This window comes from Malus domestica, chromosome 15, assembly GCF_042453785.1.
Source record: "Malus domestica chromosome 15, GDT2T_hap1".
Lineage (NCBI taxonomy): Eukaryota > Viridiplantae > Streptophyta > Magnoliopsida > Rosales > Rosaceae > Malus > Malus domestica.
Window position 1 is genome coordinate 50,998,414 of NC_091675.1, and position 62,252 is coordinate 51,060,665.

The 62,252-nt window shown below is 36.5% G+C and overlaps 6 protein-coding genes across 29 annotated transcripts; 3 read left to right on the plus strand and 3 right to left on the minus strand.

Annotated features, from left to right (window-relative positions):
* The first annotated feature begins 17,696 nt into the window (after nucleotides 1–17,696).
* LOC103402209 (agamous-like MADS-box protein AGL11) lies at nucleotides 17,697–25,912 on the plus strand. Of its 8 annotated transcripts, none has more exons than XM_070814476.1 (10): nucleotides 17,818–17,923; nucleotides 18,806–18,831; nucleotides 19,321–19,552; nucleotides 23,908–23,992; nucleotides 24,260–24,321; nucleotides 24,588–24,687; nucleotides 24,851–24,892; nucleotides 24,980–25,021; nucleotides 25,331–25,485; nucleotides 25,648–25,912. In XM_070814476.1, the coding sequence occupies exons 3-10, from the start codon at nucleotides 19,371–19,373 to the stop codon at nucleotides 25,649–25,651; spliced, it is 672 nt and encodes a 223-aa protein (XP_070670577.1). In that variant the 5' UTR covers nucleotides 17,818–17,923; nucleotides 18,806–18,831; nucleotides 19,321–19,370; the 3' UTR covers nucleotides 25,652–25,912. The 8 variants fall into 8 exon arrangements, with proteins under 8 accessions (XP_070670582.1, XP_028950486.1, XP_070670581.1 ...); XM_070814478.1 differs by lacking the exon at nucleotides 17,818–17,923 and adding an exon at nucleotides 18,400–18,658; XM_070814481.1 differs by lacking the exon at nucleotides 18,806–18,831 and having other exon boundaries at nucleotides 17,697–17,923; nucleotides 24,272–24,321.
* Nucleotides 25,913–27,486: 1,574 nt separating this feature from the next.
* LOC103402210 (immune-associated nucleotide-binding protein 9) lies at nucleotides 27,487–32,292 on the minus strand. 6 transcript variants are annotated; one of them, XM_008340951.4, is made up of 6 exons: nucleotides 32,172–32,292; nucleotides 30,624–30,872; nucleotides 30,180–30,457; nucleotides 29,176–29,340; nucleotides 28,953–29,087; nucleotides 27,487–27,894 (listed from the first exon to the last, which is right to left on the minus strand). In XM_008340951.4, the coding sequence occupies exons 2-6, from the start codon at nucleotides 30,853–30,855 to the stop codon at nucleotides 27,694–27,696; spliced, it is 1,011 nt and encodes a 336-aa protein (XP_008339173.2). In that variant the 5' UTR covers nucleotides 30,856–30,872; nucleotides 32,172–32,292; the 3' UTR covers nucleotides 27,487–27,693. The 6 variants fall into 6 exon arrangements, with proteins under 6 accessions (XP_008339173.2, XP_008339172.2, XP_008339175.2 ...); XM_008340950.4 differs by having other exon boundaries at nucleotides 30,624–30,877; nucleotides 32,172–32,284; XM_008340953.4 differs by having other exon boundaries at nucleotides 30,624–30,877; nucleotides 31,985–32,223.
* A 918-nt stretch (nucleotides 32,293–33,210) lies between these two features.
* LOC103431741 (regulator of nonsense transcripts UPF3) lies at nucleotides 33,211–40,217 on the plus strand. Of its 12 annotated transcripts, none has more exons than XM_029094656.2 (14): nucleotides 33,211–33,525; nucleotides 34,464–34,570; nucleotides 34,832–34,927; nucleotides 35,177–35,275; nucleotides 35,431–35,510; nucleotides 36,512–36,610; nucleotides 36,857–36,980; nucleotides 37,981–38,066; nucleotides 38,228–38,711; nucleotides 38,856–38,951; nucleotides 39,113–39,231; nucleotides 39,319–39,371; nucleotides 39,654–39,793; nucleotides 39,885–40,217. In XM_029094656.2, exons 1-12 carry the CDS (start codon nucleotides 33,386–33,388, stop codon nucleotides 39,355–39,357), a joined length of 1,569 nt encoding a protein of 522 aa, XP_028950489.1. In that variant the 5' UTR covers nucleotides 33,211–33,385; the 3' UTR covers nucleotides 39,358–39,371; nucleotides 39,654–39,793; nucleotides 39,885–40,217. The 12 variants fall into 12 exon arrangements, with proteins under 12 accessions (XP_028950489.1, XP_028950487.1, XP_028950488.1 ...); XM_029094654.2 differs by having other exon boundaries at nucleotides 33,213–33,525; nucleotides 39,316–39,371; XM_029094655.2 differs by having other exon boundaries at nucleotides 33,213–33,525; nucleotides 39,316–39,371; nucleotides 39,697–39,793.
* A 381-nt stretch (nucleotides 40,218–40,598) lies between these two features.
* LOC103416310 (putative methylesterase 14, chloroplastic) lies at nucleotides 40,599–45,045 on the minus strand. The gene is made up of 5 exons (XM_008354569.4): nucleotides 44,401–45,045; nucleotides 43,029–43,268; nucleotides 42,802–42,945; nucleotides 41,919–42,053; nucleotides 40,599–41,053 (listed from the first exon to the last, which is right to left on the minus strand). The coding sequence occupies exons 1-5, from the start codon at nucleotides 44,647–44,649 to the stop codon at nucleotides 40,781–40,783; spliced, it is 1,041 nt and encodes a 346-aa protein (XP_008352791.2). The 5' UTR covers nucleotides 44,650–45,045; the 3' UTR covers nucleotides 40,599–40,780.
* A 4,880-nt stretch (nucleotides 45,046–49,925) lies between these two features.
* LOC103431743 (vacuolar protein sorting-associated protein 60.1-like) lies at nucleotides 49,926–53,654 on the minus strand. The gene is made up of 8 exons (XM_008369916.4): nucleotides 53,397–53,654; nucleotides 53,158–53,305; nucleotides 52,612–52,763; nucleotides 51,712–51,805; nucleotides 50,922–50,993; nucleotides 50,716–50,827; nucleotides 50,308–50,468; nucleotides 49,926–50,157 (listed from the first exon to the last, which is right to left on the minus strand). Exons 2-8 carry the CDS (start codon nucleotides 53,224–53,226, stop codon nucleotides 50,104–50,106), a joined length of 714 nt encoding a protein of 237 aa, XP_008368138.2. The 5' UTR covers nucleotides 53,227–53,305; nucleotides 53,397–53,654; the 3' UTR covers nucleotides 49,926–50,103.
* A 1,070-nt stretch (nucleotides 53,655–54,724) lies between these two features.
* Nucleotides 54,725–55,228, plus strand: LOC139191996 (uncharacterized). Its single transcript, XM_070813039.1, has one exon. The coding sequence runs from the start codon at nucleotides 54,725–54,727 to the stop codon at nucleotides 55,226–55,228; it is 504 nt and encodes a 167-aa protein (XP_070669140.1).
* The last annotated feature ends 7,024 nt before the right edge of the window (nucleotides 55,229–62,252 follow it).

A 62,252-nucleotide genomic window follows, 5' to 3' on the forward strand; every position in this document is an offset into this window, starting at 1 on the left:
AATTTGGAGTTTTGCATCCACATCTACTTTGGCAAACTCATGTCGTGTACCGCCATGAGTTTGACGGGGGCGTTGGAAAATATTAGTATTTAGATTTATTTTAGTATTTGGGTTTTGCTTGTTAGTTTAGGATTTGGACCTAGCCCATCCGAGTTAGGGTTTCTTAGGTTTAGTTCTCTATAAATATTGCTTGTAATTTAGTTTGAAAAAAGCTATTCACAATGTAGTTTTTTAGGGTTTTGTAGCCGTTCCGGCATTCTCAGTTTGTTTAATAATATTCTTATTAATTTGTAGTCTTATTCGTTGTGCACTCTGATATTCAACTGTTGTATATGTAGGGTTTGGGTTTTAAAGAGACGGCAGGTTATTGTAAACTGGTGTTGCATGTGTAAGCAAGCAGGGGATCAGTTGAACATCCTCTATCGTAAAGGTGTTTAGATTCTTGAGTGGAGAAGTGTGGGGAGTGAGAATGTCAATATTGTTTCCGATTTAGAAGGAACTGTTCAAGGAATACATATGTTGTTAATTAGGACGTCCGCCCTTACGGTTTTGAGTGCATTGTTGACCACAAAGTTTCTCAGGGGTGCAAAGAAAAAAAGAAGAAATGCAGTGACGAATAAAGCAGATTGAATTAATGTAATATTTACAACTCTTGATTACTTTGATTCTGAGACTGATTGGAAACCTTGATGGGCACCTGTTTTTTGTGGGCAGTACCTGCGATAGAAATTGCTTATGAAGTGCAACCATCTTAATAGTGATTAATTTTCAGATTGATTTCGGGAAATTCTCTGTTGTATTAAGCTCCATATGTACAACAACCTATTAGTTTTCTTTTTGGGCTATCGTCTTTCTTCTATTGTCTATTCGTTGCTGGGTAACAGTAAATATTTTATGTTGGTTATCAGTGTTATACGTAGATTCTAAAGAACACGTAATTGATAGCGGAAATTCAGGGCCAGTTTCGAATCATTTGTATACGAAGAATTATGTTGCTGCTCTTGTTCGGGGGCCGGGTTTGGGTGGGGATGAGGGTAGAATTAGCTGTTAATTCAATCTCCGTTATATTCGGATTTAGGATAATTGTGTGTACCAAACTGCGTAATTGTATATGCATTTTGAGACTCTTGAAATCCTAACGCCTCATCGCAGATTTTCAGTCACCTAGTGTGCGCTGTTTACGCATCATAGCGAGCTATTTAATAAAATGATTAATTGGCAAGTTTCTAATGTCGATGCAATTCCGTTTACTTTGGATGCTAATTGCTAGCCTAGGTACCTTAAAACATTTCAAACTAATGGACGTTCGGTTTTGTGATTTTAAACCGAAACCATCATACCAAACTGGACAGACCGAACCGGCAAGCAAAGAAACCGACAGTCCGGTCCGGTAACTGTCTAGCTACTAAAGATATATGACAAAGTCAGCATCAAGTCAAAATCAATAGAAGAAAAAAAAAAAAAAAAAAAACAATTCCCGGTTTACACTGTACATGATGTATACGCCACCTACTGGCTGCTGGTGCTAGACATTTAATTACAGCTATCAGAATACTTGAAAAGAAAAACAAAGTGGAAGAAAAAAGCTTAACCAAAGTCGAATAAAGGATAAAAATTTTGTAAGAGAATTGTAACTCAATTATTTTTGCAAAATACTTGTAGCTCAATTAGTTAAAAATAGGGCCGGTTCTGAGGGTGTGCAAGAGGTGCCACCGCACATGCCTCCAAATCGGAAGGGCCTTCGATTTTTCAATTTTACATGAATATACGTATATATACCAATATGTGTAAAAATTTATGAAATCAACTGTTAGCACAAGTGGTACTTATGTTTCTTTGTATCCGTTTGGGAATGGGTTCGAGGCTTTGCCTCCTTTGCTTTTTTACTTTATTATTATTAAATGCATAAAGTTCCATAAAAATAATATAAAAATTCCACAAAACTAAAATAAAAATTCTAACCATGGACCGATATTATTTACTCTAAGAGGAAGGGGGTGGGCTAGCAATAATGTGATTCAAACAAGAATCGAATCTAAGACATCTCACTTATAAGTGAAGATGAATACAACTAGATTGTAATACTAAGTGGCTGAACCTTTAAGTAATTAATAAAAAATATAATTCACCTTTTTTCAGTTGATTTATGATATTTGTTTGTGCTATTACAATTTATAGAAAGCAAAACTGAAAATTGAAAGAAAAAAAATCGCACTTTTAGGGCCTCTGATTCATTTTCGCACAGGGCTCCCGTAATCTCAGGACCGGCTCTGGTTAAAAACACTTCCAAGATATTCCCGATTTTATAATTGTTAGATCTTGATTTTTATGATTTTAACAAAAAATTTAATAGTTAAAAAATCCGAAGTATCTGATACCAAAGTAAGCCTAGCAAACAAATCATGTTTGTCATGTTCGTGTCATTGCCCTGTCAAATTTGTTAAATTAACAAATTCTTAATATGTGACTCGATAACAACTCGGTTAGTTACGGAGTGTCATTTTGTGTCAGATTAACAGGTTTGCAAGAAATTGTCTTGCCTAAATTTGGTAAATGATATCTTATCGGATTCTTAACGAGTGATCGGTAACGACCTAACTCGTTAACGGGTTCTTAATAGGTGACTCATAACGACCTAACTCTTTAACAAGTTGATCCAAAATCTATTATTGTCGTATCAAATTAACGAGTCGTGCAAAAAATTTGTGAAAGCTTACTCCGAAGCAGATAAAAGATCTCATTCGAGTGCATGTCGTTTTCATCATAAGTGGCGAGAGAGAAGAAAGAGGAGGCACAAAAAACGATGCCCTAGCAAGCAAATGAAGGTCGTGAAAGCTCTCTGCATTCAGATACTGAAGGTTTCCTAAAGCGTATAGATGTTCACGTGGCCCGAGTAGAAATTCCTTCCATAACTGGTTAGGTTATTGCTCTCCTGCCTTTTACCGGTCACTACTAATAAAGTATTTTACTTCTTATTAAATATAAGTAGCGTAGTTCATATTTTGTATCTACTAAATTATTGTAAATTATTTTGGGGGATAAATTCAAAATAAGCTGTAAAGTGTTTGTTGCCTCTCTGCAATCAAGAAAAATGATAGGTAAGATCTGGTCACATTGGTGATACATAAATGAGGTGTGAGCCAATGATTTTTAGATGTTTAAATTAAACTTAGATGGTGATCAATAGTGTTTCTTGGTGGATGAATGGTTACGTTCCATAGTGAAATGCTATCTTTTCTTTTCGTTTTTTTTTTTTATAGCGGTAGGAATGAGCACAATGATAGCTTTATAGAGGTCTATGTAGTGTGTTGTCATTGGTTCCGTTATGAATTGCGGAAGAGGATCCTCTCTTGAGCTCATGATGGAGATCTTTCTGACCCCCATATGGGCCGTTCAAATTTAATTCAACGGCTCCAAACAGGATGACCTCCTAAAAGTTATAATAATTGAAACCGTTGGATTAAGTTTGAACGGCCCAGATGGGCTGGTCAGAAGGATCCCCATCCTGAGCTCAGAAGAGGATCCTCTTCCATGAATTGTTATCCCTCTAATCAAGTCAATTAGTCTTTTGACTTGAGAGACGTGGGTGAAGGAGGTAATTACGAGCCTCTGAGTTTCGAGTCTTTAAATCATTATGAGTTTCTATGGTTGATTCATGGTTTCAGTTGACCATTGTAGTATAAAAGTTGCTAATCATAACTCCGTGGTCAAGTTTTTTAGTAATCACAGCCCAATCCGAAATTTCCATCAAAACTCCATCAACATGGGTCAACTTAAAATTTGAGTCTCACCACCTAGACCACAAAAATAATTTGGCCTAAATTATAATTTTTTTTAATACATCCTATTCAGTTAATTCAATAGTTTTTTTCATTGCTTTGCAAAATGAAACTCTATTCTTTAATTATCCGGCTATAAATTCTGCAAGAATATTGGGGTGCCCGTAAGGATTTGCAATTCTTGTAATAGCAATGTTGAGTTTTCAGTTTACACAATTAAGTTCTTTTTGTACGTGCGTCTATAATTCTTCGATTCTTCGAGTCCTGTCTTCTATTAATAACTTGGGGAATTCCATATAACGATATTTTTACACAATGGGAGGAGAAGTTCAGCTTAGCCACATAATAGGCAGCCAAATTTGGTATTGAATTCGTCATTCACGAGATTCGAACCTAATACCTCTCACTTCAAAGTAAAGAGTACCGCTAAACCGTAGTACTAAGTGGCAAATTATAAAATCTTGTATGTCTGTATGTGTATAATAATATATCAAATATTAGAATTGGGATACTTCCCCCCAAAAACCAAGGGAGGCGGCAGCCCCATCACCGCAGCTGCAGTATGGAGGAGCAGCTCCTTAATCCACACTACAACCAATAAAAATGTTCTGCAGATTGATATATGATGCTAATTCGAGACCGAGATAGAGAGAGATGGCTGCTAAGGTATGAACTAAGCATATCAAGACCAGTGAGCCAATCATGCATTATGGATCACCATTTAAGGAGGGGATGGGGATCTTATACCAATGAGCATATATCAGCTAGCTAATAATAACTAGTCAATTTTGTTATACATATATAGGCCTCTCTCCTATCAACGATGAATTCCTACATCAGAAACGATATATAGGCAGGCCCCATTTATTGGAAGGTTGCCACCCAAAAATGGTACTAGTAGTTATCAAAGTAAAATTGCCAAAATATATTACATATGGAGTTTTGTACTGCAATCTGATCATATTAGATTTGACGTAAAGACCACGATAATCATTTCATAAGCTACGTCGCATTTTCTAATGAATGTCCAACCAGAATATTTGGTTCAAATTCGGTTTTGATAAAAATTAAATTTAAATTTTTTACTTGCAAATGAAAAAAATATTACTAAACTGTAATATTAAGTGATTCTCTAATGATCAATGTAATGAGTAACTATAATATTTCTACTTTAACTAAATGCAAAACTGACATAGATTATAAACATAACGATTTCATAGTATAAAGACACATTTGACATGTTTTAACAACTTTCTTGGATCGTCTTCCATGTCTCTTCGACAAGATTATTCATTGACATATGTTGGTACGGAATTCCTATTTGTTTTTAACTTTGTGTTATGATGAACTAATATCATACCAAAAAAAGTTCTTTGATTAGATCTTGTTGTAAATATATCGTTAAATGGATTGAATATCAAGTTGAAGGGCGCAAATTCGGCACCACTAATAAAACTCTTAGATTCGGAATCTAGTGTTCGATTTAGGCCAATGACCACCTTTTTGAAGAAAACAGGATCATGAGTTCAATTCACCGTTATGCTGTGACATATGAGATTTTTCGGTTGAAATCTATTGTTTACAATGTTTTATTAGGATTCTAAGATTTTAGGACATTTTAGTATTTTGTTATTTTTTAATGATTTTCGTATTTAATCTCCTGAAAAAGTATATTAAGACTAAGAGGTATCATGTATAAATACCACTTTTAGGGTACTAGGCTTGTTTATTTAATAATTTTATCATGAACTTTAAGATTTTCTCATACTTTTTAGTGAATTACAGTTTTATCATTCTTTATTAGTATCAATTGATATCCATTATTTGTCACGCTGCACGAAATTTGGATATGAAGTTCCTCGATTGGATCTAATTAAGCCTCAGTCTCTTGATCTTCAATTTTCATCAGATAATGATATAGGAGTCTGTACATGAATATGAAATTCATATTTAAGCAATTGAGAACATAGCTCATTGCGTCAATAATCCAAACGAAATGAGTATGTCAAACTCGGTGGATAACTAAATTGAAATGTAAAGTTTCGTAAATCCTTTGTCAAGAACCTACCGTTTTTGAGCTAGGCCTGCAGTCCATTGATTTTTTGAAATCCAGCCAGAAGCTCATTAGTTCTATAAGTTCAAAAGAGGACCCGAACTTCTCAGTTATGTTTATGTAATTAGGCATTGAGCATAGCTCTACCGCACACCTAAACATTTGATTAAACTTTTTATAAAGTCCCGATTAAGGACAAATTAAAAATGGTTGAAACAAATTAACATCTGATAGAGAGGTTTAACTTAAAATTGTATCAATTTATGCCTTTTGTGAGTTTGTCTAACGAATTCTTTGAATCTTCATAAAACTGATGATACGGTGAGCATGTAACCTGTAATTGGGTAAGCCACATTTGTATCAGATTGATTAAAAACTCATCAATTTAACGGAGAATTATACGTTCAATTAAACAAAAGGTATAAATTGATACAATTACAAAACTTAGGGTGCAATATATATGAGAATTAAAACCTCATAGTCCAATTTAAAAATCACTTAAAACCTTAAGGGTATGAAATGTAATTAGCCCTTAGCAATGCATGAAAATGACTCTTTTTTTCCTTCTATTTGTTGACAAACCTAGTGCAGGCATATATGGATATCACTATTAAGGGTAGTAATGTAAATGATGTTGAGTAAGTGCCTCATACTCCAAAATAAAATGGTTGTGCTAAAAGAAAGCACATGCATTTAGTTGAAACTGCCCAGACTATTCTTGCAGCATCTCAAGTTCCTCATATCTATTGGGTTGAAACATTTTCAACATCTCTTTATCTCATCAATCGAATGCCCACTGGTGGTAAACCCTCTCATTGGGAACTCTTATTTCATAAACCACCAGATTACACAACTCTCAAGGTCTTTGGTTGTCGGTGCTTTCCTTGGTTAAAACCTTACACATCCTCTAAGCTTGATCCTAAAAGCAAACCTTGTGTATTTTGGGATATAGCCTAAATCACAAAGGCTATAGATGTTTGGATGCTCACATTGGGAAACTTTATATTTCCAGACATGTAATCTTTGATGAACACACATTTCCATTTCATCACTGTGAGTCATCTTCCTCCAGTTCAACCTATTTCCAATTTCACGTCCATCCCAACCTCATTAACCTTTACTCATTCCTTTACTCATTCTTCATCATCTGCTTTATTAAACTCACCCTCACAATCACATTCCTTATCTACTTCACCTACTCCTTCACTTTCAGATCCCTTACCTACCTCCTGAAGGAAATTTTGTGAAAAACATGTTCATTTGAGCAACATCTATGGCATGCAATTAACATTTAAAGGCGGAATCATGCATGTATGCACTCAAAACAAAACATTACCCATGAAATTCAAAGCCTAGTAGAAAGGTGAACCAAGACTCAACTCAAGAACAAAGTGAGTTGAGAGATTTTATACCTTTGTTGATTCCTCTTTGCATAAGCAAAGGCTAATCACTCAAGGAGAGGGCCTTCATTCCTTACTTCTTAGATCCATGGGATTTCTTGGATGAGGATGGTTGAAAGGATTCTCCAAGTTCCCAAAATTGAGAACCTCTAATTTTTTTACACCATGGAATGACTTGAAGAAGAGATGAGTGACCTTGGAGGATGAGAGATTGCTAGCTAATCTCCGCCAAAGGGGCCGGCCTCTTAGAGAGAAGGGGAGAGACATTGTGTTCTCATCTTTTCTCTAAAAGAAACTCGAATGAAGAAAAGGTTATAAAGTCATATTTATACCTACCTTCATTGGAGTGGCAAACTTGTAATAAGTCCAAAACCCACTCCTTCATCAATATGGCCGACCATAGGGTGTTATTGGGCTGTTTGGGCCTTTGTGAATATTTAGTCATTAAGTTGTCATACAACTTAAGTCAATGGGCTTGACGTTCGAAACCCATTGGGCCTTGAGGCCCAAAACTAACCCGAGGTCTTTAACGAACTTTATTCATTTGATTAATTAACATATTAATTAATCCTTGCCACAAATAATTAAACCATTTAATTATCCTTACTCATCTCCGTTGTTTCTTCAATCTCTACCTTACACGGTGTACGATCCATTAGGTTTCTTTTAGCGAGGCAGTGGGCGATTAAAACTCTTTCAAATCGATTGTAAATTGAAACTTACTTTCAATTCTCCTTTTAGTGATTATACACGTTTAGGGCTCTCACAAACCATGAGTGACATCTAACAGTATATCATGGTTACCCAAGCTAATCAGAAGAGGTGGAGAACCTATTCAGTTTAGGATTACAATGCAATACGGTCTTTCTCTAATACAATACTCTTGACCACATTGTTTGGTTTGATAGTTTATTCATGTCTACTATCAAATATGATTCTCTTACTTATATGATTACCTTGAATGTGATTTGGAACGACTTCCTAAATCTCATTCATACTCTGGTCAGAGATTCTTAATCATATCATAGAGTATTCTCCCTCAAACGGTTTGAAGGTTAGAGATCCCTTGTTGCGCATTCACTTGCCTCCATGGCTAAGTGGCTTAACCCCAACTATGCCGTGGACACCCTCTGACAGAGTGACTTTGACATAGTCAAAGATCAAGGACCTAACCACAAGACAACTATGATGCCTCAGGTCAAATGACTACTTTGCATTATCCCAACCATGAGTTCTCATGTGACATAAGTATGAGAACTCCTTGTTGATCGTGTTCAGTGGACTCATTCTCTATTGAGCACCTACATGCTTGTCTTGGTGTCAATCACACCAATGACTCGAGACCAGTCACTCTCCCTGAGAGAAGACACAACACGTACTGATCTTAACGGACTGTCAATGCCCAATTGGCAATCCTATGATCAGGAACATTTAGGATATGTATAGGAAAGAGAATGGTCTCATGAATCTAGCTTCTTTAAATTACATTCTCCTAATTACATATTCCTTGGACTTATCGTTTAAGCATATAACATTTATATGAGACGGCTTAAAACAATAATATTTGCCCTTGATATTAAACTAGATTAGTTTAACATGTGAAATGTCCGTAAAGTATCATCATATGATTGGTTTTAGGGCACATTTCCAACACCTCCTCCCTTATTCACCCTCATCCCCTATAACTAATATTCATCCTATGACCACTAGGTCTAAGTCGGGCATTTTCAAATCTAAGGCTCTTTTAGCAACTAAACATCATCTCTCATCTCATCTATCTCCTGATTACACACCTTCCACATATCTTCAAGCATCTAAACACTTGCACTGGAGGCAAGCTATGCAGGAAAAGTTCAATGCTCTACTTCAAACTGGTACATGGTCTCTGGTACCTCATGATTCCTCTCAAAACTTGGTAGGGTGTAAATGGGTTTTCTGTATTAAAAGGAAGCTTGATGGTTCAGTTGACAGGTACAAAGCCCATCTTGTTGCTAAAGGATTTCATCAGTAACAAGGTCTGGATTACAATGAAACCTTCAGTCTGGTTGCAAAACCAGTTACCATTCGCCTTCTCTTAACCCTAACAGCTAAATTTGATTGGTTTATCAATCAGTTAGATGTTAGTAATGCATTTCTGCATGGAAATCTCATTGAGCCTATTTTCATGGTTCAACCTCCCAGGTTTGAAGATCCTGCTCACCCACAGCATGTTTGTAAATTATACAAGTCTTTGTATAGCCTAAAACAGGTTCCCAAAGCTTGGTATGCCAAGTTAAATGCTGCATTACACTCTACTGGATTCTCTGGCTCTCAAAATGACCATTCTTTATTTTTCAAGAAAGATGCTTCAGTGGTATATGTCTTGGTGTATGTTGATGATATTTTAGTTACAGGACCAAATTCTGCAACATGTAAAACTATGATTTCTTAACTCTGTGAGTTATTTCCTGTTAAGGATTTGGATCACTTCATTATTTTTTAGGCATTGAGGTTAAGAGATCTTCCAAGGGCATATTCATCTCTCAAACTAAATACATTTTGGATTTCTCAAGAAGGCACACATGGAGGGTGCTAAACCATGTGTCACTCCACTGAGCACAGCTAAATTGGATCACTCTTCTCCATTACTGTCCAATCCAGAAGAATACATATCCTTAGTTGGAGGGCTTCAATACTTAACCTGGACTCAACCAGATTTGTCTTTTGCATTAAATCTTGTCTGTCAGTTCATGCAATGTCCACAAGAATCTCATTTCCAGGCTGTTAAACGCATTTTCAAATATTTGAACGGCACTATTTCTCTTGGTCTCTGGTTTCCAAAATGTTATGCACCTTTTAGTATTCATAGTTTTTCAGATGCAGATTGGGCCAGTTGCACTATCAATTGGCGTTCCACAGGTGGTTTCTGTATTTTTCTGGGTGATTCACTTATAAGTTGGAATGCTACGAAACAACCCACCGTGGCTAGATCATCAACTGAAGCAGAATACCGATCTTTAGCTACCACTGTTGCTGAGTTAACTTGGATTGCAAATTGTTAGTCGATATTGGTCTTGTTCTTCCCTGTCCTCGTAAACTTTGGTGTGACAACATATCTGCTATATCTCTTGCTAAGAATCCCTTTTTTCATGCTCGAACCAAGCATGTGGAGATTGACTACCACTTCATTCGGGAGAAAGTCTTGGCAAATTCTATCACAGTGCACTTTGTATGTACACAGGATCAAACTGCAGATATTTGCACTAAAGCATTATCCAAGGATCGGTTTCTTCTTCTCCAAGACAAACTTTCTCTTCGGCTACCTTAGCTTAGTTTGAGGGGGGATATTAAGGGTAGTAATGTAAATGATGCTGAGTAAGTGTTGTTAGAGTTATTGTGAGAAGTTTGTTATACCTTACTTAATTAATAAGTTAGGTAGTTATCCTATATGTAAATGATGGTATATATACCAAAAGTGTAACATTATTCAAGTAATGAAATTCACAATTTCATTTCTCTCTTCTCTCTCTATCTTTCTTACTGGATCTCTCTCTAGATTCTAACAAGCAACATACCATAATCTGTCATACGCTAATTAATTTCCATTGACCCATTTTGGAAATTTCCCTCACATATTTTGATCGCCAGAAGAAGAAAAAAAAAGGACGTATCACAAGCATTAGATACCGATGATGAAAAATTCATTGGCTAGCTAAAATAGATTAATAGATAGGATTCTTGTAGAGAAACTTACATAAAACGGATTCACTGTCATGTAGTGTTTCAATTCAATATAATGATACGTGTTGAAAAAACCATGTCATATTTTTATTGGAATGAGACTCCATAGAAGAGATAAACCTCATTGTATGCAAGTTCTCTTATTCTTTAAGGGTGCGTTTGTTGCATCGGACTGTCCCAGACTGGACTAGCTGCAGGGACTAAGCTGGACTGGCTTAAACTAGACTAAGCTAGACTAGCTTAGTGAAACGTTTGGTGCAGCGTCGAACTAAGAAGCAAGATAATTAAAACATTACTGTTACCAGTTTGATGTTTGCTTAGATTATGACTACATTATTGTTCTATTTTAATTGCTTTTTATATTAAAGATATTATTAAAATTAATAATATTGGATCAGAGTGAGACTCAATAAAAATATAAAAACCAAATTTTTTTGCCAATGAAAGAAACATACATGATTCAGGATGCGTTTGTTGTACCTGACTATCTCGGATTGAAGTAACTTTCAAAACTAAGTTAGACTGACTTGGCTTTGACTAAGCTGGATAAGAATAGTGGAGTGTTTAGAGTTCAAATACTTCTTTTATCATTCATTAATTCATTTTACTATTATTAATACACCTTTTTTATCTTAAAAAAAAAACAAAATACAACTATTTTTATTTGACTCTCTCTCTCTCTCTCCCCCCGTCTCTCTCCACGGTCTCTCTCTTTTCTTCCTTCATTTGCTTTGGTTCTTCACGCCCAGATTTGCTCCCAGTAAAACTTAAACCAGAAAAAATAAAACCCACATTTTTTCTTCTTTGCATTTTCTTTCTCTTGAATTCAAACCTATATTTTTCTTCTTTTAATTTACTTACTTTCTCTTCAAATCAAACCCAGAAAAATCTCCAATTTTTTTTTTCAATTTGCAAAGGCTTCGTCGGATCTACAAATTCATTTCAATCGACCTCTCCAAATCAACGTCAATCGATCTTGCAGAAGAAAGAGACAAACTTGCTAGCGCATCTTCCTGGCGAAGCTCTTGGCAAACTCGAGTAGGGTGCGACGGTTGGTGCGGGATCTGGAAGAAGAAGCAAGTTGAGGAAGACAAAGACAAAGACAAAGTGAGTTGAGGAAGACGAAGACCAAGCAGACGAAGCGAAGCGATGGTCTTAGCAATCCTATCCTTTTTGGGCGGTCTTGTTGAGAATTAAGCTGCATTCTAGCTTTAGAGTTATCCTGCAGAAGCTAAACCTGCAGATGAAATCAAAAAAGAGAGCTAAGAAATCTGAAGTAATGAAGACCTTACTAAATCAGGAGGAGCCATTGAAATTCAATGGCTAGTTTCTTTTTCTAGTTTTAGAAAGATTACAGCTGGTGTTTTTGTTTTGTTTTGTTAATTGAACTGAGCCTTCCCATCTTCTTCCAAGTGGATGGATGATATCCTCCAATAACCATTTATGGTCGGAGAGGAGTTCTAGGTCCATAGATGTAGGATCTGTTTTTAGACTGGCTGTGGAAAGATATAGTCTTTGTAATTTGTCTTTTGAGATCATATGAAAAATACAGTGACCTTTGCTCTTCCTCTTCTCTCTTGGAAAAATCAAATTTCTTCAAACCCTTCCTAAAAGTTTCAATCTTTATCAACCTAAATCGATATGCCTGGTACCATTTCAAACATGGTATCAGAGCTTCGGTTCTGATTTCGAAGAAGGGACGTGATTCTGTGAAGAAAAAAAAAATTCAGAAAGGGTTAAAGGTGGTACCTTTATAACCATTTGTGATGTGCTACCTGAGAAGATGACTGGATCAAGCTCCTCCGGTGGTGATTTACGAACACCACAATTTAATGGATCAAACTACGATTTTTGGTCCGTAAAAATGGAAACCATTCTCATAGCATACGACCTATGGGATGTGGTTGAAGTTGGTCTTGCTGGACAACAAACAACCAGAGAGGAAACCTCTGAGGAAGAAGAAGAAAGCGAGTCAGAGCATATTCCAGTTGAAAAACCAGTTGTTTCAAAGGAAGAAAAGATCAAGAATGCCAAAGCTCTAAGCCTCATTCAAGGAGCAATCACTGATGAACTTTTTCCCAGAATCCGAAATGAGAAGACTGCAAAGGGTGCCTGGGAAATCCTGAGAAGAGAGTTCAGAGGAGATAAAAAGGTAAGAGCTGTGAAATTACAAGCCATTAGAGCTGATTTTGAATATCTAAGGATGAATGATGTTGAATCTTTGGATGACTACCTGGCTCGGTTTTTTGAAATAGTAAACAACTTGAAATCTCTAGGAGAAGATGTAACAGAGAAAAGAATTGTTCAAAAGTTGTTGATGAGTCTAGGTAGGAGATATAAGTCTATAGTGTCAATCATTGAAGAAACCAGAGATCTGGACACTATTAGAGTTGAGGAAGTCTTAGCTTCAGTGAAGGTCTATGATAAAAGAGAAGACCTGCATGATGAAAGAGAGAAATATACAGGTACTGAGAGAGCTTTCAGCAGCCTTAAAGTCGGAGGAAATGGAAATGGGAATGGAAGTGTCAAAGGGAATCAGTATAAGACAAACCCAAAATGGGGTCAGTATAAGAAGGGTAAGAACTGGTCTCAAAACACCTGGAATAATGGAAGTGGAAGTGGCTGGAACAACAAATTTTCTACACACAACAGGCAATCAAGTGGCAGCCAAGGAAATGTGAAACCTCAGTGTCAAGTCTGTGAAAAATACCATTTTGGTGTGTGCAGATACAAAGGAAAAGCCAAGTGTGGAAGGTGTAATCGATTTGGTCATTTAACTAAGGATTGTGACAATGGTAAACAAGTTGCAAACTGTGCAAAGGAAGAAGATGCAGTCACAGCAACCATGTTCTATGCTTGTCGTGCAAGTTCAATTGCATCAAGCAAGTCAGTGTGGTTTGTGGACAGTGCATGTAGCAACCACATGACCTCTCAAGAGTCCTTATTGATCAATCTTGATAAATCTGTGACCTGCAAAGTAAAAATGGGTACTGGTGATCTTGTTCAAGCCACAGGAAAAGGAACACTTGTAATTGAGACAAGAAGAGGGAAAAGATACATAAATGAAGTGCTGCTAGTTCCAGGATTAGATGAAAATATGTTAAGTGTTGGTCAAATGATGGAACACGGTTATTATGTTCTATTTGGTGGCAACATGGCTGTGATATTTGATGATAGCAATCTTGAAAATGTGGTAGCAAAGGTGATTATGACAGGGAACAGATGCTTTCCATTGTCCTTTGAATCTATAAATACAGTAGCTAGAAAAGCCTCAATTGAAGAAGAGTCAAGGATCTGGCATAAAAGGCTTGGTCACTTGAACCTTAACAGTCTAAAAAGGATGCAGAAAGAAGGATTGGTGCTTGGGTTGCCTGCATTATCTGAGATGAAGGAAGTTTGTGAGAGTTGTGTTTCTGGGAAGATGCATATGGAACCATTCGATAAAGAGAAAGTGTGGAGAGCTAGTCAACCATTAGAACTGGTATACACTGATGTTTGTGGACCAATGCAGAATGAATCTGTTGGTGGCAACAGATATTTCATAACATTCATAGATGATTTCTCAAGAATGTGTTGGGTGTATTTTCTGAGGAACAAATCTGATGTGTTCAATGTGTTTAAGAAATTTAAAGCCTTTGTTGAGCTACAAAGTGGTTTCAAGCTTAAGAAGCTGAGAAGTGACAGAGGAGGTGAATATACCTCCCATGAATTCTTGAATTTCTGTTCTAACATTGGAATGGAGAGACAATTAACAGTGGCATACTCCCCTCAGCAAAATGGAGTTGCTGAGAGAAGAAATAGAACTATTTGTGAAATGGCTAGATCAATGATGGCTGAGAAGAATATTCTTGTGATTTTTTGGGCTGAAGCAGTTGGAACTGCAGTATACTTGCAGAATATGTGTCCTACAATCTCTGTGAAGGGTAAAACACCATTTGAAGCTTTCACAGGGAGAAAACCAGGTGTAAAACATTTGAGAGTGTTTGGAAGTATTTGTTACAGTCACATTCCATCAAATCTGAGACAGAAATTTGATGACAAAGCAAGCAAGGGGATCTTTATGGGGTATGGCAGTTGTGAGAATGGTTACAGGATTTATAATCTTCAAACAGAGAAGATTATTCTCTCAAGAAGTGTAGTGTTTGATGAGTATAAGACTTGGAATTGGGAAAACAAGCAAGATGAAGCTGTCTACATGCCTCTCAACATTGGAAATGAAAACACTGAGATAACAGAAATGGAAGAATCTTCTCATGAAACTCACAGCATTGACTCTCTAAATCCTACTCAATTAATCTCAGATGATGAACATGTTCCTGGAAGCAACATTGCCAGTACAAGTCAAGGCTCAACACCAAGCAATACACCAGTAAAGCTGAGAAGTTTGGAGGACATTTATGCAAGATGTCATATGACCGTTATTGAGCCTGAAACCTATCATGAAGCTATTGAAGACAATGCATGGAAGGAAGCAATGGATGCTGAGATTGAAACTATTGAGAAAAATGGAACTTGGGAGCTGGTGGAAAGACCTGCAGACAAGCCTGTCATAGGAGTCAAATGGGTGTTCAAAACCAAACTGAATCTTGATGGATCAGTTCAAAAACACAAGGCTAGACTTGTGGCAAAAGGGTATGCTCAGAAACCTGGTATTGACTATAATGAAACCTTTGCCCCAGTGGCAAGGTTGGATACAATTCGAACTTTGATTGCACTTGCAGCACAAAAGGGTTGGAAATTGTTCCAACTAGATGTTAAGTCAGCCTTCTTAAATGGAGTGCTTGAGGAGGAGGTTTACACTGAGCAACCCGAGGGTTTTGAAGTCAAAAATGCAAGTCACAAGGTCTATAAGTTGAAGAAGGCTCTCTATGGTTTGAAGCAGGCTCCTAGAGCCTGGTACAGTGAGATTGACACTTATCTCACAAACTGCAATTTCAAAAGAAGCATAAGTGAGGCTACCTTATACACTAGAACTGATGATGAAGGAAATATGATCATAGTCTCTATATATGTTGATGATATAGTATACACTGGAGGTAGCAATACACTGCTCAGTGAGTTTAAAAGAGACATGATGCAGAAATATGAGATGACTGACTTAGGACTCTTACATCATTTCTTGGGAATGAGAGTTCTACAAACTGAAAGAGGGGTTTTTATTCATCAAAGCAAATATGCAAAGTCCTTACTTGTAAAGTTTGGTCTGGAGGATTGTAAGTCAGTGACGATACCTCTACCCACAGGTGAGAAACTGAAGAAAGTTGATGGAAGTGAGTTGGCTGATGAAGGGTTGTTCAGGAAAATAGTTGGCAGTTTGCTATATTTAACTGCAACTAGGCCTGATATAATGTATGCAGCCAGTTTGCTATCAAGGTTCATGCATGGTCCCACGAAGAAGCACGTGGGAATAGCTAAAAGAGTTCTTAGATACATTCAAGGTACTCTCAACTATGGCATTGAATTTACAAGGGACAAAGATGCTGTTTTGATTGGATTTTGTGACTCAGATTGGGCTGGCAGTGAAGATGACAGTAGGAGCACATCCGGGTATGCATTCAGTTTTGGTAGTGGTACATTTTCATGGGCCTCAGTCAAGCAAAACACAGTTGCATTGTCAACTGCAGAAGCAGAGTATGTCTCAGCAGCAGGAGCAACAGCTCAAGCCATCTGGCTAAGATTTGTTTTGGATGATTTTGGTGAATTGCAAGTTGATGCAACACCATTGTTTTGTGATAACATGCCTGCAATATCTATGGTCAAAAATCCGGTTTTTCATCAGAGAACCAGACACATAAACAGGAAATATCATTTTATTCGAGAAGCATTGCAGCAAGGATCCATTGATGTGAAGTACTGCAGAAGTGAAGAGCAGTTGGCAGATATATTTACAAAAGCTTTGCCTAAAGATCGATTCAATTACTTGAGGATGAAGTTAAGAGTAAAGCCAGTAAGCAGCTTAGGAGAGGCTGTTGAGAATTAAGCTGCATTCTAGCTTTAGAGTTATCCTGCAGAAGCTAAACCTGCAGATGAAATCAAAAAAGAGAGCTAAGAAATCTGAAGTAATGAAGACCTTACTAAATCAGGAGGAGCCATTGAAATTCAACGGCTAGTTTCTTTTTCTAGTTTTAGAAAGATTACAGCTGGTGTTTTTGTTTTGTTTTGTTAATTGAACTGAGCCTTCCCATCTACTTCCAAGTGGATGGATGATATCCTCCAATAACCATTTATGGTCGGAGAGGAGTTCTAGGTCCATAGATGTAGGATCTGTTTTTAGACTGGCTGTGGAAAGATATAGTCTTTGTAATTTGTCTTTTGAGATCATATGAAAAATACAGTGACCTTTGCTCTTCCTCTTCTCTCTTGGAAAAATCAAATTTCTTCAAACCCTTCCTAAAAGTTTCAATCTTTATCAACCTAAATCGATATGCCTGGTACCATTTCAAACAGGTCTCGCTAAGACCGATTAGTGAAGAGTTTAGTCGGCACGAGTCCGACATAGTCCCATTAAACACAATCCTGGCTCACACCAAACATGGGATTAATATTCTTAGTAAGCCAGTCCAATCCAGTAATACTTAGTGAGTGCAAACAAACACGCCCTAAGGGCATTTTAGTCAGGTTAGCTCTTCATTTCACCAAATAATTATAGACTAACATTTGAACAAAACTTGCAGTTTATGGAGCGAATTTGAACCTGCAAAGCTGTTCAAATCAGCTCAAACAACCACATCTTGTATCCCATTTCGGTAAAAGGCCAACTCTCTCTCTCTCTCTCTCTCTCTCTCTAGACTCACACACACACACAAATCAAAGTTGGACAAAGTAAGAAAAAGGCTATAATTGGCGTGGGAAAGAGGACTTGCCTACAAGCTTTGGCTTCTCTGGGATTAGATATTTCCGAAAGCTGAGGTGAGGTCAATTGAAGAGAAGACCCAAAGGAGTTGTGGGGAGTTGTGGAACCCTAAGTAAAGGTCCTCAGCTCATTATGTTTAAACAAAATCATCTCATCATTTTTCCAGGGAAAAACTAAAACAAATTTCCAAATACTATTATTTTTCATCGTATCGCATTTCATATGTAGCTAGATCTTCGTTTCCGAACTTTTATTTAGCTAATCTTGTCTTCTTATTTTATTTATTTTATCTTGTATATAAAGTCTGGGTTTTATAGTGTTCTTGATATATATGATCCCAAATATATATCATCTGTTGCTTCATCTTTCTGTCTTTCTTCACTTTCTTTTTCTTCTCTGTCAACTTTTTTATTTACATATTGAACATGATATCAAGAATAAATAACTGAGACTTCGTTTTTATATAAATTTAGGCCTTTGGCTTTCCAATATATATATATATATATATATATATATATATATATATATATATATATATATATATTAACATATATATGTGTGTGTGTGTGTGTGTATTCTAATTAATTTGCAGAACCACCACCTCCTTCTTCTTTTTTCTTTGAATTTGATTTCAGCCCCAGTTTTCTTCAGCTAACTTCCAGCTCATGCTCACAAACCTAGCTAGCTCAGTAATCTATATATTACTGATCTGTGTTTTTCTCATATGGTTGAGAGAGAGAGAGAGAGAGAGAGAGAGAGAGAGAAAGAGAAGGAAAGAGTTCCTAGTAAAGGGTACTGCACCATTAATGGTGCCATGACTACCAAAATCTTGTTCAGCATGTTGTAGATTCTGGTACCAGAGTTTGTATAGGGCATTTTTTTTCTATGCTTAATATATATTGGACTCTTTTCTTTTTTTGTTTTTGGGTAAAATATTTATGGACTTTTTTCTATCTTAGTTTGGCCTTCGCATTAATCAAACTGCTGTTTTTTTTTTCAGTGGCCTACAACCCTCATACTTTTCCGGTGCGATCTACTTCTAGATCTCCTCAACTTTTTGTCTGATTTCTTTTTTTTCTTATCATACTTTTTGTCTGATTTCCTTGATTTATTTTTCTTTTGTTATTTTAGTCTCTAACACAATAATCCTTGATGTCTCCCATCACCCGATCGATTCTCCATCATAATTATCTTTTTCATTTATAATATCTTAATTTCAGTCCTTCCCTTTGATAGCTCGAGAAGAGAGAGGAGGAGATATCTCAAAGAGGATTTTCTTTTTAAATTTTTTTCAGTCTGTCCTATAGTGATTTATAGGGTGTTCTATTTAATTAGCAGTTTATTTTCCATTTAGTAATATATATGTATGTATGCACACACATATGCTAGCTTTCTCTTTTATTCAGAATTAATTCTTGTTATTTTAATTAATCATCACGCTGCAACGATCTATATGAAATTAGTACTATATATATCCTATTTATTAATATTGTATAAATTCTTTTATGTATACAGGCAGGAGGTTGGTTCGCTCTTGGACCGGATCAAAGTAAATAGATATTAAGATGGGGAGGGGAAAGATTGAAATCAAGAGGATTGAGAACACGACGAATCGGCAAGTGACCTTCTGCAAACGAAGAAATGGGCTGCTGAAGAAAGCATATGAATTATCCATTCTCTGTGATGCTGAAATTGCCCTCATTGTCTTCTCTAGCCGGGGCCGTCTCTACGAGTACTCTAACAACAAGTAATATCCTATAACTAAATTCATCCTTAACTGTTCTTTAACTTCACTTCACTTCACTTATCATTGATTATTTATTTTCTTCACTTGCATGCATGCATTGATTAAGTAGTTATTTACATTTGGGTCACAATTTATGCGCTGGATCGCTAGATAATTAATAAATATCACTCTATGCAATATTGCAACAACAAGAAGTATTATCCTACTAAGTTGGTCTGGTGTATGAATTCTATAACGTCACTCATGAGCTCGGTTTTTCCGAGAAGTTTTCCGTTAGCTCAAATTTCTCTATTTCTTTTCTTAAAATCTCTTTCTAAGTCTTCATAGGTCTTCATGTACCCCTTTTTATCCTAAGCCTCTATCTCGTAATTGTATTTTCTAATAGGAGCATATGTAGGTCTTCGTTTCACATGTCTGAACCACCTTAACCAATTTTTTCTCATATTATCTTTAATTGCGGTCACTCTTACTTTACCTCAGATATACTCACTCGTAATCATGTCCTTTCTCATCCGAGAGAGGACATGATTAAGAATGAGGATATCCAAGATAAAGTAGGAGTGGTTATAATTAAAGATTGTTCAACATATATATTTTGAGTCCAACTATATATTATTGGAGATTTTTCTTGTCTTTATTAATTCCCAATTTTTGAGTCCAACTAAATTTGATTTTATGAAAATAATTTAGAAAGCGTTGAGTCCAACTTAAATAGCGCTTGCAAGTGTCTGCGTGCAGTGGCGAAGCCACGTGGGAGCGACGAGTGGCGGCCGCCACTCCCCTCGTCGGGAAACACCACTGGACCCCAGGTCTTCGCCACTCCCCTCGCTCTCGTCGGAATTCATGGTGGAGGAGATTAACAGAGGTCTGGAAGAAAGTCGAAGAAGGGATTACGGTGGGGACGACGAAGGAGGGGGTGGGAGTGGGATCGACGGGGAAGGAGATGCGGTTGCGATGGACGGAGGAGAGGTTGATGGAGGAGGTGTGGGGATGAGATTGACGAAAAGCAGTTGGGGGTGTCGGGTCTGGGAGAAAAGCAAGGAAGAAGATGGGTGTTTGGATGTGGGTTGAAGATAAAGTTGGGTGTTTGGTTAACAAGATAACAAGTATTGGGGAAGAGTTTTAAATGACAAGTGTTTTAAAGTTGGGTGTTTGGTTAACAAGATAACAAGTATTGGGGAAGAGTTTTAAATGACAAGTGTTTTAAAGTTGGGTGTTTGGTTAACAAGATAACAAGTATTTGTGGTTTTATTTTTGGGAGTTTTAACAAAAAAACTCCTGGTACTGTTCACTTTTAACGAAAAACCACATTTATACATTTCTCTGGTGCTATTCACTATACCTTTAAAAAGGGTTTTTCATTAAAAATGAAGTTTTTTGGAGTTTTTTTTTAGTTTTCCTTTTATTTTTAAGTCTTGTATGTATTTTTATTTTCTCTTTTAAGACTCCCACCGTATTTATCTTAAACTCTCATATTATTTATAAATATTGTATTACTTTAAAAACAATGTAAATATTGTTTAATGCTTATTTTACGATAATTTAAATCTATCTAGGCTTCCGCCTAGATCTCGTCTAGGCACCTAGCTGCTAGGTCTCAGTCCGTTGTTTGATTAGTACCTAACATTTTTTAGGATCTAATCCTAGTCAATTTAAGTTTCTTACAATGGCTTAGATATTATTGCTTACAACTGCTTGGGTGGAGAGACCCTTTTCTGCTATGAATATTGAGTCAAAACTTTGCACTATCTAATGTGAAAGTAACCGCTTCGATTGAACTTTACACTCTTTTGAATTTCGCCCCTCCCCTCTGAAAATCATGGCTTCGCCACTGTCTGCGTGGGTTTGCGTTAAAAAGAAAAATATCTAAGTTAATGCTCTCTTTCTCTCTACATATGTGTGTGTTACTGTTGTATATATGGTGTTTATAAAACCACTGTAGTCACAGTTTTCTCAAAGACATAAAAGTGAATGAAAAGGAAACAGTTGCACCAATTTGGACCTACTTTGTTCCACAAGAATCAAGTACTTGTTGGGTGTGTTTGATACTTCATTTTCTTCATATTTAGGGCTACAAATCTATTAGAATCTCTCTCCCTCTCTCCCTCTCTCTCTCTCTCTCTCTCTCTCTCTCTCTGTGTGTGCAGTGGCATGCATTGAGATCACATATATCATGATAACGTGTCGATGGTCTTCCCTTTCCATTTCTGGCTTTCAAACCTTACTACCCTTCTGTTTGTCTTTATCTAGCTATATTGTGCAGTACTCTAATTCAAGAGAAAGCTTCTTCAACTCTTCACTTTGGTTTTCACTCTAAAAGGTTAAAACTTTCATAATATATATACATATTTATGTATATTTACTTACCACTTTGCAAAAAAGAATATGAAACTCTAATAAACTCTGTGCTCAGTTTTAGTTCTAGGGTTTCTATTTTAATACATGCAAGGGTAACATGCACGTGCCATGCTGCTGCATTTGTGGGGGTTATGCATATGGAACAAGTTAACTGACCCATCCATGATCCACCCATACTCTTTTTTGACTCTTGAGGTTTGGGGTTGGACTGGAATTCTCTCTGGATCTCTACCATCTAAATCCTCTCTAGATCTCTACCATCTAAATCCTCTCTAGATCCTTCAATTCTGAAGCTGGTGAGAGAGAGAGAGATGGAGATCAAGAGGGAAGAAGATGAATGGAAGAAGAAGAAGGTGAAGGTGAAGGTAAACAGGGAATAAATTCCTGACCGTTCAAATTTTGGTTAAACAGACAGAATTGAAGAGTTTGGAGAGCTCATTGATCAATGGGGTTTCTTTGCATGAATGGGGAGTTTTACACGTACCGTACGTAATTGTGCTGACATTTAGTCTTTTGTTGCATGCATGGATGTCTTCCTACATCCTCCTAAGTCCCAATTGCTTTCCAGTGTCAAATTTTCGTCTTATTCGTCTTCAACGTCAAAATTGTCTGCTTTAGCACATATCTACAGCTATGTCAAATTAAAAATTGCAACACTTTTGAACTATTTATTTTACAATAGCAGTATATCTTTTGATAATGACTTGTACAGAATTGAGTTACACCTATGTAAACCCGTTTTTTATGAATTATTCTTCTATCTTTTTTAGAGTTGACGTTTTTTCTCTTATGCTTCCCATTTCTTAATTTGTTTGACAAAACCTCCTTGTTGAATTAACATTTTTCTCCCTAAAACTAAAAAACTTTCGAAATAATTGTTTGTTTTATTAAGTGGTGATTTATATATTTATGTATATAGCTGAGAAAAGAAATACTAAAAGTAGGGGAGAAAATAAAGTGTCTTATTTGTAATTGACATCTGCGTGGCTGCGTGGTGGCCAGTGCTGTGCATATATATATATGTCATTGCCCTCCACAAAAGGGATTGAATTGACTTGAGAGCCACGCCATGCATATATTATCCATAGGCAGTGTGCCCTATCTCTCATTCATGTCCCATCTCACCAACATATATATGTGCTTTCAGCCACCCCTTCATTGTTTGACACCTCGAAATCGCATGAGGTTATTTTTGCACTTAAAGTTCTGTTTATTGAACAAAACCAAATATGGTCGTATACAAATTTAGGTCATCTTCAGTCAAGGGTATCTAACAAAGGACCAAAATGAATCAGCTAAAAGAATCAAATCTAAATTTAACAAAGGGCAGGCCCGGCAGGGTATATATAACGAGCCCTCAAATCCCTTAGCGGCCCCATCATGTGCTTCCCAAGTCAAGCCCGTTTAGAGATGGAAAAATTTAGCCATGTGTGACTGGAGAAAGAAAGACTTAGCCTTACAATATTCTTTAAAATATTGGTTTATGGGTGGCTAAACGTAGCCAAGGGCTAAGTACGTTTTAGCCGTCCATGACTGTAAATAGCCTTAGCTAAAGAAAGTTGAAAAACATTATTTGGCATGGAATAGCAGTTTACAGTATCTAATAATCTTTTTTATATATTTAGAATCACCCCTTAAAAGTCATGTAGTTCTACAATATTTAAGCTCACTATAAGCCGAACTTCGTTGACACCCTCAAAATGCATCTAACATAAGATACAACTTCCAATTATATATTGTCATGAATTATATATATATATATATATATATATATATATATATATCTAGCTCTCTCAGCCTCTCTATATTTATAATGTTTCAAAAATTTATGAACCCATACAGTGCTAGTAGTTATTCTATTGGTTCATCAACTCTTTTTATCCTTCCTAGATCCTTTTTGTGGGTTCATGTGAAATTAACTTATTTGAAAAAGAAGTTGATCAGTTTACACATCTGTATCACCTATTGACACTTCACAATTTAAATTTAACCTGCAGCAGTATAAGAAACACCATAGAGAGGTACAAGAAGGCATGTTCAGATAGCACAGGATCAACTTCTATTACTGAAATTAATGCTCAGGTGCGCCATATATATATATACACACACACACACATATACATATACATATTTGTTTAATGTATTTTTATTTTAGTTTTTATGCCTAACCAGATATTATGTGAGTGTATATCTTATATATATATATTTATAAACCTTGGTCCTTGCATATACCTTTCTGTTGAAGTTTGATACATATCTTGTGGTCTGGTTAATGGATTAACTTACTTTGGATAATAGCATTTGTCAGATTGACAGAAATACTTGCTGCATTTTTGTCTTGATATGCAGTATTATCAACAGGAATCGGCAAAACTGAGGCAACAGATTCAAATGCTGCAGAACTATAACAGGTGATCCTCTCCACTGTATATTTCCTTGTATATACATGCATTGAACTGGAAAAGGACCATTAATTTGATCGCAATTGTTTATAACCTCCCGAATGAACCTGCATGAAAATAGTCCAAAATATATACATATTTCATCAGTTACCTAGAGATATCAATTTGTTTTGAAATTAAAGTATACTTCTCTATAGAATTGACCTAGCTTGCATCTCAAGGCGCTTAATTGTATATATAGTGGATGAATAAAAATATTGATTGCTTAATTGTAGGCACTTAATGGGAGATGCCTTGAGTAATCTGACTGTGAAAGAACTAAAGCAGCTGGAAAATAGGCTTGAACGAGGCATGACTAGAATCAGGTCCAAGAAGGTAATTAATTCACTCAATTAAACGATTGATTTATACGATATTCTTGATGGCTTTCGAAGAATGCTGCATACGCGTATTTTCCAATTTAGTAATTGGCCATCTTCAATGTTCCTCTCGCAATTAATTATTTCCTGGTATGTATGTATCTGATGCTTGAGAACAGGATGAAATGCTGATTGCAGAGATTGAGTACTTGCAGAAAAAGGTAAACCTTTTACATTTAAGAAGAGTTGCTCTCTTCCTATGAAGTGAATGCTCTAAATATAATCAATTATCTCTGTTATGTACGTAGGAGATTGAGCTGGAAAACGAAAATGTTTATCTTCGAACTAAGGTATGCGCAAGCGCAGAGATTAGTATTCATATACGTTAATTTTATGAAAATGCATGCCGAAACTAATTAATCATCAGATGAAGAGAGTACTTTCCCATCTGTGCGTGTATACATACATGTTTAATTAGCCACTAAAATCACTCAAAAATAACTGATATGCATGCAGTCTCTTCTAAGTTATATATGTTTTATAATAGTTCTCAAAAAATATAATGTACGTACGATATTCCAACATTTACTAGCTAATTAAATCAGAAATTATTGATATATACACATCGATGTTTAATTTTCCGATGGATCGATGATCAGATATCAGAAGTTGAGAGGCACCAAGCAAACATGGTTTCTGTGCCAGAGATGAATGCAATCCAGGCATTAGCTTCGCGCAATTTCTTTAGCCAGAATATCATTGAGGGTGGAGGAGCTACCTTCCCACAGCAAAACAAGAAGATTCTCCATCTTGGGTAATCACTAAATTACTAATAATTATATATACATATACATACATATATATATATATATATATATATATATAATTTAACCTGTAATTTAATTCGTACAGAAACAATAATAAAACAGAAATTTTTTATATCTTGAGTTTCATATTTTGTTGTGTTTACGTGCAGGTAATTAATTAGCTTTTTGGAGGCAGAATCTTCAAATGCAGGAAATGCTAACCTCTGTCACCTCAATCATCTTAATTATATCCAGATATTACTAATGATGATTTATCTTCTCTTATGTGTTCGGAACGAATATTGACTTTTTCAACAAGATTTCTAATTAGTAGCTTAATTATGTATTTGTAAGGATTGTAATATGACTTTGGGATTAAGTACCTAGTACTACCCCGAATAATTTTTTTTTAAATACTACGAAGAATAATTACTACACTATGTCTCGTAATTTAATTAATTAGCTTAATTATGGCAGTGATGCTGAACTATTCGTTACATAAGATGAGATAATGAGTAGCTGGGTTTCCCAGTTTCTTTCATGGTGTTATCTATGCTAGCACGTACTAGTATATCTTCCACAGAACCTTCCCTTCCGTTGATTGGATGCAATAATTAAAACTACTAAGTTTTCGTTACACGACAATCCAGTTTTGCAATTATCATCGATTTTGATAACCATTGCAGTTTTCAATTTAAATAAAAAAAGTGCAAGACTGAAAATTTGTGACTATTTATTTTTATTTTTTAATTTTTTAAAAAGTAGCTTTTTATTTTAAAAAACCAAAACCAACCACACTTTTGAAAACAAAAAGCTACCAAACAATCTTTCATTTTAGAAAAAAAATGAAAACAAAAACTAAAATCTAAAAACGGAAGGACTATCAAATACCCTCTAAACAAATTAAATAAGTGTCACCAAGTCTCTTTGCCAAGTGTCACCCCAAGAGACACTCTTTGAATTACAAAATAATGTCTAGGAGTGTGCTATCCACTTTTTTTTACTTCACATACATCTTTGTTAATAATTTTCTTTAATTTATTCGATTTTGTGCCTGCAATCCCTGCCTTTTCGTACAAAATTAAAACATAATATTGTTTGTTTAGACAAAGAAAACTCACCAGCTAATAGACGTGGGTCCAACCATGGCCGACAACTCTGTTGACGACATATCAACTGTTGTACCCTAATTTGGGTCTCACTGAATGTATGTAGAAAGGGAGGCTTGCGCTTATTTTACAAGGGAGCAACCTCACCCAAATTTGATACAAGGCTCGTAACCCTAGATACGTCACTCTCTCAAACTCTAGTAAATGTAACCAAACAATTTTTCTAGTAGAAACGGAAACGACACCAATGTAGATGTAACCCAACTCCGGTTGAACAACGATATATCACTTGTGGTTCCACATTTAACATCAAACAGTTAGACACCGTTATGAAAATCGACGCAAAAAGCTAGGAGAAGCTGCTACAAAAAATTTGGCAAGGATTTTTTTGTTTCTTTTCTTTTTATGGTCAGCGATTTTTTGTTCCTATTCCAAGTTTCAGTTATTTTTTCTCCGATTTCCTTTCATCTTTCCATCGTACGCATACCCTCATTGGTTGCTCAAAAAAAAAAAAAAAAACCAATGGCTTCTTTTCATCTCCACAAGTATCCCATTCTCTACAAATACTTAACAACACACACACACAAAATACGCTTAACACTTAAGCTGCAAGTCTCTTGACTCACCGGAAATTCGATTGACAAATCAAATTCACTAGGCAAGGAAACTCTAAGGATTCTCCAATGGATCAGGGTCAATCTTATGGTAAGTTCAAAATGCAAGGGCCGCCTTTTCTTCAAGTCGACCCTTCTTGGCTTAAACTATCAATTAAAACTGCGTAAAATAAACACAGAGAACCGAAGATAAAGATTAACTCATCCAAGAAATCTAAACGGGTGGTATGTGTGAAGGTGGTTTCAGTTGCAATACTGAAGGATATGCTGAAATTGTAAGCCAGAGTTGCAGACAAAATATATAAAATATATGTATAGGTATAAAACAGAAATAGTAAACCCAGCATCCTACCAATTTATTTACATAAAAGGTTCAAACCATAATCATTGTCAATCGCCGTCACAAACAGTTTGCAGCAAACTCCACATTAGCCAACCGTTAAACGAGGAGAAAGATTGATTCCTTACCACGCATCTTTATCAAAAGTTGCATTTATAGAATGACACACTTGGTTTCACCTCTTTTACGAAGCTCCTCCTCTGCTTTCATTAAATGTTCTCGAAGCTTTCGAATTTCATCATCAGACTTCAGCTGAGCCTGTTGAGCATTCTCTTCTGCTCTCAGACGTGCAGCTTGTTCATCTGCCAACTGTTGCTCAAGCCTCATAGTGGTCTCTCTTAACTTTGACTCGACCTGTGTAATATCATCATGTTTCAGGACTAAAGAATAATGCAACATTTGATCCTTTCAAAGGAAAAAAAAAATAACGAAAGCCCATGCATATAGACGTTTATTTCAATCACAACATATGGTTAGTCAAAAATTATAAATGTTGAGAGAAATAATAATGCAATTAATCAGTAAGCCACACAAAGGCCAATTTTGTAAAGCCTCCCTATAGTCTTTCTCACCCAATCTTTCAACTGCCACAAACAACAAAAACTAAAAAGACGACAACAAAATTCAGTTAAAGAAGTTATCTTCAGAAAAATTCTGTTCCATAGTTTACAGAAAAACTCTCTTCAATTATTTTTCTTATCAAACTCGTCAGGTGATCCCAGTTTCATGCTTCATACTCTGTTATATCACGAGAACATAAGCATGCAAAACAGATATGTCAACTCGAAACATATGATGTCAAAGTCCTATATATCAGAAGATATGGCTTGAAGGAAATTTCCAACTGTTAACACTTTTTTGTACTACCAACTCTGCAAATACTAAATGTCAATTCTTGATGACCACTCCACTCATTTCATTCTACCTAAACTACTACATGACATTAGAACAGATGAAAAAATATAAAGCAAACTTATGAAGCCATCCCTAAACTTTGTAACGCATGATGCATAAAACTGTACATCTCCAAACTTATGTGAGAGAGAACCAATAAACTATGCAAAATCTCATCTGAAGGTATTCTACAACCGCGGGACTGACTACTAAATGCATTCAAGAGTTCATTGATCCCAACCTTATATGCAATAACTTGTCTACAAGGTATTTGCAAGTGATAATATTTTCAAAGGCAATCAATGGAAAGGAAAAACATGGGACGGTGATTTAGATATGATAAGAAATAGGTCCCAACATATTAAAAAAAAACACAAGAGGTGGTCAATATCATTGTCAAAGAGTGCAACCAAACATGGTATTCTAGTTTTAACCGAGTAAGAAAACTGGAAGAATATATTGACATCCATAGCTAAATCCAAAAGCAAAGCATGTGAAAGCTTAGGGCAATCTGTTACCATCTCAGTAATCCGCTTAAGCTGCTCGTCATGTGCACGCTGCATCTGATCCTTCAATTCAGATATTTCTCGTTTGGAATACCCCTTCAAGGAGTTGACCTCTTCTTGTTGATCACGAAGTTTAATGGCCCCTTTCTGTCAGATACAATGAAAACTTTATCATGATATTTACAAACAAAAAGACAATTTAAGCAAGTAGTTAAGAATAAAAATAATAAAATACCTTCACTTCAGCAAATATCTCATCTGTGTACGGTCGCCCACCATTTTGTGATATGACCTTGTTTACAAGGGATAGAAGGTTCTCGACTTGTTTAACCCTCTTACTTTCATCCTTAGTCTTATTATCAAAAAGCACACAGCGGTTTTCACACAGAGTAAGGATGTCCTACAATAATCCAAGAATTCATTAATCTTTTAATACATAACATCCAAGTATTCAAGATGGTAATGGATTACATAAGAAATTGTACGTAAGTGGTTGCAAACCATACATTAAAACGTAAATACAAACTATAATAAGCCCTGATTCAGGCATGGTTAAAGAAGAAAGAGGATAGGGCCTTGTTTGGGCGAGGATTGATAGAGTTTTCCCTAATCTAGGTTGGGCTGACGTTTTCTCCTGTATCTACTACTATAGTGAAAATCCATCATCCATTATACCATGCTTACTAATGGACAATATTCTTTGATCTCCAGCACACTAGACAATTGAAGAGAAGGGATCAAAGAAACAAGACATGATCAATGACAGAGTGCATTTTAAATACAAAAAAGGAGCCACTGATTTCATGGACACGCTGAAAATGAAGTTGCTGAAAACTGTCCCAATAAAATAAGACGGAAAGTCCGGCTCTTACTGTCTTAAATAAGGATGATGTAAGCTTATGAGGAAATGAATGGTCATCCAGAATGAAGGAAATGGAAAACCATTATGAGCGTAGGGGTGGGTTTAACAGGTTTTTAACTTGACTTCATGTTTCTACACGAAACTTTAATAATGTGAAGTAATTCAAGTTATGTAGCAAATAATTCCAGATAATCATAGAACTAGGTGGAAGTAATAAGCACAACCCTGTTGATATATATCAAATAAAAGGAAAATCAATTCTGGAAGAAATGCAAAAACAAAAAAAAAAACTAATGGTGAAGATAACATAATAGTTTATAGAAACGAAACAAAAGAAGCAAAACGTTAAATAACAAGGTTAAAGGTTGGTGAATAACCTTTAAAGGTTCTGGGCATTCACGGCCCAAATAGTCATCCAAGGTCTCATCATTGTCTTCAAGATCATCTCCCCCAGTAAAGACCACAATCATATAATCAATAATTTTGCTTCCAAACAAAGTTTGCAAGCTACGCAATGCAGCTTCTTCTTCTTGTGAAAAGCGAGTCCTAACTGAGAAAACTACAACCACAGCATGGATTCCATCTTTCGCCAAATCAATACATCTGACAATTTCTTTGCCAACAAAGTCTGACTTTGCAGAAAAATCAAAAAGACCTGCAGTGGTGTGCCACACAAGTCAACACAGGGAGAAAGATTAGCTTTTGAAAACTAAATTCATTGATGCGACTACCCTATCCATCTGTCTCTCTATTCCAAGAAATGGACAGAATGTATATATTCAGATTGAATCTACAAAGAATACAAATTAGCAAGATTATACCAGGAGTGTCAATAACATTTACGACTTGTCCATCTCTCAATACAGTTTTCTCCATTTCACAAGTACTCGTAACACCAGAGGAGCTTGTCCTGGACTTGAAGGCCTTTCTTCCAAGAATACTGTTTCCCGTTGCACTTTTTCCATTACCAGTACGTCCAACTAAGACCACAGTGCGAACAGCACTAGTCAGTGAAGCAAGCTCCCAGTCATCATCAATCGAACTTCCACCCATTATGTAAATCAGGAAACCTGAGCTGGCATCTAGTTATGTTAGTATATATAGTAAAAAAAGTATGCTTCACATAAGGCATAAACGTGCAATGAAAAAAATCACGTTTGGACCAATAGAAAAATGTTTTTTTACGACACACCCACTGCATAAATGAATCCCTATTTCATGTAACCACAATTCCAAAACTCAGAAGTCATATCTCCGTTCTTTGATAGAAACAAAATTATGCAAATGACCCTTAATCAATAGATCGTTTTTTATTCTGAGCAGAAGATAGTGATTTCGAAACATGGTCAATGAATTGTTTCCCTTTGGAATGGAAACTTTCTCAGCACCCAAAAGCCACACGTATTTCCATGGACTGGCAAGACATTCCATTAAGTTAAAAAAAATTCGAAGTAATCAAACAAACAAACATAACACAATTTTCGAACAATTATAGGGAGTCCCAAATAAATAAATTAAAAACTACAACTGAAACACCGACCCGATGTTCTAATTTCGTTCTTCTATTTTCGGCTAATACAAAGGCTGATTATGCTTCAAATAAAGGTCGTACCCAGTGCACAAGGCTCCCGCTTTACGCAGGGTCTGGGAGAGGTGAATGTCGGCTAGCCTTACCCCCATTTTATGGAGAGGCTGCTCCCAAGTCTCGAACCCGAGACCTACCGCTCATGGGCGAAGGCACTTGCCATCGCACCAAGTGCGACCTCTAGGAACCAAGACAGAAGCAAACAAATTTGTACGAATACATGTAGCAAATTATACGCAGTCCCAAATAAATATATTAAAAACAACTGAAACACCGACCCGATGTTCTAATTTCGGCTAATACGAAGGCTGATTATGCTTCACATATCACTATTAGTTCCATTTAAAACAATTTCCAACCACTAAACAGAGCATAGGAACCAAGACAGAAGCAAACAAATTTGTACGAATACATCTAGCAAATTAAGCAAACGATCATCAAGTACTGCAATCTTCAAAGTAAATCTAATATATTTAATCATAATCATCGCAATTAAAGCTAGATGACTCCCCAGTCAACAAAATAAGAAACAATTAATCAAATCCAAAACCTGAATCAGCTAAATACGCTAAGAACACAGATCAGAAGCAGAAATACTTGGGATTTTCCGGGAAAACGAAAAGCCCCCAATAATGCACCAAATAAGTCTCGACTGGGCGCAGAGAGGCAAAACAAGCAGAAAGCGTAAACCTGGATTTTCCCGGAAACCAAACAAAAAGTAGAAATTTGGTTCGAAAGAGAAGAAGAATTTGTTCAAGGGATTAGGAATTGGGAGATGACTTACTTGCAAAGGAAAATAGTAGAGTCGCAATCGCCGACACAGTGGGGGAGATGATAAGTTCCCCAAGACTTGTTTACTTATTTATTATCGCCTGTATTTGCATAGGGACCCTTGGCGTTTGTGGGGCCCGCTAAAATTACAATCAACGGCCGAGATTGCACCCACTGTTTCCATGTTTATTGGGATTTGTTTTTTGTCAATTGTTTTTCGGATTTTTAATTTGTGTTGCGGCCAATTTTATAAGAAAGAGGAAGAGAAAATAATCTTCGCAAGAAAAAAAATATCTTCAAATATGTAAATCATATGAGTTGTCATGTAAATAGAGTTTTACATCTTTAAAGACTAAACAACATTGCCTTTATCCAACGAGAACAACTTATATAACACAAATACACTATTATATAGAATATTTATTAATATAAAAGTGATTTGTAAATAAAAATTTACACATATATTTATTTCATTTCCATGAAACCCACCATAAATAGTGTACACGTATATATAACAGTTTCGAACTCTTATTTCTCCCCTAACAATAAACAGTGTTCAATATCTTAATGGATAAGGTGTTTCTATCCATACACTCCGCGTTCAAAACTTCTTCATCTTCTAAATATTGTAATAATTTCATACTCTATCTTTTATAATAATAATACTAAAATAATAAAAATAAAATAAGTGTACACAAAGTCTTTCTCACATCCTAGTTGCTTATGTTCTGGAGTTGGGTTGGACCTTCTACACACTAGTTACTGGCCCAATTTCGTGGGCTTTTTGCTTCTTTGGATGAACCCAATCTCTAATGCTAGGAGAGGAATTAATTGTTTATAAAATTTTCCAAAAAATGAGACTAAAATTAAAGTTTGCAAAAAAATTTACCAATTATAAAAGTAAGAAGTAGCACAGGTTTGGTATTTTGGTACTTTTTTTTAAATAGGTATAAAAAAACTAAATTTAAAAACAACTTATTTTTATAATTTTAAATAAAAAAACTGAAAACGCGGAGCAACAAAAATAAATTTAATCCCCGTCGCAGCAAACTAATAAATTAAAATTAAAAGTCCAGCGAGAAATTAGCAGCTCTGCGAATTCGGAGCAAGCGGACAATACCCCTAAAAGAAAGCAGGGAGGGAGGAGGGTAGAAAGAAGAAGGAAAAGGAGAAGTAGGAGGGCAGGCAGATTGAAAAAAAATTGAAATCAGAAGAGAAAAAAAGAAGATGAAGGTGCCATTGGTGAGGACGAAGGTGTTAATTCGGCACTTGCCTCCGTCTCTGTCTCAGTCCGATCTCTTCCACCAAATCGACCACCTGCTCGCCGACCGCTACAACTGGCTCTGCTTCCGTCCAGGAAAGAATAGGTCATGCCTTTTCAATTACTTTGGGGTTTCAATCATTTTTTTTCTTATTCTTACTGTTTCTTAGAAAAATTAGGTTTAGGATTGTAATTTCAATTCGAATGGGGATTTCTTTCATTTATTTATTTTTAATTGGAGCTGTTTATACAACAACAACAATCAAGCCTTATCTCGGTTTTGCGCCATGTCTTCCCTTATCCCACTAATTGGAGCTGTTTATATGGCATTTTTGTAGCATTGTAAGTGATTATTCATTTTTATGCAAATTTTGGATTTTGGTTTTGATGTTAAAAGCAAATAAAAATACTTCCGGAATGCATTTCTTGACCCTTTTTTGGTGGCTTGGGGAAATTGAACTTGTTACATTAAGGGGAAAGAGATATGTTTGTTTCTTTGTTACTTAAGGGGAAAGAGAGAAGGACGAATTTTTATACAAATATGTTTTTGTTTTTGCATTTTTGAATGGCTAATTACTTATTTGTTGAGTTTGTATACCCATAATCTGTTATTTGAATAAATTCTGTGCTGAGCTTTGGTCTGCGACCGCGTTTAAAACAAGAGGAAATCAATATTGTAGATGTTATGGGGTTTTATAGGTAGTGAGTTCCCCATGCAGTTCCTACTCCTGTACTTGTTCTAATGTCGATAGATAGACATGGAAAGTGGTTTTGTTCCCTTTTGTTCTCAGTTGTAAAAACCGTTGTTGGGCAAGAAGGAAACCGTATATATTTGAATTTTTCATTTTTACTTTATTAAGTTTTGCTTTGAGTAGCCAGATTGATTTATCAATTTTGGTGGATTCACATGTTTGTGGAACTCATGATTGATGGGGAAGTTTGGTTTTGCAAGAATCTGTGTTTTCTAATTCGTTTCTTGGCAAAGAAATGGAGAATAAGGAAATTTTCTCATTTAAATAGTTTTCTTTTGAAATAATGTTGCAGCCAGAAGAACCAGAGGTATTCTCGGGCCTACATAGATTTCAAGCGACCTGAAGATGTTTTTGAGTTTGCTGAATTCTTTGATGGACACGTGTTTGTCAATGAGAAGGGTAAGGAACACTGGAAATATGTTTATTTACCATGGTATATTCATATGTACGAATGTTTCTGTTTTTTGGCTTAAGTTAGAACCTTGTTTTAATGACTTTGTGTCATATTGATGTATCCAAATTTTCTTTGTAACTTGAGAGAGAGATTGCTTGATCCTTGCAATATAAAAGAATATATCCACCTTGGTGTTAGAATTTCAGTCGTATATTATATTTGAAGCTTGGCTTGAAAGTTTGAAACTTTTTTTTTTTTCTTTCCAGGGGCTCAATTCAAGGCTATAGTTGAATATGCACCCTCACAGCGTGTTCCAAAACCTAGTACGAAAAAGGATGGCCGTGAAGGGACAATATATAAAGGTGCTAAGTTAGGACTAGTTTGATAAAGTTTTTATTTTCTGAATAAAGAGAAAATAACGAGGAGAGAACGGAGAGGCATAAAATGGAAATGAGAGAGGCAATGAAGAGAAGTTCAAGAATAAGTAGAATTAAAAGTAAAAAACAACCTTTCATTTTAGTTCCCCCCCCCCCAAAAAAAAAAAAAGCTTGTAGACTAACATGATCTGACCTGACTTATTCAACTAACTGCAACATACTTGACAAATTTAGATCCTGATTATTTGGAGTTCCTCAAACTTATTGCAAAGCCTGTCGAGCATCTTCCTAGTGCAGAAATACAGCTGGAGAGAAAGGAAGCAGAACAAGCTGGTTAGTTATGCATTTACTGACATTTTGTATGTATGTTTTCTTAGTACTTGCATAATATTTTGGTAGTCCGGAAAGTTTCCCCTCTTCTTTTTTGGTTATATCAATACGAGTTAGTTTTCTCAAGATCTGACACTATTTCTCTGTTATTTTGTTAGGTGGTGCAAAAGAAGCTCCTATTGTTACACCCCTCATGGAGTATGTTCGTCAGAAACGAGCTATTGGAAGTGGTACTCAGGTAATGGCACTACAATTGTTTTTCTATGTGTCCTTGTGTTGAAAATACATTACATAGCCCTAAATAATAAATAGACTACATTTCCTTGTAGTCTTCTTCTCAACTTATCGCTTCAGTACCAGAAAAAAAAATATTGCTTTGAGGACATTATAAAATTACCCAATTAAGAAAAGAAGTTGACTCCCTTCTTTTATTTATCTGCCTATTTACCTAATATGTAAGGGTCTTTTTATTTGTACTTTCTATCCATGAAAACCTTCACTTGCGTCTGAAAATATGTATAGTTAAATTAAGATAGAGCTCTGGAGCACACAATGGTAGTCTGGAGTTCTGTTATGGTCAGAATTTGATATATGGTGTCTCTTGGGCTGTCTTTTATCTACTTTACCCTATAAAATAATAGCATAATTCAGTGTCTCAAATCTTTTTCCAGATCAGCATTTATTATGCCTCACAGATGTACCTAGTCACTTTTGAAAGCTGAGTCCTGAATAATAAAATTCGTCATTCGCTATCCAATATTAATCCACTTTCCATGAAGGGCTAACTTATTTTAAAACAGACACACAAACGCACATGAAAGTAAGCATGGTCATGTGCATCCGCACAAGCACATGTTCATATTTTCAGACTCTAGCTAGACACTCTGTGTTTAAAAAGTTGAACTTTTACTCTCATTATTTTTTATAGCGAACAGAATGTTATAAGCTGTCCTGATTTTGTACGGTTTATTTACTTGTGCACATGAATCCCTTTTCTCTGCGAACAACCTATAACGATCTGTCTGCTAATATGTTAGACAATAGGAGATAAGATAAGCTGTGTGGCTTTACTGGAGTTCCTTTACCGTGGTAGAATCTCATACGAAATTTATTTTTGTACATCCTAGTTTATAAGGTATTAAGGTGAAATGTAATTCTTTTCCTTTCTCCAGGTACATCCTAGTTTATAATTTTCATCTACATTTCTTTTGAGGTATTGAATTTTTTGTTTGATAATAGGTTTCATCCGTTGTTCGGAAGGTTAGAAGAAGAGTCAGGGCTGCCTCTGTTAGCAAACGTGGCTCACCTTCTACAAAACGGGTCTCTGAGAAGAAAAAGGCATGTGCCTCCATTTATGTATAAATGTTCACAATCACCTGTAAAGAGGGGTTTTGAGGGCATCTTTTGTCGATAGACCTTTCCTTTCAGTTATGATTTCTCCTTGCGGAGGCAAAATATGCTCTTGACTCTTTGTGTTTTTTTATTTATGTTTTCCCCTTCTTCTATTTTACCCTGTGACATGTACCACATATGTCTGTGTATAGAAAGTAACAGAATTGTAAATTATCTTTTTGATTGACACAGTACATAATAAAGGACGGTACTAAACACACAAGTCGAAGGGACAAATCCACTTTCAATGTGGTACCCAGGCGAGAGGATCAGTTGGCTCGTTCAAGTGGAAAAGAAACATTAGAAAATGAAATTGGTACTCAGTGTTTTTTTTTCCTGTTAGTGTTTTTTTTTTCCTTCTGTTGGTGTTTGTTGTTTCCATTCGTAGGAGATGTTTTCAATTTTAAACAATTGCTCAAGGTGGACTGATTATTATGTGCATGAAGGAATTTCTGCTTCTAATTTAATTCGGAATTGGCCACTCTTTCCAGTATCATTTGGTTGCAAGCAATAATATCTCATGTATGCGATTAGTGTGTGAAGTAATACCTAATCACAAATTTCCTCAGTGGTTAGTTACATGTCATAATGTTACCGTATTAGTTTAGATAGGGCTGTCAATGGTCAGATCAAAGATTGGTTGAATACAATTAGGTTCAAATATCTTACAGAAAAAAGTCTGATGGTTCAAACTTGAATTTGATTCTGAATCCAATTATTGTTTGGTCAAATTTAGGATTCGGTGATGGTGATTAGAACCGTTAGGTTAGATTAGATCTGAACTTGATTTTAAATATTAAATGAAGAAGTGTTACATCTTAAATGAAACTTTATGTAAGCAATCATTGTCTTAGATGAAAACATTGAAAGTTGATATTTATCTTGGACTTTGCTTTATTGCTGATTGTAAGTTTGAACAGGCCTAAACTAAATAATAGTTTGATAGCTCTGCAGAATGAAAAGTATATCATGTAATTGAAGTTTCCATTTGATGCAAAAGTATAATACGAAATAATTTCTTAAGAAAAAAACTGATAAAAAAAGGTTTCCCCACCTTATTTTAGGTCATCATTAGAGTCTGTCGTTAATTGAGAGCATTATGCAAGTTAATCATTTTTGTGATTAATGCGGTACTTTCTTGTAGTCAAATTTTAATTTAGTTAATGTTTTCACTTGACTGAAATTTTGGGAGAATGAACTTCCAATCTTCTTTAGACACCAAACTAGATACTACAAGAAAAAATATATGCCCGTAATTTCTCGTATCTTTCTGCTGTGTTTTTATGTTTGCTAACTTAAATTTTTTATCAATGAAGGTTCTGTTTCAGGAATCCCTGTGATTTCTGACTCTGGAAAGAAGAAAATCTTACTTATTAAAGGAAAAGAGCGTGAAATATCTCCTGTAAGTTCTCAGTTTTTTTTAGTTGCCTTCCTATTTGACTCTCTGTTTCGGATATTTATACTATTTTTTCATTTATCACGTGGACATGATCTATTATTTTACCAGTCTTTAAGTTTTTATAATTTTGAATTAGTTGTGATGGTCTTTTTAATTTTCCCCAGGTTGAAGGTATGTCACAACTTGGAAGTTCTCCTATTTCACATGCTCCGAAGCAGAACCAAAGGCGTGAGGCTAGTGGAAGAATGATCAGAAGCATACTTTTAAATAATGAGGGACGCCAAAGTCAAACTTCAACTGAAACTCAGCCTCAGCAGAAAATTCAAAGTCTGAACTCAGATGTTAAGCGAGTATCTCGGCCTTCCAATGCAAGGTCAGGGTTGAATGGTGACATCTCTACTAATGAACTTAACTCAATGAGCTCTGAAGGGGATAGAAAGAGGGCAACAGCTGATAGATTTACAAAAAAGGACGTGCATGGTACAACTAGTGTTAGTGAGAGGCAGGAAAAAAATACACGAAACAAGGATAGACCTGATCGTGGTGTTTGGGCTCCTCTTCATCGTGCTGATAGTTCACATGCTAGTGCTGAGCATTTGCCATCCTCCGGGTTACAACGCCCTCAAGTAATATCTGATTCCTTTGAAGGTAAGGGCTGTTCCTGTACATGGATGCTCAGGTGTTTGTGAGTATAGATGATCTTTAGTATTAAATCATGCTGAGTCAAATCTCAATGCACGAATATACACTACTATAGGAATATACACTGACTATCAGTGCAAGATTTTCTAGGTCATGGAAAAGGGAAGGACGACTCTTCTTATGGAAGCAGGACTGGGGAAGTTATAAATCCTACAAGTGGACGTAATAGTTCTCATGTAGAGAATGGTCAGTTAAATCTTCAAAGCCAAGATACTAGCAAACTATGAACTAATCGCATGTCCAAAGCCAAGATACTAGCAACTATGAACTTATCACATGTCATCTATTTGTTTATATTTTTAAATTTCACGTCTACATCTTCTGCTAAACTTTTATACTTTGTCTAGGTTCACATAGACATTTTGGTCGCCATGGAAGTGCCCATAATATGAAAGATGACAGTTCTGTAAATGTAGGTGAGGGGAAGCCATCTAAAAGAGGTGCTTCTGTTCATGGTACCCCTGAGGTATGCGCTCTTGCCATGTTGATTACCATATTATTTAATCTTCCTTTTATCTGAAAGTAGTTAGAATATTTCGCTGTTCGCTAGCAGAAACAAGTGTGGGTTCAGAAATCATCTTCAGGTTCTTAGAACATCCAAGGCTGGTACGTCCTTGATTACTTGCATCTTTAGTTTCCTTCTTTGTTTTGCCTATAACTTTTCATGCACTCGTACAGAAAAGGAAATTGCAGTAGATTTTTTTTTCTGCTGTTAATTTCAAGTATCAGATCAAATACATAATTTATGACTATTGAAACCTCCCATCGGTGTGGATTTGTTTTCAAACAAGCTTATGTAGCTTATTTGTGATGAACAATGACCTAATCCCGATTGTTTGCGGGTATGATTTGGTAGATTATAATGGTTTGCTATTCTGTTGAAAACAGATTATGTCATTCAGTCAGAACACTAATTCCTCATATGTTTAAGGCAATCATCTCCGTAATCGTGGCTTAAGGCCTTCACTGAAGACATCATGAAAATGGAGGCATACCTAAAAGGGGAATTTTGTTCGGGCCAAATTATGGTATGTTCGCGTGTTATTAAGTTTGAATTGGTTCTTAATCCTGGGTTGCAATCTCACATGAATTTATTTATTTACATTTTGGGGATTCTAGTCCAAATTGTCCAATTTGTGCCGGAGGGAAGGATTGCGGCACGCTCCAAGTTACAAGCCTTGCAAACATGACAAAAATTTGAGAGATGGTTTAACTTTTTTATCTTCAGTGTACGATTTTATCGTTATGTCATATGTATAGTTTAATTCGTGACGAATTTCATAACGCTAAAATACTCGTCGAGTTCGATTGTTGTGTGTACTTGGCGGACTGGTAAAGAGTATAAGAACCTCCACCTTTATGTACCAAAACGATGACGATGAATGGTGTACCATGTAATAAGGAATATTTTCGTGAAGTGAAATGTGCAGTGGTTTGGCGCTTTTGGACTAATTTTGTTGTTTTATTGGTTGTTAACAGTAAACAGTACCTTCGTTTATTTGTTCATTAGTTACTTATCAAGCTTAACTTTAGCACTGCTGTTCCGTTAGGAAATAGGAAGTCACATTGAGAAGAGAAATATCACGAGATACAAAATTGCAAATTGATCGAGACGAGACGATCTTTCTCCGAGCCTAATTGGTCAGATGTGATATAAAAAAAGTTGAGAAGCTAATCAACACCTGTAATATTGCAAATATGCTTTTGAAGATGATAAGATGAACCGTACAAATTGGATTGACTCTCTGGATCACACAATCCGGAGCTCTCGAACCGAGCAATCTGGACTGTTCAATTTAAATCTTGCGGCATGAGATTTCTTTTTCTAAAAAATAAACCAGAGAATATCATTTCATCTATATATGCTAATTAAAAAGAAATTGGGCAACTCGGCCAACCGTGTTCCACATACAACCGTGGCCTTCCACGCCGTAGTACTACGCAATCATCTATGTTTTGTTCTGTAACTGGAATGTAAAATAAAAGGGATCCCATTTGTGAATTTTATGAAGAAGCTATGGAATTTGAGCAATTTCCAACAACATTTTGTGCAATGATTGCGGCTTTGAGAAGAACGGGCAGTGGTCACTCCCTTTTATCTTGTACACTCCCTCCGGTGGGTTTTCGCTCACTAGCTTTTCTTGGACGTCTGGTGAAAGTGCCCGATCATCCAATGTTTGAATGAAGAATCGCCGGCTAGAACCATAATTTTCAGGTGTCAATGACAGTTTTTCCATGATCGGACCTAGTGGGATAGGTCTCATGGAAACCATGGCCAGAGCAACATCCTGGAAATCAATTAACTTACCATATAAATAATGTAATGGTAGCTTAAATCAACGTACAAAAACAAAATTTCGTATAAGATTCTACCACGGTAAAGAAACTCCAGTAAAGCCACACAACTTATATCTGATCTTATTGTCTTAACAGACAAGCAGACTGATCGTTATACGTTGTTCTCACAGAAAAAGGACTCAAGTACACAAGTAAATAAACTGTAAAAAATCAGCACAAATTAAAACATTTTGTTTGCTAGAAAAAAAAATGAGGGTAAAAGTTCCAACTTTTTAAACCCGGAGTGTCTAACTAGAGTCTGAAAATACGAATACGTGCTTGTGTGAATGTGTGTGACTGTATGCTTACGTTCGTGTGCGCTTCTGTGTGTTTTAAACAAGTTTTGCCCTTCATGGAAAAAGATTTGAGACAGTAAGTTATGCTATTATTTTATAAACCCTTCACATGGTTTTACTTTAAAATATCCTAGGCAAAGAGGACAGCTCATATTCTAATACTCAAAGTGATTCCAAGATAAGTATCGTCAAAGCACCAACGAAATACTTATCAAGTATGAACAAGACTCGCTTATATGATCGTGCCATAAAGTATTGACTCATTGTTACTGAACTACATATAAACACGAGATTACAATGGACTACGTGAAAACTAAGGTATGTAAAGAGAGAACTATCTACCCTTAATGAATCAGAGAATTTTCGTCTCTTCTCTTTCCGTTCTAGACTACCACAGAACAAGATCTAGCACTAGCACCAAATATCTCTTCCAAGCTTAAGCAAATGCTGTTTACTATGAGAAAAAATTACCAAGAGAATAAAAACCTCGAAAAGATAGACTGCTTTAGTTGTAACATACCTTCGCATTAGATTGGTTGAAGTATAACCCTTTCATCTGCTCTTTCTCAAACATGAATCCTGTAGGAGGCTTTTCTTTTCCATTCCCATGAATCAAAAACTTTGATCCTTGCATAAATTGTTCTGCGGAACCAAGCTGCAATACAGATTTCCTTCTTGAGAACACGAAATCAGAAAGAATTAAGAAATGAATCTGTTTAAGTGAACTGCACCCCCAACACGAAATTTAGAAGCAAATACCTCCTGGAATGGGTAAATGAAAAGATTGAAATGAACAAATAATTTATTTAACCCATGAGAAAGAGGCAAGCTTGCTACTGAAGGATAGAGTGGCAACATGCCAGTAAGGCGAAGAAAATGGCTTCCTTGAAAAGGAAAATAGTTTTTTCCCAAGTTACTTCAATAACCTTCATCACTCATAGGAATGTAAAGATAATTTTTCTAGAACAAAGGTGAAAGGATGCAAACATCCTCTTCAGTGTGTGAGGCTCCACATTTATACAGAGCATGTGTAACCGTTGGGTCTGATTGACATTCTGACAGCCTAATGTGTTATTACGTCTAACAAGACAACATTATCATATATGTATTTACAATTTAACACAGACACCACACGTAACAGATTCACTAGAAGCTCGTTAATTCAATTCAAATTTTTATGCAAGTAAGTTTTCTGATGGATTCAATAATTCTCAACAATATAACGTTCAATGCACATGATGGGACGAAATAGTTGCGACAGCTTGGAATTTTGTGAAAAATGGAAATATGTGGTGTTTTTGAGAAGTATTCGGGGCATATGCAGAATCGTTATAATTTTCAGGCATGCACAACAAAAGCTTAACTGATCTTAGCCTGAACTGGTTTATATTTAACTATTTTACCTCTGCAGCAAACACATCAAAAGGTCTCTGCCCATCAGACACCATAGTAGCACAGATGAAAACTGCTTTTGAAATTTTCTGCGAGAAGTGCTCCATTGCATAAGATACGCAGGCACCCCCACTACTGTGACCAACTAAGATGACCTGGACAAAAGTAAAATGCATTGAAGATTTGACAATATATTACATGCTTAGAGTGACAGAATGAATAACATATCAGCTTGTACCTTTTCATCCTCTGGAAGATTTTGTAGATAGTCAATCAATGGCTTTGAATACTCTTCCAGTGTAGTTATAGAGTTCGTATCTGCGAGATCAATACCAGAACCCTTGAGATCAAAGGTGATTGGAAGCAATCCTGCTTCCTCTAGTAAAGCAATTGTTTTGTACCAACACCATGCCCCAAATCCTTCTCCATGTACAAGAATAAACTTTTTTGATGTAAGCTTCTCCAAAAATTCCGGTCCCTGTAAAATATAATGAAATCGGTAATCATGCCAACAATTCAAGGGAGGATGAACATGAATTGGTGCATTACCACATCCCTGGTGGTAACCAATTGCTATGGTAAAAGTTTCTTGACTGTATAAAATAGAAAAGGAAGCAGACTAGAAACCAAAAGAAACGAACAGCAGGAAGGCAAAAGTTTTATGGACGTTGAGAGTTGTTAAAAAACCATGTTATGCATTATTGTGTTCTAGAAGAAGACAAGTGTGCATTAATGGATTATCTTACCCGGTGCTAATTTTGAAACCCACTAACCAAAACATAAACAGTTATGACATAAGTTAAAGACCAGATGATGTCAAGGTTATCAAAAATTTCAAATACAATCTATTCTCAGTGTTCAATAAGTACACGTTCAGACAAAACCTAAATTACATCATACAGAGGACACAAAACTTATAAAAAGATGCCTCCAGAATCTTGCTTAACGACGTTCCCGGGACATACAGCCAAATCTTTTAGGACAGCTTCAATCCAAATATAAACGTATATATACAATAACTGCTTTCTGTTTTTTTATAGAAATATCTGGCTCTCCTGAAAAGGGATGTAACGTTGTTTAACAGAATGGCGCTAGCAACTTTGCGGAAGAAGAAAGGACTCAATTGGTCCAATACGCTGCACAATGGAAGGATCTCAATACTTTGTTCGAGTTCCCCCGGGCTTTGGCAGACTAATCACATTTAGTGCAATTAATTTTGGTTAGATAACATAAACGCGCTGCTCTAAACTAGCTAATCAAGGGATTCAAAGTAAAAGTTACATGGTTCTCAAGAGAAAGTGAGAGTCTTGAAACGCACTTTTTCTTCTAGGTAAAGCAAAACAGTAGAATAATAAAGTTGCAAGATCCTTGAGAGCACAATCCACATAGAATAGACCTACTTTTAATAAGCACTTTTCAAGCCATCATAGCAAAGCAGTAGAATAATTCCTTTCTTTTGCCACTTATTCCTTGAACTTACTGTTGATTTCATATATGATTAAGCACTTTTTAGCTTTAACCAAAAGCTGATTAAATCAAATCATGAAAACACCCTTTTCATCACGGATCAAAAATTCGAAATCATGAAAAAGTAAAAAGTGGAAATCAACCTGCTTCCCATTAGATAATGGATCAGAGAGAGCGAGTCTCCTGGAGCTTGTGGACCCCCCAACCCTCCTAGACATGGATCCGTCAAACCTCTGAGACATTTGGTGCTGATGGAGAACCCTAGACAGAGCTTGCCTGTGCAACAAGTCTTCCTCCGCCGCCGGTTTCCTCTGCGAGCGACTCATTCTCTTGCTTCTCGATCCAGTTTCTTTGGTGTCCTTCTTTAACATGCAAATAAATCGATTACCCATTGTTGGTCGTTTGGGCGAATTTTCCCGGAAAATGGAAGAAAGTCAGTACATTGTCCCGGAAAATGATGTCTTGGTGAGGGAAGATGGTACTGTCTGTCCGTAAAGATGCAGTCTTTGGTGCCAAAGCTGATGAACTTTCTATCAGTTTTTCTTGTTCTTCACTAACAGAGAGAGAGAGAGAGAGAGAGATTAGATGAGGGTGGAGAGAGAAGTTTGTTGGGATTAGTATATAAAAACGTGTGCTGTGTAATGTGCGATGAAAAACTGGAACACTCTCTCTCCCTCTCCCCTCTCTCCCTACAACTGAGATGAGAGCTATTAATTGCCTTACTCTGTTTCTTTCTGCTTTTCGACGGTGGAAAGACTTTTCAATGCTCTTTCACTCTTTCTTAGTCCGGAAAACTAACCGAGTAGTCAATGGTAAAAAGGTTTACTCTCTCTCTCTCTCAATTAGAAAAATGACTTATATGCACACAGTACACCGTCACGGTAGTTTCTGTGAGGAATACTTTTGCTCAACTTCTAAAATGTGGGCTAAAAAATGGCCCTCTGTTGAAAATGACAGTGGATTGGTGAATGTCTACAGTGATATTGAAAACACACAGATTGGATTTTCACACGAAGGAGATCGTTTTTCAACATTGGCAATGTTGAGATGTGGACTTTGGAAATGAAGGAGATCATTTTTCAAAAAATGTATTGTAAATTTCAAACTGTAATAATACGGAGTTGCTCTATAAATAGAGTGTTCCGACTGCTGTTAAAGGACAGAGTGATATACTGAGAAGAAATGAAAGATTAATAACTTCAGTAGCTATTTCTCCCTCTTTTATTTGTCATCCTCTTGTGCTATAGCTTCAGTATGATATTTTACACATGCTTCGTTCCTGTCTCTAGTAAAGGTTATCTCTCTAACTTTTACATATTTATAACACCCTTTTCGTTGGAGAATGACTATGTTTTGGCAACTTTTTGGTTCCTTGATTGAAGATGGTAAAAAATATGGTCTGATATTATTTATTAAAAAATAATTTCTTTCAGAGCTATAGGGCTAAACATCACCCCCATTGAACATCGTTATATTAGTTTAAATTTTAAGATTCGTGTGTTAGATAAAATTTTTTTTTTTGGACAAATGCTTACTTTATTGATAACACAACATATTACATGAGAGAATGCCCACATAAAAGAAACACACAAACAAAAAGATAGACCTCCATAGTAACCCAACAGCCCAAAACATAGTTTTGAGGCCTGAACAGGAAAAACACCAAAGTAAACCCTAGCAACTTCCTACCTTCGTCGTCAACTCGCTTACCAAACGAACAGTCCCTGCAACTATCGGAAAGCAACAAAACAATAGTCCCAAAGCTGGATGAAAACAAAGGAACAACAGGACCCCAAAACATAGCCCCAAACTCCTCCACAGCACACCACATCAATAGTTGTCACAAATCGAAAGAAGCTAGCATGACAAAACCCACTAGCAACAATGCCAACAAAGGCAAACCAAAGGAAGGAAGTGGTGTGAACACCCAAGCAAAAGCTCTACTCACCTTCCGGGAGAAGCGCGAAAAATTGTGTTGAAAAAAAGTGGGGGCAAGTCGGATTGTGAAGTCGGAGAAGGATGAAGTCGATCCGGATTTGGAGAACCGGGGGGGGGGGGAAGAGGAGAAAAAGGGTGGAAAAAATAAGGGGAAAGGGTGGAAAATGTGGAAAAGGTGGAAGGAAGACGAAAGGAAACATAAGGAAAAGGTGGAAGAAAGGAATAAAAGGGAGAAATTGGAAAAGGGACTGAAGGCAGAGACAACAGATGCAGAGGGGTGTGAGTGGCAAACAGGCCACTGGGCGGGGATAATTGTCACATCCCGGCCCAGGGCGGATCACTTCCCGGGCCCGCTCTACCACCGTAGCACGATATTGTCCGCTTTGGGCCCCGACCACGCCCTCACGGTTTTGTTTATGGGAACTCACGAGTGGTTTTGTTTTTTGGAACTCACGAGCAACTTCCCAGTGGGTCACTCATCCTGGGAATGCTTTGGCCTCCATCTCGCTTAACTTCGGAGTTCTTATGGAATCTGAAGCCAGTGAGCTCCCAAAAGGCATCGTGCTAGGTAGGGATGGGAATAGTAAGCCCAAAGCGAACAATATCGTGCTACGGTGGTGGAGCGGGCCCGGGATGTGACAATAAAGGGAAGATGAAGGAGGATGAAAAGCATCAGGAGAAGAAAATAGAAGAAGAAAAGGAAAAGAGAAGAACAAAGCAGAGAAGGGGAAAGAGAAGAAAACAGAAGAAGAAAAGGAAAAGTGACAACCTACTCCAACCGAAGCTAGAGTCGGCGCCTAAAAAGGTGGACAAGCTAAAGACCCTCACCAAAGGGGGGAAGAAAACTCTCACAGAGGAGAAAAGGTCTCTCACGGAAGGAGAGAAGGCATAAGGAGAATCAAACCTTTTTTTGTCTTAGATCAATTAAGCTAAACTAATTTGATAGTAAACAATAGTGGGGTGAGCATTACCCCCCTACTTTTAAAGGTGAGCAAAAATACACAAGTTTATGTGCCAAAATAAGAGTAATACTACATTTAACACATTTATACCATCTCTCTAATAAAAGTAGGGTCTGCCAACAAATGTAGGTTCTGTCTTTATTAGAGAGATGATAACAACAGTGGCGGATCTAGGATTATAACTTTGGGTGGTTCTAGTTAAGGAACACTTATGCGCCTAGAGACAAAAGCCTAAGTAGACTAGGCGGATTTAAGTGAACTTATCATATATCGTACAAGTAAGTGCCTAGTTAAATTACACTTACAAAATAATATAGTTGTCTGGAGAATTTGAGGTTTATTATTTTAATTATGTTTATTATTAAACATATAACATACAATAATATCAAAATATTTGTTTTAGCATTTTAGTGAATTTGATGGTATGAGATGAAAGTGCAAGCGACTAGGAGTTCATAATACTTTACGAAATACTTTTTAGATGTCGTATGAATTTATATGGAATTTAAAAAAATAACTGTGTCAAACATATGGTATAAAAATATTAGTTGAGTAATACACCATCTTTTGTGTAGATAATATCGTTTGTTAAAAAAAAATATTACACCATTCATTTGCTAATTAAATGCTAGGGTGATTGGACAACAATTAAAAAAAAATGAGAGTTTGTTATGTGGGAAATAGAGAGAAAAGTCTTTCTTCTTCGTTGTAACCAAGGTTCAAGAACATCAGAGTCATGATAGACGCCATGATTGTTTCTCTCTTCCACCAAATGTCCAGACCATTGGGTGGTCCTCAAAGGTTCTCACATGCGCTTCTTCGGATGTCCGGGTGGTCCTCGTACCACCTGGGTCCAAGAGTGGATCCGCCCATGGATACCAATATGCGGTAAAGTAACATTTTTTATAAGAGAAATGCTAAGGAAATTCTCTCAAAGTGGGACTATTCATGGACTCTATGTCACCTCATAGTTTAACGTCAATACTCGTGCTAACATTGTATAACATTGTGCCAAAAACATGAAGTAATAGAGAATCCAAAGAGTTTTCTTAGCATTCTCTTTTGATAAAATAAATGTATGTATAAATTTTTGCGTACATGTCATTGTTTCATTACTATTAGAAATCACGTAGGCATAATAAGTTGTTGTCCTGCGTCTCTACTAATGGCCGTAGCAAAAATTGTGCAGTAATTTTTTTGGTGGTAGAGGAATCGTACGTTGTAGGGTTTGTGGCGTGGCATCTTGGGTTATTGAATGTTGGATTGTCAATTACATGGTGACTAGAGAATGCATGTTGACCAAATTAAAACACAAAGGAATATGCTTGCTTGATGTTAATATCTAACTAATGCACCAATAATTGTTGGCTCGTAATATTCGGCTTTAAATTTCTCTCAATCCTCGTATAATGAACCTGAAAAGTTAGGAAGTGTTTGGTAAGTAGACAGAACGCAATGGGACATAATGAGACATAATAAGTTGGAATAGAGGTTTCGTGTTGCGTTTGGTATGTGGATGCAGGAATGGGACAATTGTTTTGTTTGGTGTTTGTTACGCGCAAGGCGGAATGAAATGAAAATATTCAATGATCAACTACCTATGTTTAGTCTGTTGTTTGGTACAATGTTTGTGGGATGGGTCGACGATTTTTTAATTGTTCATATTTGAACACATAGATACTTATTTATCATATATTTGTTACACTGACACCTATTTAAAAACGCAATAGCTAATGAAGAGTTTTAATAAATTGATTGCAAAACAAATGGTGCTTGAAATTCGTAGATTGTTGTGACCTAATAAAAAGACATTCTAGATAGTGACAGATCTATGATTCTAACATTTGATAGTCCTAATCAAGGTAAGCTAGGCGTTAATTGAGCGGCGAGTTTGGGTTTATTACATATCATATGAATAGATGCCTATTTACACGTAAGAAAATTATACATGTATTGAAAATTTGGGTTTATTATTTTAATTAGGTTTATTATTTGACATATAACATACAAAATATTAGAATTAGTATTTTAGTGAATTTGGTGATATGAGCCGGGGTGGATCCATTCATGGACTCAGATGGTACCGAGACTTCCTGAAAATTCGAAGAATCGCCTATGAGGACCGCCTGACGGTCTAAGCAAGTGGTGAAAGAGAGAAGACCATCATGAATCTGTTGTTTTTAGACCTTGGTTCCAACAAAAGATAAAGAATTCCTCTCTATTTCCCATGACCAGCTCTCTATTTGTTTTTTCCATTGTTATTCAATCAGGTTGTGCCTAAGCATTTTAATTAATAAAGGAATTGTCTATTACTCAACGAATACTTTTTATACCAATGTTTGTCACCATTATTTTTTTTTTAAATACACTCATACCTCTGAAAAACATTTTGTAAAGTACAATGAACCCATAATCCCATAAACTTCACCGTTAGGTAAATCAATCTAAACTTTTGTGTGATTCTCTTCGTTAACCGTCATATTACACGTCTTAGACAAATAACCTTGTGAGTTGTGAAGCGATTTCCACATTTTCTGTTCCAAATCTCAATAATATTTGAACTCATTTGAAAGTGTTTGTAAAATAACTGAAAACACTTATGATGAGAGCACTTTTAAAATCAATTTTTAATAAAAATGCAAGTAAATCCTAAAAAAAACACTTCTTGCAAGAAGCACATAGCTGGTGCATCTTTAAGGAAGCACTTTAGGTGCTTTTGGAACCCAAAAATACTTTCACCTAAACGGCTTTAAATCATTTTAAAAACATTTCTAAACGAGCCCTTATTATGAAAAGTTGAAAACCAAACTATTTCCAACCACAATATACGTGAATTTGAACACTACATAAATGAATATTCACTTCTGCACAATATGTTGATACAAGGGTTGTTACTCCTCCATCCAGCTCCCGTCCCGCATGCACAAAAGATAGAGCAAATGAACCCTAACCGCGAAGTGTTGCCCGAGGGACAGCCGGTAAACCCAATTCGTCATCAGCCTGCCAGCATTGTATTTCAAAGAAGAATTAGCACAACAGAAAACAGTTATGTGGAGCATGCAGCCAATCCAGTGAGCGGGTACTCTGAAAGAGACTTTCTAACCACAAGGAAAACATCCAATTCAGCAAACAAAATCAAGGCACATGTACCTGGGCATTGGATCTCCCAGCCGGAGCTGTTGCATGTCCTGTGGGTGCTGAAGGCAAGCGGAGCTCCGCATCCAAGTCCGGTTCAGCATCAGGTTGGAGATAGGAGGGAACTCCATCAGCTTCTGTTTCCATACCCATGTCTGCTTCTAGAGCATCCAGCTCTGCACACCAAATTGAGAGTACGGTAAGACAATTAGAAACAGAACCATCAAGAACACAGAATCATATCAGCTTTGAATGTGACCAGAATAGATCTTAACAGCGCACAAGATGAATAAGAAGGTTTCCCCTAGCATATAGTCTAAAGATTGACAGTCCGAAATTGATCAGCAAGATTTCAGCCATGAATGAAATGTGAAGGCCGTATTTCCTTCAATAGTTGGGAACTTAAATGATTTCTAAGCTTACCACCCATAAGATCTTCCTCGTCAATGTCATCAGGAACACTATAGCTTCTGCCAAGGGTCTCTTGAATTTCATTGCTCACATCCATCAGGTCCGTCATTTCATCTTGCAAATTCTACAACAAACAAGTATTCACATGTTAGAAAGATAAGCTTTCAAAAGTAGCTAGTATGGAAGCAAGGGAACAAAAGTAGAAAGAGACTACTGACATCAATATCTTGAATCTTCACGGTTTTCATCATCCCCTTGAGCTCCTTGTTCGCAGACTTCAGGGCTGTCATCTGTGTAAAACATATCACTGTTATATTCCAAACAAAAGTATTCTTACAGCAGAAAATATGCCTCCATGGCGTCTACATTTAGAATCCTAAATGGATACCAGGAATGAGTACAACGGAATCCAACTTATAAGAAAAAAACCCTCCCCATACACAAATGGTCCATCTCCTACCTCTCATGAGGTAGGCAGCAGGTTCCAATCAGGGTACAGAAAAAGCTCCGCCTCAACAGCCTTGAACTATGCCCCTTGGGCCGCTACCAAGGAAAATCAACAATTTTAAGGTGAATTTAGTACATTCCCAGTGCAACCAAATTTGATGTAGAATACAGAACCTCTCTAGCAATGCTGTAAATCAATAGTTAACCCTTTAAGTAGGCATCCTACCTATCTCTTCTATTTTTTTTTTTAGGTACTTGTTTTTTAGAGGAAAGAAGGCATCTAATCCATCTAAATACATGTCATAATCAAAACATACTGGGTACCTACCCCCAGCCCTTAGTGCTAAAGGTTTGGCTTCACTAATACAATGAAAGCAGTTCGTCACACAATGTCATTTGTTATGTTGAGCTATGTCATTCAGTATTCTTGAATCCTCACATTTGAAAATCAAAACAATCCAACAAATGGATGAACATTAAACGAACAGATCCTTATATGTCTATTTACTCAATACTAAACATATGAAGTTTATCACAAAACTTAACAGCTTAGGACATTACCGTTTGCTGAGCATCTTTTATACCCTCTGAAGCAAAGGAAACTTGATCAAGGTTGAATGTCTGATTATACAGCATGTCCCGTTGTCCTTCATACCTGTCCAGAAGCTTAATGAATTATACAAATCTTCAAAGAAAAAAGGATAATGCAAATTGATTCATGTGGTATATTCACCATATACTTTACAAATTGCAAAAGATATCTCGATAATTCTAAATTCCAAAGAGAACGATCTCGTCATTACTGAAAAATTTTAAATGATATCATCATTGGTGAAAAAAATTATAAAATAATAATAATAATAATCATTTAGCGCAATGTTTTTGCAAATTTACCATTATGGCCTGCTAATATTTGGAAAAAGGCATGTACTAGGGAGAAATGTCCTCACATGCAGATTGTAACCTAACTTACTGGACATAATGAACACATGATGCTATAACTGTTCGTATTTGACAGATTTCTTTTTCTCATCGAGGACAGACCATGCAAAGGCACCGTAAACTTATGCCTTTAGTTAGCTGCAGGACACCCCAGGAAATCTGAGTGTGTGTACAGATTCATGCACGCTTACTTTGTATTCTATTTGACATTCTTCCAGCACTATTGTGCACCCTTAAGTTGCTCATCATGTTTTTTAACTTCTTTTGATTTTTCAATAATTTTATTTCGAGTTTTCAATTAACCACTTAAAGTTAACTCCCAAGTCTCAACCATTCTTAAGTCACACAAATGTTTAATCATTGTCACTCCCAAGCTTTTCCCAAAGTCAAAATAAACCAATCTCAAAATCCTCACAAATTTAATATGAATGAAGCAGAACGAAAGGCATGAATAAATATGAGAAAAGATAAACCACCGAGGGAAGCAATAAGTTAGTAACATGGAAGGTGGGGACCTACATTCGTTTCTGCTTGAGAACCCTCATCGCTCGAGACTTGACAGCTTCTTGTGCAGGACCGGGCCTTGTCTTCTTGATTTGCTCTTTGTATCTATTCAGTTCAATATCAAGTTTTTTTATCTTTTCATCCACTGTTTCGCCCCTTTTATTGATCTGTTACATAATAATGTTTTACTTCTTCAACAGCAGTAGCAGATAGAATACCAAACGTAACTACAAAGCTATGTATTGAAACAATAGACAATAGTTTTTCGGAAACAAAACATCGCGTTTAGTTACAAAAACTATCGATTCTACAGCTAGTCATAATGATTTGACTAAATCTTCAAACTCATGATTATAGTAAAATCTACCCAATTTTTACTATTATTTGTTTCGGTTTAATTAAACCTAATCATAGTAGAGCAATAAATTGAAATCCCCAATCCCCATTCCCAAAAAACTGGAACAAAAACAAAACGCCGATAATCCCAACTCTAATTAAATTAAGTGATACCCTACCCACCAATCAACCATCAATCACAAGAGAGGGAGGGAGGAAACAAACCCTATCGGAGGCATCGCCAACAGAAGGAGGGGGCTCTTTGTCTTTCTTGACACCGAAGACCCTTTTCATCTCTCTTCTACTTGTAGTTGTCCGTCCCGTTCACCTTTGACCCGACCCGATGATGACGATGATTCCACCAAAAGCACAACTGAACGCAAACAACACAGACAGACAGAGTAAGAGAGAGGGAGAGAGAGAGGAGAGAGAATCTTCCAGATCCAGATCCAGATCGAACTTACCACGAAAATGGCAACTTTCTGGGAAACCAGACTTTCCCAAAATCCAAGAGGAGGACGAAGGGAGAAGAGACTTTGATTTGAATTGATGCGAATATCCACCAGTGGCCGTGCCCTAAAAACCAAATTAATTTTGGGATTTTTCGCGGTAGCGTAATGGCTCTCTTTCCTTCTGCAACACTCTGGAAAAACAAAACCCTTATACAACTCGGGTCGGATCAACCCGAATCAGCCCAACTCTCAACCATATTTAACCCGCTTTGTTGTGTTCTCAATCCCTCTTATCTTTGTTGTAAAATAGTGGATATATTTGCCCACATGTATATAGTAATTCATTTATAAGTTTAATAGTGTCATTTGTTTGTTTTTTATGAGGTTGCTCAATAAATAGAGCACTACATTTGATCAAATTAGACTTGGAAGAGAAAAAACGACTAATAGCAATAATATACATTACTTCCTCTGCAACAGCTTGTGCTGGTATAATATTTTGCAACTGCTTCGCTCATGTTCATAGTAAAGGTTATATCTCTAAATTTTGCCTATTTATAACACGTTATCAGCACGAATCTCTAATCATTTCTTATTTCCCTTCACCGAAAGAAATAAAATAAAATGTTTCCTCTAAGGTTTTTACTATTCTTCTTCTTCATTTGCCTCAATTGCTGGATATACCCTCGCGAAGAATTGTTTTCACCATGTTTACTTCTAGTCCTCAATCTAACAGTTACTTATATCTTTGATTTCTTGTTTGGTGTAACTCTTGACTACTAATTCAGTGTTTATTTATGCAATCCAAGATGGTGCGGTATCATCACCTATCTTGGACTGCAGATCTAATTTTACTGCAAATTTTAAGTGGAGCGGTATAATCGCCCACCCTATCGTGCATATTTAAATTTACCTTCTATTTAATTTTATTGCAATTTTAGGTGGTATGAAATAATCACCCACCATGCTCTACATATTTAAATTTTATCGCAATTTTAGGTGGTGCAGTATAATCGTCCACCCTAATTTGCATATTTAAATTTTATCGCAATTTTAGGTGGTGCTGTATAATCGTCCACCTTACTCTACATATTTAAATTTTCCTGCTGTTTAAAGTGGTGCGGAATAATCTCTCATCCTATACTTGTTTCGATGAGAATGGTGTGGTACAATTGCCCTTCTCATTAATCATGTAAATCTCAAGCCTGAAGTTTCGAGTACTTATCATTTTGGCCTAAAGATCAAAAATTTGTAAGAACCAGATGTTCTAACAATATATTCCTCCAAAACACATATTATTGCAAGTTCTTACACACCTCATTTTTCTTTCTAAAAAGAAAATGGCAAACTTGGCAAAGCTTGATTTTGCTGCCCTGGACATTACTAGGAATAATTACCTTACCTGGGTACTGGATACCAAGATTCATCTGGAAGCAGCGAATCTTAGAGATACTATTAGGGAAGAGAGCAGTTCATCCTCTCAAGAGAGGGCAAAGGCCATGATTTTTATTCATCGTTATCTTGATGAGGCACTAAAGAGCGAGTACTTAACGATTGAAGATCTGTTAGCCTTCTGGAAGGCCTTGAGAAACAGATATAATCACCAGACAACGATGATTCTTCCAAGAGCTTGCTATGACTGGACTCACCTAAGGATCCAGGATTTCAAGTCAGTGGCTGAGTACAATTATGCGTTGTTCAGAATTACCTCTCAGATGAAGCTCTGTGGGATACTATTACTGAGGAGATGTTATTGGAAAATACTTTCAACACATTTCATGCCTCTAACATGCTCCTGCAGCAGTAGTATAAAGCGCGAGGCTTCACTTAATACAACCAGCTAATATCTATGCTCCTGGTAACTGAACAGAACAGTGAGTTCCTGATGAAAAATCATAATTCCCGACCTACTGGATCAGCACCTTTCCCAGAAGTGAATATTGTTTCCCTTGAAAGGAATATCATATCCTTCCGTGGCAATAATTATAAACGAGGACGTGGCCACAAGCAAGGCCGGTGGAACGGGAAAGACAAGAACCATGGTGTCTAATTTCACAACCAGGTTCCAAGGCATAATCCAGGCGCGAGCTTAAAAAATGCAAATCGTCAGAAAGGAAAAGCTCATGTGAACACTCCTAGAAATCCTGAAGGAGTTTGCCATAAGTGTGGTGGCAACGGACATTGGGCGCATACTTGTCGCACTCCAAAGCATCTGGTGGATCTGTATCAAGCATCCTTCAAGGAGAAGGGTGTCGAGATCAATTTCTTCGACTAGACTCAACGAATGGAAACCCCTGATCCAATAACCAATTTATCAAGACAGTTAAACACAACCCACCTGGATGCTACAGACTTTATTAATGAAAAAGGGAATGAAGTTTATGGGTTCGATTGAATTATTTATGTTTAATGTACTCTTGTTATTTGTACTTGTGGTTTAATGCTCGCATTTTCAATTCAATAAAAGTAGTATTCTAGTATGAATAAACTGCTTTTTCTTTACTCAGAGAACATGGATAAAAATTATGGTTATTCTTAAAATAAGAGCAATGGAGAAGACTTTTATCTTGCAGACAGTGCAACCGCGCATTCAATACTTCGAGATCGAAAGTATTTCTCGAATTTGGTACTTGCAAAAGTAAAGGTAACAACAATATCAGGGCAATCAGATGTAATTGAAGGCTCAGTAAAAGCCCAGATTATGTTACCAAATGGAACAATATTGTTCATAAAGAATGCATTATATGCTACTCGATCCATTCGAAATTTGTTGAGTTTTAAAGACATACGTCTAAATGGATACCACATTGAAACGAAAAGTGTAGAAAATGTGGAATATTTATGCATTACCTCCAACGATACCCAGAAGCGTATATTGGAGAAGTTGCATGGTTTATCGAGTGGATTGTATTATATATACATAAAGACAGTTGAGGTATATACTGTCATGAACCAGAAGTTCATTGATTCAAAGGTTTACATGCTTTGGCATGACCGTCTAGGTCATCCAGGATCTACCATGATGCGTAGAATCATTACCAACTTTAATGGACATCCATTATTGAGCAGATATATTGATGTCTCAAATGATAACCCTTGCAAGGCTTGTTCCCAAGGGAAGTTAGTAATTACATCATCACAACTAAAGGTTAATGATGAATCCCCATCATTTTTGCAAAGAATTCAAGGGGATATTTGTGGACCTATTCAACCACTTTGTGGACCATTTCGATATTTTATGGTTTTGGTTGATGCATCTACCCGATGGCCACATGTTTGCCTATTGTCTACTCGAAATGTAGCTTTTGCGAGACTTCTTGCTCAGATAATTAAGTTGCGAGCACAGTTCCCAGATCATCCCATTAAGTCCATTCGACTTGATAACGCTGGTAAATTTACGTCTCAAACCTTTGATGATTACTGCATGGCACTGGGCATTGATGTTGAACATCATATTCCTCATGTCCATACCCAAAATGGTTTAGCAGAGGCATTTATCAAGCGGCTTCAATTAATAGCCCGCACTCTGCTCATGAAAATGAAATTGCCAGTCTCTGCATGGGGACATGCCATCTTACATACAGCATCATTGGTTCGACCGAGACCCATAGCCAACCACCAATACTCATCAATATAACTCGTGTTTGGACATCAGCAAAATATTTCACATTTACGAGTTTTTGGTTGTGCTGTTTATGTGCCTATTGCACCGCCACAACGAACTAAAATGGGACCTCAGCGCAGACTGGGAATTTATGTAGGTTTTGATTCACCATCTATCATTAGAAATTTGGAACCTTTAACTGGTGATATGTTTACAGCTCGTTTTGCTGATTGTCATTTTGATGAGATAGTTTTCCCGTCGTTATGGGGAGAAAAGATCGTTCCAGAAGAACGACAAGAGCTGACATGGGTTGTTCCCACCTTATCTCATTTTGATCCACGAAACACTTAATGTGAAAATGAAGTGAAAATGATCGTTCATCTTCAAGGTATTGCTAATCAAATGGCAGATGCATTTAATGATGCTTTGAAAGTGACAAAGTCACATATACCAGCTGCAAACGCACCTGCAATAATTGATGTCCCTGTTGGACAAAATAAAGTGGCAGCAAATGATTCATCCAATGCACGCCTGAAGCGTGGTAGACCCCCAGATTCAAAAGATTCAGCCCCTCGAAAGAGAAAGATGAGGGCACAATTGAACCCAAATGATATCATTCAAGAAAAGAAATTGAATGATAAATCCACAATTCATGATTCTGTACTTCCAGAAAAAGAAAATGTCCTTGATGAGACACATGTCCCTAAAGAGACAAAAGTACATGAAAGCAAAGAAATAACCATAAATTATGCATGTACTAATGAATTGTGGGATCGAAATGAAATAATCATCGACGACATGTTTGCATTTGCAATAGCCACTGAAATTATATTAAGTGATGATATTGAGCCCCGCTCTGTTGATGAATACAGACAGAGACAAGATTGGCCTAAGTGGAAAGATGCAATCCAAGTAGAATTAAATTCCTTGGAAAGACGAAATGTTTTTGGACCAGTAGTCCAAACCCCGCCTGGTGTGAACCCCTTAGGTTACAAATGGGTTTTCATAAGGAAACGTAACGAGAAAAATGAGATTGCAAGATATAAAGCACGACTCGTTGCACAAGGTTTTTCACAAAGACCTGTAATTGATTATGAAGAGACTTACTCTCCTGTAATGGACGTAATTACGTTCCGTTACTTAATAAGTTTGGTGATTTCAGAAAAACTTGACATGTGACTTATGGATGTCACCGCGTATCTATATGGAGAATTAGATACTGACATATATATGAAAGTCTCAGAAGGACTTAAGTTGCCTGAAGCAACTAACAAACCAAGAGGTATGTTCTCAATCAAATTAAGGTGATCATTGTATGGGCTGAAACAATCTGGGCAAATGTGGTATAATCGTCTCAGTGAGTATTTGATTAAAGAAGGATATGCCAACAATGTCATCTGCCCTTGTGTGTTCATTAAGAAATCAAATATTGGATTTGCTATAGTGGCAGTATACGTCGATGATATGAACCTAGTTGGAACCCTTGAAGAGCTCAACAAAACTGCTGAATATCTGAAAAGCGAATTTGAAATGAAAGACCTTGGGAAAACAAAATATTGTCTTAGACTGCAGATCGAGCATTATGTTAATGGAATTTTGGTCTGTCAATCAGCTTACATTGAAAAAATACTGAAGCGATTTGGCATGGATAAGGCTTATCCACTTAGCACCCCAATGGTCGTTCGTTCTTTGGACATTAAGAAAGATCCATTCCGTCCAAAAGAAGATGATGAACTGGTCCTTGGTCCAAAAGTACCATATTTGAGAGCAATATGTGCTTTATTGTATTTAGCACAATGTACTAGACCAGATATAGCTTTTTCAGTTAACTTGTTAACCAGGTACAACTCTGCTCCAACAATTCGTCATTGGAAGAGAGTCAAAGATGTTCTACGATACCTTCGTAGGACAACAGATATGGGTCTCTTCTACTCAGACAAGCCTACAAATGAACAAATCCTTGTTGGATACGCAGATGTTAGTTTTCTCTCCGATCCGAATAAAGCCCGTTCACAAAATGGATATGTATTCACTAATGGAGATACTACAATTTCATGACGATCAACGAAGCAAACGCTAATTACTACATCTTCCAATCACTCAGAAATAATTGCTTTACATAAAGCAAGTCGTGAATGTTCTTGGTTAAGATCAATGATCCATCACATCAGGAATTCATGTGGTCTACCTTCAAAGATGGACACTCCAACTGTCATCCATGAAGATAATGCAGCCTGTGTCGCCCAGATGAAGGAAGGATTCATCAAGGGTGATAAGACTAAACACATATCTCCAAGATTTTTCAGTGCACATGAGTTTCAGAAGGGTAAAGTTATTGAAGTTAAACAAATTCGTTCCAATGAAAATTAAGCACACTTGTTCACCAAATCTCTACCAAAGTGCACATTTCAGAAGTTGGTGCAAGGAATCGAATTACGTCGGCTTACAAATTTGAAGAATGCAGAATCAGGGGGAGATACAATTCAGGGGGAGCATCCATGATACATGTATGTTGTACTCTTTTTCCTTCGATTAGGATTTTTCCCACTGGGTTTTTCCTATCAAGGTTTTAACGAGGCAATATAAGCATGCTCAACACCATCCGGGTAAAGTTGTACTATTTTTCCTTCGCTATGGTTTTTTCCCACTGCGTTTTTCGAAGTAAGGTTTTAATGAGGCAACTGATGTTGATATGTGGGCATCCAATGGGGAGTGTTGTAAAATAGTGGGTATATTTGCCCACATGTATATAGTAACTCATTCACAAGTTTAATAGTGTTATTTGTTTGTTTCCTATGAGGTTGCTCTATAAATAGAGCACTACATTTGATCAAATTAGACTTGGAAGAGAAAAAACAACTAATAGCAATAATATACATTACTTCATCTGCAACAGCTTGTGTTGGTATAATATTTTGCAACTGCTTCGCTCATGTCCCTAGTAAAGGTTCTCTCTCTAAATTTTGCCTAATTATAACAATCTTACCTTTTTAGGCTTATTTTGGTAATGCTCAATCGAATTCTGTCGCTAATATCGTCATCTTACACTTTAAATCTCGATTTCGCTCTACTTTAGCTATAATCCGTCTATGTCATCCAAAATAGCGTCAAATGTACTAATATGTAAATTGTACGGCTGCGTTTGGCATGCAGAAAGAAATTCATGAGAAATTATTTCCTGTTTTTTTTTCTTAGAGGAAGGGAAATGCCAAATTTTTTTCTCATATTTGGTAACAATAGGAAAGTAAGTAGGAAAGATTTTTTTGGATTCCCGTGGTGAAGGAAAATAAATACCAAAGAGGTGGAGGGTTTCACTTTTCCCCTATTGTCCATAAAACAGGAAATCATTTCTCAAATTGTGGGGTTTTCAAACAGGGGAAGGACAAGACTTTCTCATTTCTAAGCACTTAGCTTAAAGGTAACATTGTACTTCCGAAAGACAGCCTAAAGTTACCATCGTAATAGAGATGCTAAGGAAATTCTTTTAAAAGTGGGTTCTCCATGGACTTTCCATTACGTCTTATTTTTGGCATAATTTTCGTGCCAACATTATAAAATATTGTGCCAAAAGCATGAGATGACAGATAGTTCATGAAGAATCCCACTTTAAGAAAAGCTCTTTGGCATCTCTCATACACTGGTTATTTGTTGATTTTGAATTTCAAAACTATTTTAAGTGCTTCATGCAAGAAATGCATATATTGTACTTCTTACCAAAAGCACTTAAAGTGTTTTTTTTATTCAGGATTCACTTAAATTTTTTATTAATTATTGGTTTAAAAATATTTTTATCAAAAACACTTTCAGTCATTTTAAAAACACTTTCAAACGAACCTAATATCCCATACTTAATTCTATTGCACCAACCTTCTAAAACTCCCCTCTCAATTTTTCTCCCACAAAATGGTCCAATTCACCCTCCATCATATTCAGCACATAGAAACGCCATGCATTCGGATTCAAAATACAATATTCCCCATGGATTGCCAACTAAATATTGGTTCAGTAGTGTATTTGTTCCAACGTTGAAATTATCCCAATTTCAAATCCCCTTCTCCCACTAATAAAAAGATCGTTCATTTGTTTGTCTCTCACTGCCGCCAAGTGCCAACTGAAACAGTTTGGCATTCTCAATTTTACTTGGCCGAATCAAACCTAACCGAACCAAACCAAACCTATCGGCAAAGTAATCAGCTTTACTTGGCCGGTTTAATCTGTTGAGGCCTTAGCCCATTGTTTTATATATGTTGTTAAATTTTCAACCAATTTAGGCTACAAACAAACAATTACAAATTTACACTAATCATCAACCTAAACACCTTAAAAATGAATCCATAAATTCGAAGTAAGAAACCAAACAAACAATTAACCAAAAGCATACAAACCGAAACCGAAAACAAGAACAAGAAGCAGAAAAACCAGATACAAAATCGTTTTGAACCCAAATAATACTAGTAAAATTTCACGCTCGTGCTCGATCTGAATTTTAAAGCATGTTGAATTCAGTTAATTATAGTAACGACGACAAAAATTGCTTTGCTCGATTTCAAATTCACGTTGAATTTTTTTTCAATTTATTATGTCCCCTTTCTAAAGAAACAAAATTTAATTATTAACGAAATTTATAAATATAATAGGAGTGAAAAATGATTACCGAGTAAGACGGAGAAGATGAAACCGAGGTGGCGGTGTAGATTGAGAGAAGGGGGCAGAGGGGGAATTGGATCCTCTCCTGAGCACAAGCTCAGGAGCCTGCTGACCAGCGCACGTGGGCCGTTGGATTTTGTTCCAATGACTACAAACAAGAGATTCCTCTAAAAGTTATAATAATTGTAACCGTTGGATTCAACGGCCCTCATGCGCTGGTCAGCAGACTCCTGAGCTTGTGCTTAGGAGAGGATCCAATTCCTACATTGTGGGAGAATTCTATTTTGCCCCCGCAATTTGTGGTACCCACCCCCCCAACTTTTTTTCTTCTTCAAGTGTCACAACCCGTCCAAAAAAATTCGGTTATCGTGGGTGTGAAATGACAGAATTGCCCTTAGCGGTTGCTAAGGTATGTGTGACATATTATTTGAATAGTGCATACTTTTCTAAGTTTTGGAAATTTAATTGGATTAAAATTGTATGCATTATTTTTATGTGGTTAGGGACTTAGGTGGACCATATACCCTCACCATCAGACTCCTCTCTTTTTCCTATCCCGTGCTCTTTCTCTTCCCTCTCAGTTTCTCTCTCTCTTTCTCTCTCTCTCGAACCGTACG

Excerpts from the sequence above, each read along its gene's own strand:
- LOC103402209 (XM_070814480.1), top strand. The coding sequence starts at position 19,371 with ATGGGGAGGGGAAAGATTGAAATCAAGAGGATTGAGAACACGACGAAT. Across the intron at positions 19,553-23,907 it reads TACGAGTACTCTAACAACAA|CAGTATAAGAAACACCATAG; the intron begins GTAATATCCTAT and ends TTTAACCTGCAG. Across the intron at positions 24,893-24,979 it reads TTGAGTACTTGCAGAAAAAG|GAGATTGAGCTGGAAAACGA; the intron begins GTAAACCTTTTA and ends TTATGTACGTAG.
- LOC103402210 (XM_008340951.4), bottom strand. The coding sequence starts at position 30,855 with ATGGGTGGAAGTTCGATTGATGATGACTGGGAGCTTGCTTCACTGACT. Across the intron at positions 29,341-30,179 it reads AATGCCCAGAACCTTTAAAG|GACATCCTTACTCTGTGTGA; the intron begins GTTATTCACCAA and ends GGATTATTGTAG. Across the intron at positions 27,895-28,952 it reads TTAAGCGGATTACTGAGATG|GTCGAGTCAAAGTTAAGAGA; the intron begins GTAACAGATTGC and ends GATATTACACAG.
- LOC103431741 (XM_029094654.2), top strand. The coding sequence starts at position 33,386 with ATGAAGGTGCCATTGGTGAGGACGAAGGTGTTAATTCGGCACTTGCCT. Across the intron at positions 33,526-34,463 it reads TTCCGTCCAGGAAAGAATAG|CCAGAAGAACCAGAGGTATT; the intron begins GTCATGCCTTTT and ends ATAATGTTGCAG. Across the intron at positions 38,067-38,227 it reads AAGAGCGTGAAATATCTCCT|GTTGAAGGTATGTCACAACT; the intron begins GTAAGTTCTCAG and ends AATTTTCCCCAG.
- LOC103416310 (XM_008354569.4), bottom strand. The coding sequence starts at position 44,649 with ATGGGTAATCGATTTATTTGCATGTTAAAGAAGGACACCAAAGAAACT. Across the intron at positions 43,269-44,400 it reads CATTATCTAATGGGAAGCAG|GGACCGGAATTTTTGGAGAA; the intron begins GTTGATTTCCAC and ends TATATTTTACAG. Across the intron at positions 41,054-41,918 it reads TCAACCAATCTAATGCGAAG|GATGTTGCTCTGGCCATGGT; the intron begins GTATGTTACAAC and ends ATTGATTTCCAG.
- LOC103431743 (XM_008369916.4), bottom strand. The coding sequence starts at position 53,226 with ATGAAAAGGGTCTTCGGTGTCAAGAAAGACAAAGAGCCCCCTCCTTCT. Across the intron at positions 51,806-52,611 it reads GTTCTCAAGCAGAAACGAAT|GTATGAAGGACAACGGGACA; the intron begins GTAGGTCCCCAC and ends GCTTCTGGACAG. Across the intron at positions 50,469-50,715 it reads CGAGGAAGATCTTATGGGTG|AGCTGGATGCTCTAGAAGCA; the intron begins GTAAGCTTAGAA and ends TTTGGTGTGCAG.
- LOC139191996 (XM_070813039.1), top strand. The coding sequence starts at position 54,725 with ATGGCAAACTTGGCAAAGCTTGATTTTGCTGCCCTGGACATTACTAGG.